This window comes from Puma concolor, chromosome A1, assembly GCF_028749965.1.
Source record: "Puma concolor isolate L17-30 chromosome A1, mPumCon1.1.hap2, whole genome shotgun sequence".
NCBI lineage: Eukaryota > Metazoa > Chordata > Mammalia > Carnivora > Felidae > Puma > Puma concolor.
The window spans coordinates 88,414,898-88,486,986 of record NC_141667.1 but is presented as its reverse complement, the minus strand read 5'-3'; the positions used below and the strand labels follow the sequence as shown (position 1 = coordinate 88,486,986).

The following is a 72,089-nucleotide window of genomic DNA, read 5'->3' as shown; positions in this document are numbered from 1 at the left end:
GATAAATTTACCTTGGATACTAAGCTAGCTGTGTGGTTATAGGCACAAATATTATCATTAAATAAAAAAGTATTTACGTGTCGGCATTGACCTTTTAATTAAATGGAAATGGCCAGAGTCAATCATCTATTGACAGGTATTTACATAGCAAGTAATTATAGGGTAAAGAGATTATTTCGGTTATAAAATCAGAGGGCAAGTCATACAAATTTTAGAAATAGAGTCGCCAAGTAATCTGTAAGAACATGTAATTGCTATGTTTTTTACTGGCATTTACTAAGCAAAACTAAATTCTTACGGTAAGTAATATTGTGAAGTGACTTGCAATTGAGGGCATTAGTGTGGTTTTATTTTCTTAGTGATTAGGAGTCTGAAATCTCTAATAATATTTACATTCTTACGAAAATGTGAAGGAATCTCGGAGCATGTCAGCATGGAATTTTTTGTACAACTACTCTTCTCTATTGTAGGAAGCCAGGGCATTTCAAAGCTATCTTGGGGGATCATCTCAGTTCATCCCGATTTGTGTCCCAGGGACAGTTCTTCATAACTTTAAATGACACATAGTATCTCTTGAGAATTCTATGTCCAGTAATGACAAAGGGCATGTAGAATCATCACAACAGGATTTCTTTTAATTTGAAGATGTGATGCCTATGTATTTTTTAAATAGTGTACCTCAATATAAAGGTATCTGGATTCTGGCTCCAGAGATTTGATCAAATCTTGAAGGAGATCACTAGCCTTTTTATCTCCCTCTCTTCTTTTCTCCAGATTCACCTTACGGTTACAAATTAATATTCAGTTTTTTTAGTCTCTGAATTCTGAACCTCTTAGGCTATAGAAGATACAAATCAGTATCTACTGTGATGGATATGAGAATTAAAAATTGTTTAAATAACACATTTGCTGAAGTTATTTTCTCAATCCAACCCTCAGTTACTTATGTAATAATGGATGGCTTTTTCCAATGTTCTAGTGTTAACTCACAGTGTCAGTGGGCTGTGAATTCAGGCTACTGCACGCTCATAATACACATGGTTTATGTATTGCAAATGAAGACAAATGCTCCAGGTGAGCTCCCTTCCCTGGCACAATAGTTTGTATGTCTTTTTGGCTTAGATACTGCTGAAATTTCAAGGGGAGTATTAGTGGATCTGGCCACCAAATGAAGTCCCACATAATTGTCTAAGGAGAATAAGCTAGGAGATGGGACAGATGAAAACAGTACAAATGGAAATGAAAAGAAACCTTCAAACTCAAAATATACTTTTTTAAGCTATCACTTAATGGTTGTTAAAGGAAATGTATATACAATTGCTTACATAAATTTTACCAGTCACAGGAAGAGGCAGAAAGAGAGTCTTTAGTTAACATAAGTAAAACATTCAAATTGTTTTAGCTCCAGACAGAAGCATGGCCAATGAGAATTCTAAAGAGAAAACCCACTGTGACCAGATTTCCTACGTCTACTGGCACTTCCAAGGACTAAATAACAACAAGCACAAGAGATGGAACAAATACTTCAGAACACTTGCTACGTGCTAGGCAAAGTCAGAGTGCTTAATACCTGTTAATTCATTAACTCCTGTATACAAGCGAGGAAACTAAAGCATGTAGACAGAATTTGCAGTTCTGGGTACTTTTATCCTTATGCTAAACTTCAGTGTGTTTCTGTTTCTAGCATTTCCAACTTCACAGAGACCAGTGACTTTGGCTCTTGCTGCATCTTTTTCTTTTTTCATGATGTTTACTCTATGCAGCCAACCAGCAGAAAATAAAGTTTAGTATTAATCTGGCTTCATCCACTGAAGAAAGGCGGAGAGAAAATATCCATTTAGCCATAAAAATACACACACACAATACATTGTTAAAAGTAACAGTGCCCTCCCTTTTTTTCCGTCTTCATTGCTTAAACACTCCTCATAAAAACGGTATTTCTTGGCAAAAGAAACCATTTTTCCTTTATGTCAGAGTCACTGTTAAGTTCACATTTGTGTTTGCAAGTTCTGTTTCCAACTTTCCACTCCAGTTCTATCCCCCACAGCAAGAAGAAAATCACAAAATTTGCATATTGTGCTTATGAAGTAGAGTAGCTGTCTCAGAGAGAAGCACCACGGGGTTAGGAATCATGAATACACACACACACACACACACACACACACACACACACGTTGTCGAAGAATATTAATCTAACAAATTTGTCCTCTACTTTTACGTATTTCTCTGCTTTCAATTAAGACGCCTTATTAAATAGCATTCAAACATGTGAAAGCAAAGACAGAGCCTGACAGAATTTCAACAGGTTCTGTGCATTCATACTGTATGTCACCTCTTAATTAGCAACCAAAATGCAATGAACAGATTGTACAGTTTACCATCCTAGCCCAGCTCCTACACTTGCTATTTGTGCGTATACAGCATATTTAAAGAGACCCCCATCCAGTGGGATTTTCATACTTGCTCCATCCCTTGGAACAGAACCACCATCAACTAAATGCCACTTCATGGATGCCTTAGCCTGCAGCAGCAGCTGGCATTACCAAGCAGTTGAAAGGACATTTTAATCTCCTGTTTAATGCATTTTTCTCCACCTGGGAGAAGAAGCCAAAATTGCTGTTAGCAAAAAATGCCTTAGTCATTAACTGAAAGTGCCTTTTTTAAAAGTGTTCCATTACTCCCCTACTGGGAAATTTCAGACTTTATTAGCATTTTTTGAATTTGTATTAGTAGTACCTGAGTGGTAAAATGCTAACGGATGAACATTTAGCTATTTTCCACAGGTTTCTCTTTTGGGCTCGTGTTGTACCGAGCAAAAAATAAATAAATAAATAAAATAAAGAGAGAGAGAGAGAGAAAGAAAGAGAAAGAGAGAGAGAGGGAATGAGCGAGAGAAAGGGGTCAAAATACTGCACTCCTCACCTAGCTCTCCAAAAGTAAGGTCCATAGTCAGAGGAATCACATATTAATTTTCTATTATTCTATCCCTGAAGAAACACACAAGAATGGATTTAGGGACTCTCTCTTACCTAAAGCAACTAAGAGGATATTAAATGTTCTTTAAATGCAAGTCTGTGTATTTAAATCACATGCATGCTGCGCTGGCATTACCTTGCCTTGGTGATCACACTACATTGAATTCAGGCTGTAAGAAAATAGAAATCCTCCCACTAAAACACATGCTGCTAGTCAAAGGGTCGGTCTGTCATTTCGGCACACAAGACCTAACTTGGAAAAATCAGAACCATCCAAGTAATGATTTGAATTAAACATAATTTAGATTGAGGTTGTCATATTTTTATTTGTTTTATTCTGTGTCTGCTAAGAAGACACCTAAATTTTAGAAATCTTCTCAAATATCAAGTAAGCCTGATGCAGTTCTGGTTGTGTATGGTTTAGTTTCAGTAAGGACTACACTCTTTGGTTATGGGCTAAAATAAATAAATATATAAATATAATACAGCCACTTGAGTGCCAGATTGAAACTATAGTGAAATATTTGATCAAAATACCTAGCTTTTTAGTAAGAAGTAAAGAGGAAAAATAGAAAGTCAAAATATTTTTGAAAATAACGTAGCCAGTTATTTATTCCTTCCCTTATTATCATCTTCAACCAACTGACTAATATATTGTTATCTTACATAAATGCCCCAGAGACCCTCTTTATGCCTTAAGTTTTACTTCTGCTATTTCCTGGTTTGGTAACAGAGAAAGCAAACCTCATTTAATATGCAGAAACTACGGTTTCCTTAAGATATAAGTGAAAATGCAGTACTTTCTAATAAATAGTGGAGGCAGCAGGGATAACGAAAGACTATTGGATTTAGCAGGGATTAAGGCTGACAAAGCACAAGACCCAAGGATGTGTTTTCTGGAAAAGTGTGTGGCAGGAGGCTACTGGGCCTGAGTTAGAGAATGCATAGGAAATAGGAAGAGAAATGATTAAGCATTTTCCAAAATTTCTCTGAATTATTTGAATATGCAGAAATCACAATTACAATAACACTCAAAGTCACAAAATAGTAGCGTTCCAGTGGCTTGGCATACACACCCCATACCAATTCCCGCCTCTAATTCTTACCAAAAATTTAAGGAAAAATGTAGTGAGCAACTGTAAGTGGCCATTTTGGCTGGCTTAGAACATATAGGTATGTACGTGGATGGATGGATGGATGGATGGATGGATGGATGGATGGAGAGAGAGACAGACAGAAACAGAGGTATTTAAATCCCACTGAGGAGGTGATCTTCTCAAAGCAGTCTCTTGAGTGAATCATTAGCAAATTGGACTGCATCTGTTATGCAATATGGCTTCACTGTACATTATACGAAATTTTAATAGAGATTTTTAGAGCATCCAGTTATGACCTATTATAATCTAATTTAAAAGCTTCCATTGTTAGAAGATCATAAACACATTGTAGCCTTTGGAGTGAAAGTCCATGGAATGCTTCTGCATAGAATCCAAATGCACCATAAAATTCTACATACAACTACAGGGGTGTTTTCCAAATGATAACTCATAAATTCCTTTCTCAGAAGCACATCATTTCAAGAAGACCACTTACTACTTTTTAAAATCCCTTTATAGTTCTAAATGTATATGGAATAGAACAAAAATGTTAAGATTTTTTAAAATTTGTATTACCATGTTAGAAAAGATTACATTATAAAGTTGATTTTCATACTCTGATAAATTTTATAGCATTAAAGACAAAATTCAACATTTCCCACTTAGCAAGTCATTGATAATACTTAATTTACTTTAACATAATTGTTTTATAAAAATCCTGCTTTTGAACAAATTTTTAAAATGACATCACATCTGGGGCGCCTGGGTGGCGCAGTCGGTTGGGCGTCCGACTTCAGCCAGGTCACGATCTCGCGGTCCGGGAGTTTGAGCCCCGCGTCAGGCTCTGGGCTGATGGCTCAGAGCCTGGAGCCTGTTTCCGATTCTGTGTCTCCCTCTCTCTGCCCCTCCCCCGTTCATGCTCTGTCTCTCTCTGTCCCAAAAATAAATAAACGTTGAAAAAAAAATTAAAATGACATCACATTTGTATTGGGAGACTGAATGCCTATTACTATGTAGACTGAAATAGAACATTTTTAAATCAAAACAGACAAAATTCATAGCTGAAATAATATTTTGAATTTTCATATTTTCATTAAAACATTTTAAAATATGATCTTTGTGGTTCTTTTCATTCTAAATGATAATTTAAAAAGAGTTCAGGCTTTTTGCAAGCACCTACACACAAATGACACATAATGGATATAGACAGTGTTCATCTCAGTAGGTAAAAATACAAATTAGATATATTCACCACTATACTTTTTTTTCTTTTTAACAATGGGTTTTTCAGTAGTAGAGATATCTTGGTTCTGGTCAAGATGAAAGCAACATAGGACTGTGATCACATAAAAACAACTGAAAGCCTTCTTCAGACAATTTTGTAGAGTTACAATCTCCTTACTCATCTGTGTTTCATATATTTGTTATTTTTTTCTGTCTTTTATCAACATTGCATAATAGACAAAAAAAATAGTATATGACTGAGAATAAAAATTTGACATTATATAATGGTCAACCATCATAGTTCCTAGGGGTTTGTGGTCGACTATCAGTAACTGTCATGACATTACTCACCACTCAGTTGATATACCCTAGTATCTACTCACACTACTTCATTTCAAAGGGAGAAAATATTTAAATAATATTATTAAAATTATTTAATATTATTACTACTATTAAATATTATCAAGTTAAAACTTTAAATGGATACAGGTATCATCATTACTAAAAATGTGACCCCATATTTGTATTATGCTACCATTCCTGAAAATTTTGAGATCCTAAATTCAAGGAGCTTAAAATCATGTAAGACATGATAGAGACTACCATGCTCCAACACCCGCAGGGTCAGATTTCAGACAGAACACAAGGCTAGGTGAACTACAGAAATGTCTCACAGAAGCACTCTCTAATTCATTGATTCAACATGTACCTCTTGAGTTCCACTATATATTAAGCCAGGCAGTGTGCTAGGATTTGAGGTTACAAGATAAAGAAAACAGAATCCTAGTTTTCAAGCAGCTCACTTGCTAATTAGGTCATCAAAACATAAACACACAAGAGTACTACAGTTCTGTTAAGTGGTATAATGGAAGTATAAACTATTGGATGAAAGAAATAGGGGCAAAATATATATAAAAAAAGATCAGGTGTGTAGGGTACAATTAAGGAAATTCTCACAAAAGTAACACTTGAGCTATATCTTCAAGTATTAGCAGAAGCTTATTAGGCAACATCAGATGGGAAAGGACACTTCAGCACAGAGAATGACACATGCAAGGGAGAGCACAACCATTTCAGAAGTAAACCTGTAATTTAAGTTCACCTATAAGAGTAAGAGTAAATAAGCTGAAAAGGGTCATGAAAGATGTGGTCTACCAGGCAAAGAATTTGGATTGTATATATAGATAATGGGGAGATATTAAAGGAATTTCAGCACTCGAATAATAAGACCAGACACGTTTTAGAAAGTTGACTGATTTTTGGGGTGCATGTGTGGAGCAGTTGGTTAAGTGTTCAACTCTGGATTTCAGCTCAAATCATGATCTCAGGGTTCTTGAGCTTGAGCCCTGCTTGGGATTTTCTCTTTCTGCTCCTTCCTCCACCAACCCCTGCTCCTTTTCACATGCACCATGTGTGCACGCTCTCTAAATAAATAAATAAATAAATAAATAAATAAATAAATAAATAACAAAGATGATTCTGACAAGCAGGACTCTTTCTATCTTTTATGTCCTCCTTTGACTGTGATCCTCCTGTCACCAACATATGATGAGACAAGAATAAAAAAAAAAAAACAAACTAGGGCATATTGATAACATTCAATCTAGGTGTGTGGTTATTTGGAAAAAAAATTAAATGAATTTGCACTAGAATTTTTTAACTTATGTGGGTGTTCAATGACAAGAGTCAGAGTATTGCTGCTGATTGAGATGCTCTTTTATATAATTTTATTTGCTTTTAATCTCATCATAGCTCACATCTAGCCCCTAAGTCTCAAAACAGAGTTTAACATATATAATGTTAAGGAATATTCATCATTTGAAGTTTCCTAAAAATGCATTTCCTTGAATCTATAGCCTAAGAAACAAACTTCTCTTCTTATGAACAGACGACATCATAGGTCTAACCTTAGAAATAAAAAGATATAGGGGCGCCTGGGTAGCTCAGTGGATTTGAGCATCCAACTTCGGCTCGTGGTTTCGTGGTTTGTGGGTTTGAGCCCTACACTAGGCTCTGTGCTGACAGCTCAGAGCCTGGAGCCTGCTTTAGATTCTATGTCACCCTCTCCCTGCCCCTCCCCTGCTCACGCTCTCTCTCAAAAATAAATATTTTAAAAATAAAAAAATAAAATAAAAAGATGAAATGCATATAGTTATATATATATATGTATATATATATCCTAATTTATATATATATACATATATATGTATATATATGTATATATATATATCTATCCTATTTTTAAACTATTTTCCCCATTTTTTAAAATTTTACTTCATTCACTTAAAAACATTGACATTTGGAGTCTTGGCACCCTTGCGGACATGGTGAGCAAAGACACATGAATAGCCATGTTAGCCTATGTTGAGCATAATACTTTGATGTTTGAGGAACACTGTTTCATAGAAAACATTAAACTGAGTCAAGGTCATAACCAAATATCTGAAACACCAAGGTTTTCTTCTCTTATAGTGGCCATTTACTGGGTTATAGCTGTATGTCAGATACTTTGGTGCATTTCATACGGTATATATAATCCTCACAACTTAAGGAGTTATATCCATATATGAAAATGAAAAAGCTGAGGATCAGGCAAGTTACACAACCTTTTCAAGAGTTCCCTCTCTCCTGCTATACCTTCTGGTGAGATCCAGATGCAGAGTATTTGCTCCTATCTTCTTGATTATAATCCCTGATTGTAATGATCCAGGTAACAACCTAACTCTGTCATCCTGGGTTCTCGATTTTGACACGACAGCCTGATTGACATTTTGCATTCCATTTTGGATCACACAACCTGATTCTCATCTTCTATATCCTGATCTCGATGTTGTATTTGCTATCAGCAAAATCTTAATCCCTCTGCTAAAAGCATAACAGAATAGATTGACTACAATTTGAATCTCCTCAGTCATATAAACTGATGTGTCCTGAAGGCTACTACTGTTGTGAAAAGATATGAATCTAATATTCAACTTACACTAGTGACATATTTTTTAGAAAGCCCAATAAACAGATTTAACATTGTTTTCAATTAAAATATAATTTTAAAAATATAGAAATAAATGGAAATATGTTTCAAGTCCATACCATGATTACCTAAGAGAAGATGGAAGAGAAAAAGAAAGAGATAGAGGGGTATGGGGAGAGGAGGAGAGAGAGGGAGAGAGAGAAGAGGTGGGGAGGAGAAAAAGGAAGTGAAGGACAAGGAGGGGAGGGGTGAGGGAGAAGGAGAGGAAGAGGAAGAGAAGAGGAAGAAGAGGAGGAGGAGGAGGAAGAGAAAGAAAAGAAATAGTTTTCACAGCATACTAAGGAGCAGAGGCATGGAGTAAGGCAAGACTTGGTTTGAGATCTGTTTCTTCCCTCCCTAATCACTGTTTGACTTTGAAAAAGTTACTTAACTTCTCAAAGAAACAGTTTCCCATAAAATAGAATTAATAACATAAATTCATATGGTCATTATGAGGGTTAAATGAGCTAATGTGTAAAAAAATTCTTGGCCAAAGTTAAAGTCCAATAAAAGTAAAGACATAGGGAATATCATCACTAACATCTTAACAATGTTGTATGGTGACAGATAGTGACCGCAGAACTTATTGTGGTAAGAAGTGAGTAATTTACAGAATGGTTGAATCAATATGATGCAAACCTGCAACTAATATTCATTTGTATGTCAGTTATATTTCAATAACAAAAAAAGGGCACAGAGGAAGACAAAGTAAATTTTTATTTTTTTCTTTCTTTTTCAACTTTTTATTTAAATTCTAGTTAAGATATAGTGTAATAATGGCTTCAGGAGTATAATTTAGTGATTCATCCCTTACATATAACACCTAGGGCTCATGATAATAAGTGCCCTTTGGAATACCCATTACGCAGTTAGTCCATCCCCCATCCACCTCCCTTCATCAACCCTATTTGTTATCTGTAGTTAAGAGTCTCTTATAATTGTGCAGACCTCTGCAGTGAGCAGCCCAGAGAGAAGCAGTGAAATCCTTGAGCCCAGCTGAAAAGAATTGGCTTCCTTGAGCATGCCCAAGCTCTGGTGCTAGGCCTCTGTCCCAGCACTGAGGTAAGAAGACATACTCAGAACAGGTGAGCAGCTTGTTTAAGATCACACAGCTTGGAGAAGGAGGTAAGATGATGGAGGAGTGGGGAGACCCTAGGCTTGCCTCATCCTTCTAACACAGCTAGATAAATATGAAATCATTTTGATTTGGGTTTTAAACCCAAAAAATCGATCTGAAGACTGAGAGAGTAAAAATGTACAATGAGAGCTAAAAAAAAAAAAAAAAAAAAAGTGTCACATGGTGGAAGGTAGGGACTGTAGAGTTGATGTGGGGAAGAGAATCACTGCAGGTACTGCAGTGGGGAGGAGCAAGACAGAAAAAAGAGAGAAAAAGGAGAAGTGCATGTAGGGAACTGCACAAGAAAAACTCGTCCCCAAAATCATCACCTGGGAAAAGGAGAGGGGGGGACTAGGGCAAGTTTTTATAAATAACTCACACACAGTCTGAAGTTTCCAAGCTTTGTGCCATTGCCAGTGAGGCACCTGGTGGGTTTAGCAGTGCTATGGTGGAGAAGGCAGGAAGACCTGGGAGCAGGCAGATAGGTCCAAGGATCCCCTGGGTCACATGGGGAGAGGCAGTTCCCATGTTTGGAGTGCATTTGGCAGAGGGGGCATGAGCTCTTCATGGGCAAGGGGCTCAGTCGCAGACACTAAGCTGCCCTGTTCACACCAAGGCTATGGATCATAAGAGTGCAGCAAACCTCCAGCTTTAAGGGAAACAGGATCTAGCTTCCTTTTTATTTTTATTTTCTTCTTCTGCTTCTTCTTAGGGATCTAGCTTCTTTTAAAAAGCAGACCAAGGGGCGCCTGGGTGGCGCAGTCGGTTAAGCGTACGACTTCAGCCAGGTCACGATCTCGCGGTCCGGGAGTTCGAGCCCCGCGTCGGGCTCTGGGCTGATGGCTCGGAGCCTGGAGCCTGTTTCCGATTCTGTGTCTCCCTCTCTCTCTGCCCCTCCCCCGTTCATGCTCTGTCTCTCTCTGTCCCAAAAATAAATAAACTTTAAAAAAAAAAAAAAAAAAAAAAAAAAAAAAAAAAAGCAGACCAAAACACACCTAGTATCTAGCTTTCCTTCTCTTTTTTTTAAATATACATTTTTATTTATAATTTTTTAATGTTTATATATTTACTTTGAGGAGTAGGTGTAGGGACAGAGAGAGGAAAGAGAATCCTATGCAGGTTCTGTGCTGACAGCATGGAGCCCCATGTGTCTCTTAATATCCTAAACGGTGAGATCACGACCTGAACTGAAATCAAGAATTGGACACTTAAATGACTGAGCCACCTAGGCGGTCCCCCAAGTATTTAAAAACATTTTTGGATATAGCTTCTATTAACAATAAAACCAAAACACACCTAGGATTTGGCTTCCCCCCTTTTTTTCTGGACAAAATGACAAGTTGGAAGATTCACCCCCAAAGAATGAACAAGAAGGAGTCATATCCATGGGTTTAATCTGTACAGATACAAGTAAGATGTCTGAACTAAAATTTAAAAACAATTATAAGGAGACTAGCTGGGCTTGAAAATGAGCATAGAAAACACTAGACAATCCCTTATGGCAGAGATGAAAGAACTAAAATCTACTCAGGCAAAAATTAAACATACTATAACCAAGATGCAAACTGAAATGGATGCCATGACAATGAGGATGGATGAAGCAGAGGAATGAATTAGTGACATAGAGGATAACATTATGGAAAATAATGAAGCTGAGAAGGAGAGGGAAAAGTATGGGATCACAAGGGTGCACTTAGGGAACTCAGCAACTCTTCAAAGCATAATAACATTCGTATCATAGGAATCTCAGAAGATGGAAAAAACCAGCCATCACCAAGACATATCATAGTCAAATTCACAAAATACACAGATAAGGAAAGCATCCTGAAAGCAAGGGAAAAAAGTCTTTAACTTACAAGGAAGACTGATCAGGTTCACAGCAGATCTGTCCACAGAAACTTGGCAGGCCAGAAGAAAGGGAGCAGCAAGATATATTCAACATGCTGAATGGGAAAAAGATGAAGCCAAAAATACCTCATACAGCAAGGCTGTCATTCAGAATAGAGAGAGAGATAAAGAGTTTCCCAGACAAATGAAAACTAAAGGAGATTATGACCATGAAACCAACCCAGCAAGAAATATTAAAGGGACTCTTCGAGTAGGGAAAAATACCAAAAGCAAGATGAGAAAGGAATAGAGAATACCACCAGAAACACCACTTGACAGGTAACACAATGGCACTAAATTCACATCTTTAAATAATCACTCTGAATGTAAACAGACTAAATTCTCCAATCAAAATGCATAGGATATCAGAATGGATAAAAAATTAAGAAAAAAAAAAGACTCCTCTATATGCAGCCTATAGCATATAGACTCATTGTAGACCTATATACACCTGGTGATTGAAAGTGAGGGTATGGGAATCATCTATCATGCTGATGGGTGTCAAAAAAAAAAGTCAGAGTAGCATTACTTATATCATACTAACTAGATTTTAAACCAAAGACTCTAACAAGAGATGAAGAAAGGCATTATGTCATAATTAAGGGATCTATTCATTAAGAAGATCTAAGTATTGTAAATATTTATGCCCTCAATTTGAAAACACCCAAATATATAAATCAATTAATAACAAACATAAAGACACTCATTGATAATGACACTATAATAATAGGGGACTTTGATACCCAACTTATAGCAATGGACAGATTATCTGAGCAGAAAAACAACAAGGAAACAATGGCTTTAAATGACACACTGGAATGGATGGACTTAACAGATATATTCAGAACATTTCATTCCAAAGCAGCAGAATACATATTCTTTTCAAATGCACATGGAACATTCTCCAGATCAGATCACATACTGGGTCACAAGTCAACCCTCAACAAATACAAAAAGACTGAGATAACACTGTGCATATTTTCAGATCACACCACTAAGAAACTTGAAGTCAACCATAAGAAAAATGTGGGCAGACCACAAATACATGGAGATTAAAGAACATCCTACCAAAGAATGAACAGGTTATCCAGGAAATTAAAGAAGAAATTAAAAAATACATAGGAAAAAATTAAAATGAAAACATGACAATCCAAAACCTTTAGGATGCAGCAAAGGTAGTCCTAAGAGGAAAGCGTATTAAAATACAGGCTTTCCTAAAGAAGGAAGAAAATTTCAAATACACAACCTAGCCTTACACCTGAAGGAGACAGAAAAGGAACAGCAAACAAAACCTAAATCCAGGAGAAGAAGATAAATAATAAAGAACAGAAATAAATGCTACAGAAGCAAAAATACAGATCAATGAAACTAAGAGCTGGTTCTTTGAAATAATAAAATTAGTAACTCCCTAGTCACACATATCAAAAAGAGAGAGGACCCAAATAAATAAAATCATGAATGAAAAAGGAGAGATCAGAGGAATACCAATACAAAATATAAACAATTTTAAGAGAATATTTTGAAAAATTATATGGTAACAAACTGGGCAATGTGGGAGAAATGGACAAGTTCCTAGAAACATACAAACTACCAAAGCTGATAAAGGAAGAAAGAGAAAATTAAAATACACCCATAACCAATGCACAAATTCAATCAGTAATAAAAAAAAAACCCAATAGGGGCGCCTGGGTGGCGCAGTCGGTTGAGCGTCCGACTTCAGCCAGGTCACGATCTCGCGGTCCGGGAGTTCGAGCCCCGCGTCAGGCTCTGGGCTGATGGCTCGGAGCCTGGAGCCTGTTTCCGATTCTGTGTCTCCCTCTCTCTCTGCCCCTCCCCCGTTCATGCTCTGTCTCTCTCTCTGTCCCAAAAATAAATAAAAAAAAAAAAAAAAAAAAAAAACGTTGAAAAAAAAAAAAAAAAAAAAACCCAACAAACAAAACCCCAGGGTCAGATGGCTTCACAGGCAAAATCTACCATACATTTAAAGAAGAATTAATACCTATTCTTCTCAAATTGTTCCAAAAAATAGAAATGGAAGGAAAATGTCCGAACTCATTCTATGAGGCCAGAATTACCCTGATACCAAAACCAGATCAAGATTCCATTAAAAAAGAGAACTATAGGCCAATATCCCTGATGAACATGAATGCAAAAATTCTCAATAAAATACTAGCAAACCGAATCCAACAATGCATTAAAAAAATTATTCACCATGATCAAGTGGGATTTATTCCTAGGTTGCAAAGGTGGTCCAGTACTCGCAAATCTATCAACATGATACACCACATTGATAAAAGAAAGGATAAGAACCATCATTTCAACAGACGCAGAAAAAAGTATAGATGATAAAGTGTAACATCCATTCGTGCTAAAAATCCTCAACATAGGAGGTTGGGAGGGAGCATATCTCAACATAATAAAGGTCATACATGAAAAACCCACAGCTAATGTCATCCTCAATGTGGAAAAACGGAGAGCTTTTCCTCTACAGTCAGGAACAAGACAGGGATGTTCACCCTCAACACTGTTATTTAACATTGTACTGGAAGTTACAGCCACAGCAATCAGACAACAAAGAGAAAGAAAAGGCATCCAAATTCACAAGGAAGAATCAAAATTTTCGCTATTTGTACATGACACGATACTCTATATAGAAAGTGCAAAAGACTCCACCATCAACTGCTAGAACTGATAAATGAATTCAGTAAAGTCACAGGATACAAAATCAACAGAAATTTTTTGCATTTCTATACACCAAATATGAAGCAGCAGAAAGAGAAATAAAGGAATCAATCTCATTTACAATTACACCAAAGCAGTAAGATACCTAGGAATAAACCCAGTCAAAGAGGTGAGAGACCTGTACCCTGAAAACTATAAAACACAGATGAAAGAAATTGAAGAGGACACAAAGAAATGGAAAAACATGCCATGCTCATGGACTGGAAGAACAGTGTTAAAATGTCTATTCTACATGAAGCAATGTACACATTTAATGTAATCCCTATCAAAATACCACATTTTTCACAGAGCTAGAACTATCTTAAAATTTTCATGGAACCCCAATATACCTCGAAAAGCCAAAGCAATCTTGAAAAAGAAAAGCAAAGCTGGAGGCAGCATGATTCCAGACTTCAAGCTCCATCCCAAAGCTATAGCCAGAAAGACAGCATAGTACTGGCACAAAAACAGATACATGGGTCAATGGAACAGAATAGAAAACCCAGGAATGGACCCACAACTAATCTTTGACAAAGCAGGAAAGAATATCCAATGGAAAAACGAGAGTCTCTTCAACAAATGGTGTTGGGAAATCTGGACAGCTACATGCAGAAAAATGAAACTGGATCACTTTCTTACACCACACAAAAATAAATTCAAAATGAAGGAAAGAGCTCTATTTGGGACAGGAAACCATCAAAATCCAAGAGGAGAATGCAGGCAGAAACCTTTTTGAATTCATCCAGAGCAACTTCTCATTAGACATGTAGACAGAGGCAAGGGAAACAAAAGCAAACATCAACGATTGGGACTTCATCAAAATAAAAACCTTCTGCAAATCAAAGTAAGCAATGAACAAAACTAAAAGGCAGCCTATGGAATAGGAGAAGATATTTCCAAATTACATATATGATAAAGGATTAGCATCCAAAATCTATAAAGAACTTATCAAACTTAATACCGAATAAATAATCCAGTTAAAAAATGGGCAGTGATATGAATAGACATTTTTCCAAAGAAGCTATCCAGACAGGTAACAGACACCTGAAAGATATTTAACATCATTTATCATCAGATAAATGCAAATAAAAACCAAGATGAGATACCACCTCACACCTGTCAGAATGGCTAAAATAAACAACACAAGAAACAAGGGGTATTGGCAAGGATGGGGAGAAAGAATAACCCTCTTGTACTGTTAGTGGGAAGGCAAACTGGTGCAGCCTCTGTGGAGAACAATATGGAGGTTCTTCAAAAATTTTAAATAGAAATATCCTATGATCCAGCAATTTCACTTCTAGGTATTTAGCCAAAGCATACGAAAACACATATCCCGAAGGGGTAAATGCACCCCAATGTTTACAGCAGCATTATCAATAATAGCCAAACTAGCAAAAGGGTCCAAACGTCCATTAGCTGATGTTGGATAAAGAAGATATGCTATGTGTGTGTACACACACACACACACACACACACACACACACATACACACAGTGGAATATTCCTGAGCCATCAAAAAAAAAATGAAATCTTCCCATTTGCAAGTATGGTGGATGGAGCTAGAGTGTATTATGCTAAGTAAAGTAAGCCAGTCAGAGAAAGACAAATATATGATTTCACACATATGTGGTATTTAAGAAACAAAACAGATGAACATACAGGAGGAAGGAAAAAAGAAAAGAGAAGGAGAAACAAAATCATAAGAGATTCTTAATGATAGAGAACAGAGAGTTGATGGAGGGAGGTGGTTGGAGGATGAGCTAGATGAGTGATGGGTAATAAGGAGGGCACATGTTATGTTGAGCACTGGGTATTGTACAGAAATGATGAATCGCTGAATTGTACTCCTGAAACCAATACTACACTATATGTTAACTAACTTGAATTTAAATAAAATTCTGAAAAGAAAAAATATATATAAACTACAGGTGTGTGAGGGATTCCAGAGTTGGAAACAAAAACAATCAAGAGAAAGTAAAATGAGTCATTTTGCAAGAAGACAAATAATACTGTATCTTTTGAGGCCATAAAAAAAAGATGTGGAATGCTATGGATACAAGAACTATAATTTTTTTTCCATAAAATGCTAATATATTTTAGCTCAACTTGTAAAAATCTCAACTGGAAAAAACATATCTGTAGAGTAATTTGGAAAATAAGGAATATATGATTTGAACATTAACACAACATCTGTAGTCCTTCTTCTTTCTATGGAAAAATAATTGTTTTCTATCATATTAGCCTTTCATCAATAAGTATTTCATCTATAGACAATTCAGAAATTGTTTCCACTGTAAGTTCCCCAAATGAGATTCATCCCAATATCCCTAAGTGTAGCCTGTTGATATGTTAGAGATACAAAATGCAAGATGTATTTTTTAATGTTAGTTTATTTTTGAGAGCAAGAGAGAAACAGAGAGAGAGAGGCACAAAGAGAGGGGCACAGGGGATCTGAAGAGGGCTCTGTGCTGCCAGGAGAGAGATATGGGGCTCAAATCCATGAACCATGAGATCGTGACCTGAGCCTGGATGCTTAACCTATTAAGCCACTGAGGCATGCTGTAAGATCTATTTTTTAAAAACAAATAATGACGGTTTTCTAAGTAGTAAATTCTGAGAAAATATCTAACACAAAACATTTATAAAAAACACTTAATATAAAAATCTTGGAAACAGAAATATCCTGTACAATTATTTGCAATTGTCTGTTCAATTTTATTTTCTTGAATTTCTAATTTTTTGAGAAGTATTTTACCTTTTACCTTTATTACAATTAGAGATTAATTAAAAAATGAAGAATTGGTTTAAAATTTTAAATTGCAGTTTACTTATTTAGTTTTATCTACTTAATAAAACATAAATAAAATTCTGATTTCGGACAAACAGCTACTGTTGAATAAACTTCTATATATTCACAATAGGACAAAAGGAAATCCAAGATCAAAGTCTAATATAAATCGCCAAGTAAAACTGTAATAATAGCTATACTTTAGCTATTCTAGAAATCATGGCTACTGTATATGTACAGACTTTAATTCTTTTAAGGGACAAACAAAAATCTATGTTTTCTTTTACTCTGACAACAGAGAAAGTTGTTAAATTATATATGAAACTGTTTCTTCTCATTTTCTATATACTTTTATCACAGTAGAAACATTTTGATTCATCATTCTCCATACTGCTTTCAAGGCAATAGTATGATTTGGTAATCCTCCTCACTAGAGATCGCTTTGTGTTTTGAAGAAACTCCCTCTAAGATTCCAGTCACAGAATTAAAAGGGATGGGAAATATCCCATCTAAATGAAGAGTTCAAAACAATGCCCCTGTATAGCACTTGCAGAACCCATTACCACTTCCCAAGATGACAGGGTATTTTTGCAGGTACAGTAGGGAAGGACAAGTCCTGGCTGTCCTGCCTGTTGACAGAGGAAATAAATCACCCTACACACTGGAGGATACCTTTCCAGACTGCACGCTGGGAACTTCATTACACAAGCTGTGCTACATATTACTATGCATATTGCTGCTGATTGGACACAGACGCATATCCACAGCCTATTTCTGTCATTGTCTTATGGGGGAGATACCCATTTTCCTCCACAGACACAAACAGGCTTGAACAGGACATGAAGAAAATGATAGTATGTGCCCCAAAGATCTCAGTCTTTAGCAAAATATGCTCTTGACTAATGATTTGTCTAACTTGCCCTAAGCTCATCTCTCGGTGCATAAAATGTGGTATTTATGGTTTCATATTCACACAATCTCATTTGATCCGAATGTGATTCTTATAAACATAAGTCTTGTTGCCCCTGGTCTCAGCCTCATTAAGAAGAGGGCAAAGTATTTTCCCATAGAGGAGTTATTAGTGCCTTGCTTTTTGTTTTTAAATTGGTAATATTTTCCATTCATTCATAAAAGACAAACTTTATTTGCTCAAGTTTGTTCATATGCCATGAATATAGTTTAACCTGATTTGTATGAGTGTGATAATGAAAAAAATTGCCAAGGAAGACTTATCATCTTCAGGCTGGAAACAGTACCGTTTTTGCAGTCAACAACATAAAATTAATGAAGCAAAGAAGATAAAATTAATGAACATAACTATTAGCAAGTTTCCTAGTTTAGTTTGAGACAACTAATGCAATTTTAACTGTAGATTCCTCATAATTTAGCCTTTTCTTGAGGAATTTTCTGTGATAAAATGCTTTGGCCACTTCTGCCTTAGTTGATAGTATGGTCCACCAAAAAATACATGCAACATTACTGGTGCTATGCGTGACACCTTAAGCATTGTTAAAAGTATAAAGAAACAGATATTTGCTTCAAACTTAAGCCAAATCAGTTTCGTGAGTGAAATAAAACTATAGTTTCAGTGCTCAAAATCCACTAATACATAAAAGAAAAAACAAGGGCTCAACATCAATTGCCAGTTCTTAAATATTGCTTGTGGGCAAAGAGGTAAATAATTTAGATTCTACATTCCTTTGATACTGGATTGGCCTAATATGCCATTTTGGGTTTTAAGGTATTAAGAGAGGTGGTTGTCTTTAAACTGTTTCCACTCTGATTGACATCAATATATCACTCATCAAAGAAATGCTTCCAAAAGTCTGTGAGACTGCAAAGATTAGCTTCTGAGCGGCAGCTGTCATGGAACTTTTACTAGTCTTAATTTTTAGAGTTACAAATGTATTTGTGGGGCAGACACCTGGGTGGCTCAGTTGGTTATGTGTCCAACTTCGTCTCAGGTCATGATCTTGCAGTTTGTGAGCTCAAGCCCCATGTCAGGCTCTGTGCTGGGTGCTTACTCAGAGCCTGGAGGCTGTTCTGGATTCTGTCTCCCTTTCTCTCTGCCCCTCCCCTGCTCACACTCTGTCTCTGTCTCAAAAATAAATAAACATTAAAAAAATTAAAAAAATATATATATTTGTAATTTTTTGAATATCAACATCATTTTCTGCTGATCGATATTTGATTTGGAGTTTGAGTTTAGTAGTTTAGGTCTGCATTTTGTATGTATCAATTTGCCTTAATCCCCATAAATAAGAAAAAAATAAACAGAATTCAATATGCACATATTTTACCACCAGTGTGATTACCAAAATAAGGTTAGTTAATACATTTATCACCTCACGTGAATACAATTTACTTCTGTGGTGTGAACTTTTAAGATCTACTCTCTTAGCAACTTTCAAGAATATAACACAATACTGTTAACTAAAGTCACCATGCTGAATATTAAATCCCCAGCACTTATTCATCTTACAACTGGAAGTCTGAACTCTTGGGCTGTTGCATCTATAGATGCCTTTGGGTATTATGGACTTTTTAACAATACTAATTCTCCCAATCCATGAATATGGGATATCTTTCCATTTATTTGTGTCTTCTTCCATGTTTTTCATAAATATCTTATAGTTTTCAGTGTACAGATCTTTCACTAGCTTGGATAAATTTATTCCCAAGAATTTTATTGTTTTTATGCTATTGTAAATGGGATTGTTTCCTTTCTCTTTTAGATGTTTTGTTAGTGTACAGAAATATAACTGATTTTCATATGTTGATTTTGTATCCTGTAACTTTCCTGAAATCACTTATTACTTCTAACAGCTCCTTTGGGGGGAGGTGAAATCTTTATGATTTTCTATATATGGTATCATGTCACAATATCCTACCCAGATCCCAAAGCTCCATGAAGGCACTTTTATTTACAGATTGATGCCAAATTATTGCTGTTGAGGGGGATTATATGCAAGGGATGTCTTTTTCAGCCTTTTACTGATGTCATTCTTTCTTCCCCTCTCTTTGTTATTTTTGTTTGGGAATGTAAATGAGTGTTCTTAATCACAATTATAATCAACTCAATACATATAACACATAAACAAATAATGTTATGATGTCTGTCTAGAACACATGAATTTGAACTCACTTTGTATTTCCCAAATACATTACTATCTAAAATTAAATTCTAGGGGCTCCTGGATGGCTCAGTCAGTTAAGCGTCTGACTTTGACTCAGGTCATGATCTCATGGTTCATGAGTTTGAGCCCTGCATCAGCCTCTGTGCCAACAGCTCAGAGCCTGGAGCCTGCTCTGGATTCTGTGTCTCCCTCTCTCTCTGCACTGTGCACCCCACCCTCCACACTTGCACTCTCTCTCTCAAAAATAAGTAAACATTTAAAAACAAATAAACAAAATTATATTCTAGCTGAAGATGATTTTTTCAGAGGTAAGTGTAGAGGAACAGAGTAAGAGCAGGCTAGAGAGGGTAAGGCAGAATGGAAGGGATATATTGCACTACAACAAATAATTTGACCTTCTTGGGACAAAGAATGATATGGTAAGCAGCATGGACTGAGAAAGTTAATCTGACAATATATTGTAAAGGATAAGTGGTGATGAGAGAGACTAAAGGTGAGAAGACTATTGCTGTGATCCAGAAAAGAAGTATTAGAGACCTGAGTTGAGTGGCGCCAAGGCAAACAACAACAGTAACAACAGGAATAATAATAGCAATTATGTATTGGGGCCTTACTAGCAGAGCACTGTGTGAAGCCCATATGTGTAGTATAACACTAATTTTTTTTTTTTTATTATTTTTAAAGAGAGATAGAGAGAGCAATTGGGGGAAGGGCAGAAGGAGAGAGGCTCTCAAGCAGGCTCAATGCTCAGCATGGAGCCTGAGGTGGGGTTCAATCCCATGACCCTGAGATCATGAGCTGAACTGAAATCAAGAGTTGGATGCTTGAGGGATCCACCTAGACATCCCTATAATATTAGTATTTATAACTACTTATTGAAACCTGAGATATTTTCATCCTCATTTCTCAATGAGGAACGGGCCTAATATCACATAGCAGAAATGGGGTTTATACACAGATAATTTATAATACTGCAATATGCAGGAATGTATGGAAATATTTTTAGTTATTATGGTGTCAAAGTCATATGAGTAGTGACTTTCTGGATATGATGATTAAGGAAGAAATCCATAATATCACTCAAAATTTGAGCATAGGCCAACAAACTAACATTGAAAAAATATGAAAATTAAGAAAATGGCAGTATTAATGGGACATCCCACCCAGGATGTGACATAAAAAAATACAGTGGGAAATGCAATACAATTTGGAGAGACATCAAGATATCAGCTTCAGTGAAAATGACTGGCTCCCTAGCTTCTGAGACTATGACCAAAAGTTGCCCTAAAGTTTTCTCTATTCTATACATTAAATAGCTGGAAAGGGTGAAGAGAATTTCATTAACTTTTTTCAACTACAACTTTAGGTACATATCTTCAAAAAGAGATGCTCTTATATTTTATCTTTTAGGAGGAAGAATTGTATTTTTTTTATCAGTAAGCTCACTGCTTTTGTAATATTCTTTATACGTTACAATAGCGATTATACATTCTAGTCCCCCGCTTACTCTAATTAATGTCTAGTTTTTAAAGAAAGAGGTGCCTTCAGCTTTACTCTAGGGTAAGGAACAAACTAGCTACAAACTAGTGATGATGGATCAGCCTAGGGACTAATCATTAGGTGTATCTCAGCAGTATGTAATATTAATTTGCCTTACATTTAAATGAAAATCATGTTTGTTCCTCTCTATTTTAAGTTCTAAATTTCCCTCATATGCAGTCAAAAAATCATCTAGTTGAGAGTAAAGATGATAATTACAGATAGAGGAAGAGAGTTCAGCTTCAGGCTACTGCAGTGCTAATAAGAGTGTACTTGGTGCCAGCCGAGTACTTTGTATTAAGTACTTTGTATACTTAATGCCTCTAATACTTCCATATTTTTGAAGCAAATACTATTTTTTGTATTATATCCCTATGTAAAATATGATTATTTTGCAGATTACTGTCCAACCAGGAAGTGCTAAAGTTTCAAATCAACATTTTAATTGCAAACTCAAGGCTCTTCTATTGTTTCTTAGATTCAATTTCTATTCAATGAGTAAGAAACTGCTGCAGAAGGTACAGTATTATGAAACACTATATGCCAACAAATTGGACAACCTGGAAGAAATGGAAAAATTTCTAGACCCATATAAACTACCCAAAATGAAACAAGAAGAAACAGAAAACTTGAATAGACCAAACACCAGCAAATAAATTGTTCAATAAAAAACAAAAACAAAAACAAAAAACCTCCCAAAAAAGCACAAGCCCAGAGCCAGATGGCCTCATAGGCAAATTTAAAGAAGAGTTAATAATTATACCTCTCAAACTATTTCAAAAAATAAAAAGGGAAAACTTCCAAACTCATTCCATGAGGCCAGAATTACCATAACCATATGGTCAACTAATCTTTGATACAGCAGAAAAGAATATCCAGTGGACAAAAGAGAGTCTCTTTAACAAATGGTACTGGAAAATCTGGACAGCAACATGCAAAAGAATGAAAGTAGAGCACTTTATTTTACCAAACACAAAAATAAATTCAAAATGAATGAAAGACCTAAAAATGAGACAGGCAACATTCAAAATCCTACAGAAAAACATAGGCAGTAACCTCTTGATATCAGCCATAGCAACTTTTTTCTAGATATGTCTCCTGAGGCAAGGGAAACAAAAGCAAAAATACAACTGGGACTTCATCAAAATAAAAGCTTCTGCACATCAAAGGAAACAATCAACAAAACTAAAAGGCAGCCTATGGAATGGGAAAAATATTTCCAAATGACATATCTGATAAAGGGTTAGTATCCAAAATTATCAAGAACTTATCAAACTCAACACCCAAAAAATGAATAATCCAATTAGAAACTGGGAAGACATGAATAGACATTTTTCCAAAGAAGACCTACAGATGGCCAAGAGACACATGAAAATATGTTCAACATCACACATCATCAGAGAAATACAAATAAAAACTACAATGAGATATCACCTCATACCTGTCAGAATAGCAAAAATCAAGAATACAAGAAATGACAGGTGCTGGTGAAGATGTGGATAAAGGGAACCCTCTTGCACTGTTGGTGGAAAGCAAACTGGTTTAGCCAGTCTGGAAAATAGTATAGATATTCCTCAAAAATTTAAAAATAGAACTACTGTATAATCCAGCAGGTGCATTACCAGGTATTTACTCAAAGAATACAAAAATACTAACACAAAGGGATATATGTACCTCAATGTTTAGAGCAGCATTACTTACAATAGCCAAATTACGAAAAGAGTCCAAGCATCCATCAACTGATGAATGGATAAAGAAGATGTAAAATTATTTATTCATTCATTCATTCATTCATTCATTCATTCATTCATCACACACACACACACACACACACACACACACACACACACACACACACAGGAACATTCCTCAGCCATGATAAAAAGAATGAAATTTGTCATTTGCAACATCATGGATGAAGCTAGAGAATATAATGCTAGGTGAAATAAGTCAGAGAAAGATAAATACCATATGATTTCATTCATATGTGGAATTTAAGAAACAAACAAACAAACGGAAAAAAAATAGAGAGGGAGGCAAACAGAATCTTAACTATAGAAAACCTGTGGTTACCAGAGGGGAGATGGTTGGAGGGATGGATGAAATAGGTGATGGGATTAAGAAGTGCACTTGTCATGATGAATACTGGGTGGTTAAAATTACTTATGTGTAATAAGTAAAATTACTTATGTGTAAAATTACTTATGTGTAATTTATGTGTATATATACATACACACACACACACGTGTGTGCGTGTGTGTGTGTGTAATTTTTTCTCATTGTTGTGATGTGTATAGTTCAGGTAGGAATTAAAATAAATCACTAAATCACTAATTTTCATGGAATTCCCAATATATAACCTTGATCTACAGCTTTGACAAATGACTTTTGATAATCCAAGTGTTTTCCTCCTACACTTTTATGCTCTGTGTCGAGCTTGTCCAAAAGGGAAATGCAGGAGGGATGACACATCAGGAGTCTTTCAACATCTCTAGAAATCCCCCATATTTATTTATTTATTTGAGAGAGAGAGAGAGTGAGAGAGAGAGAGAAGCATGTAAGCAGGGGAGGGGCAGAGAGAGGGAGAGAGAATCTCAAGCAGGCTCTACTCAGTGTGGAGTCCAACTAGAGGCTTGATTTCATGACTGTGAGATGATGACCTGAGACAAAATCAAGAGTCAGAGGCTTAACTGAGGCTTAACTAACTGAGCCACCCAGGCACCCCTAAAAATCCAGTATATATTCAAGTGTTCCTGTCTCCTGAAAAATGTTCTGCCTATTGAAACCCTAAGATGGCCCCTTCCACCAACAGAAGCACGTAGAAGAGCAGTTGGAAGAAAAAAGAAAAAAAAGATGTGCTCCTTACCTCTCTCATCCTTCACGAAGTGTGCTCTATGTATATTTGGTTCCAGGGAGCTGTATTTCTTCTTTCTCTTATGATCTTCTCAGACTTTTATCTGTCTTCTATCATCTTAACTTTGAATATCTAAACATCAAAGAATTTTCCTGAGGCAAAAAGAAAACAAAGTTGATGCCAACAAATACACATTTTCAATGAGTCTCGAAGAATTCTTTCTTTTCTTTTAATGTTTATTTATTTCTGAGACAGAGAGAGACAGAGCACGAGTGGGGAAGGGGCAGAGAGAGAGGGAGACACAGAATCTGAAGCAGGCCCCAAGTTCCAAGATGTCAGCACAGAGCCCGACTCGGGGTTTGAACTCACAAACCATGAGATCATGAACTGAGCTCAAGTCTGTTGCTCAACCGACTGAGCCACCCGGATGCCCCAAGAGTTCTATCCTTCTTAAAGCTAGACTGTGACCCCAAAGCTACAGCCCTTACCCCAACACCTACCTTCAACATAATAACAATGCCAAAAATGTGTTTTGGTGAATTGAAAAATGGACAACTCTAAAAAAGAGCTATTAAAGACTATTTAACTTATGAATGGCATTTTGGCCTTTTAGGTAGGAGGACAAAATGTCACTTTGTATGGATTGACAGCTATTGAGATAAGGTTCTGTGCCACCTAAAACATAAAAAAAAATCAGAAGTCTTCTTCAAAAGTTATAAAATAATTCTTGCAGTGTTCAGTTTCTAGAATTTTGACTCATTACCTTAATCTATAGCTTGTTCTCTGTTTTAATAGTATGCAGTCTGCAATGAGCATTATTTTAGTTTCATCTATGAACTACTCTTTGGACTAGATGAAATTTCACATGGCATAATGTATATGTTTGCATTTTATCACTTTTAGTTCCTAACTGGGACAGGCATACTAAACTGCTTAGTATTATTAAGTAAACACCAGAATTTATCCTTGATTTCCTATTCTTCAGTAATGGATGAAACTTGGGAAGTTGGAGAAGGCTTTGATGATTGTTAATTCGACAGTAAGAATTGTATTAGCAAGCAAATTACAGTTTCACAATGACAGTCACTGGTTTCTTTTTAGAAGTTTCACAAATAGCATGGATCGGTATATGTGTGCGCTGGAATTTTCCAGATGTACCATTATACTAATGATACTTTCAACGTATTTTTTGTTTTCAAAAAGAAAACGTTCAATATCATTCAAACTGTAATTGAATATATCAAAGAGTCATTTCCAATCATTTTTAAAGATCTTCTAGGGTCCCTTTAAACACCTTAAGTACTCTTATGAAATGCAGAATACCAAAAGAAAATAAACTCAGTTTAACTCAACCTAATTTTACAATAAATATTTGTACAAAGAGTTAAGCAATAAAACAGTTGACAATGGAAATTCCAAGAGATTGAGTAAATTTTTCAGTCTAATTTACCCAGGGACACCTGGGTGGCTCAGTTGGTTGAGCATCTGACTTTGCCTTAGGTCATGATCTTATGATACAAGGGTTCAAGCGTCACATGGGGCTCTGTGCTGACAGCTCAGAGCCTGGAGTCTGCTTTGGATTCTGTGTCTCCCTCTCTCTCTGCCCCTCCCCTGCTCAAGCTGTCCCTCTATATCACTCTCTGTCTCAAAAATAAACTTTCAAAAAAAATTTTTTTTAAAGTCTAATGTATCCATATGTTAAATAAATGCTCTCTTACATCTTCCTATTCTTTGTTTTGCATTCATTATTTAATTTTTTTGTTTTTAGTAATCTCTGTGCTCAATATAGAGCTCAAACTCATGACTCTGAGATCATGTGTCATATGCTCTACCAACTGAGCTAGCCAGGTCTCCCTGCATTATTTTTTAAAAGGTTGATATTAATGAACATATAGGATAATAATTAACATACATTAATTGGACATAATATGGACATAAATGGACATAATATATATATATATATGAACGTAACTCCATATTACCATAAAGGCAAGAGTTCTGCTAACAAAGACATCAATCATAAGCTGCTTTTGCGGGCTGAATTTTGTCCCTCCAAAATTTATATGTTGAAGCTCTATACCCCAGTACCTCAGAATGTTAATGTATTAAAAGACAGGGCCTTTCAAGAGGTAATTAAGTTAAATTGTGATTCTTATGGTAGGACATAACCCAATATGACTGTTGTCCTTCTGAGAAGAGATGGTTAGGACACACAGACAGAGACAGGGAAAAGACCATGTGAGGACACATGGAGAAGGTAGCAAGCCAAAGAGAGAAGCCTGGAAATAAGTCAAACTTGCTGACACCTTGATCTTGGACTTTCAGTCTTCAGAACTGTGACAAAATAAATTTCTGTTTTTAAATCATCCCATTCTGTGGTATTTTGTATGGCAGCCCTAGCATATTAATACATCCACCAATTGGCACCAAATCCTTCCATTCTAGAACCATATACAAAATAACTATATTTTAGATTTACAGTGAACCATTATTTTATTTCACTGTAAACTAATCAGTTATCTTGTTAGTAATCTGATTACTGGCTTGATGATAGATATTTTATCAAGTCTCTCACCAAACTGGAACCAAAAATGTCAGTGCACTGGAATAATTCTCAACATGAATCCTTGTCATAAAACACCATTTAATCCAAAACAAATTACTGAGATTCTAAAATGACCTTTCATAAATGCTAGTGATTCATTCTTATATATAGACATTATCCCACGAGTTAAAACAACAATTGCTAGTATACTTGTAATATCATTGTGAAAATACAGCAAAGATAACATTCAATGGACAGAGATGCTCTTTTTTCTCCCTTTTGGTAACAAGTGTAGTCTTTGTTCCAAAACTGGTTGTTCAGATTATTTATATGAGAAGAAAATAAGCTATTGGAAAAATGTTTTGTCACCATTTGCAAAGCAAACAGGTATGTAGGGATTATCAATGCCAGCAAATCTCACTTTCATTAAAACTAACTTGAAAAGTAGCAGTTGGGGGTTCACAATGGTCTAAATCATCCAGTTTGCATCGCCTCACATCTTTCACATTGGAATTATTCTTGCTTAAGCATCCTACACAAGTGAAACTGTTGAAAGACAATGGTAAATACAATCTTACCATCAGTATCATCCCATCCCATGACTGATAACGATTTTTATACAAACTTGTCAAAATAATTATGTGTTGGATTTTGATGGCTCTTCATTTTTAAGGGAGGCTTAATGTATCTATTTCTTGCATTGTTACCATTTTCCCCAACATAATTGGTTTTGTGGACATTTGCTACCCAAGTGTGTTCCTTTAGACAGAGTTGCTGAAGTTGCTATAAGTCACCATACACTCAAGCAAGAGGCAGCTCCACCTTTCATGTGAAATGATAATTAGAGGTTGTTACTACAAACAATTTAAGCACACAAAAAGATTTATCAAATTTCTAACTTTGAAAATGTAGAAAACTCCACTTCTCCAGAGGAAGAATTATGGAGCTAATATGAAATGAGTCGTGATGTTTAATTTTGGCTTGTGCAGCAAGCTTTGCCCCATGCAATTTCTATTTAGTCAATCAGAGACAAATCCTTATTTACAACTTCCTATCATTTTGAAAGTTTATTCTTTTATTTTCACCTTCTTACCATATTAAAATACTGGCCTAAAATTACGTTCTTTCTACTTGCAATAAAAAAAAAAAAGTAACCGCTTACATTAGTGGTAAGCTAAAATTTCAATTGTAAACTGTATATAAAGATGGACTAGTAGATTCATCTTTTAGATTATGATCCTCAGTCAAATTAAAGGTACCATAAAAACCAAACTGATCATCTCACTGCATAAAGCCACTTTTATTTTTAAAGAAATATTTCAGGTATAATTCACCTTTGTATATCAAAACAATATTGCCTTTCAAAAAGAGTTATAAAAATAACTACAGATACCATTATTTGTTCTAAATGTGGAAGATACATTATATAATACCATCTATTATATACTGATTTAAAGATACCTGCAATATCTTCCTGGAAAATAGTCTACGTATTGACAAGAATAAGCAGCAAATACCTATGTTCAAGGCAAGAAAACAACTGACTAGAACCTATATGAATGAAGCTAAACTTCTCTTCAAAATATTAATAATTAATCCATTTGATAACCCCCCAAACACCAGGGGTTAACATTCCCAAGACCCAAAGAATATCTGCTTTGAATCCCACTCCTATTTTGTTTATTTATCTGGGCTCCATCTTGCCTAAATATGAAGGATTTCAGAGATTTCATGACAGCTGTAATAAAAAGCAAAAGATCATTGGGGCACCTAGATGGCTCAGTCAGTTGAACGACCGACTTCGGCTCAGGTCATGATCTCACGGTTTGTGAGTTCGAGCCCTGTGTCAGGCTCTGTGCTGACAGCTCAGAGCCTGGAGCCTGCTTCAGATTCTGTGTCTCCCTCTCTCTCTGCCCATCCCCCACTCATGCTCTGTCTCTGTCTCAGAAATAAACATTAAAAAAAAAAAAGCAAAAGATCAAGATGACACCTTGGAAAAAACTAGGATAAAGTTCTCTCTGACCTTACTTGGTTATGTCTGGCACTTTTTTGTCTTTTGTGTTCCAGTGGCTACATTAGCTGTGTGTGTGTGTACATGCACATGAGCACACATATCCACATTTATTAGCATACACTGAAGAAAGGACAAGCAGAGGAAGATAACTTTATACCTGGTGTATATAGCATCCAGGCCTACAGGTTTGTAACATTACCATTATGTAGGTCCTTGCAACTGAAATTTTCCACACGTAAGTACGCTTTCACTGCATCAAATGGTACATCAGAGTAAACTTGCAGGTTTGCATTTGATGCAAGGAAAATAAAAGTGCTGGATGTTCAATATTCTGGTAAGAGTGAAACAAACCATCTCCTTACTTTTTTGTCAAAGATATTCTTTCAAGCCTCCTTTTATGGTTGAAGGTTTTGTTCAACATTTTACAATTAGCAATTTGGCAGTGCTCCTTTGGGCATATAGGGAAGATTTGTTAGCCAAGAGTTAAGCTAAAGCACAGACTTCAGAGACTTGTAGATTTCAGGAAATAGATCCTTCACCTACATTCTTTTGCCTTTCCCTTCTCCACGTTGTTTTTTCCTTTGGATGGCTTTGATGGGCTCATGGAGCCAAAATCATACAAAGGGTAGATAAATGAAAGCATTCTGTATATAATCTGAGGAGTTCTCTGATCTGGAAAAGAATCTCAACTACTTCCAGAAGAAAAATAGAGATGCAAGCCCAAGTTCTTTGGTTAAAAAAGATTGAGACCAAAAACAACAGAAAGAAGATTACCCTATGCAGATAATCAAGTGTTGCTAATTCATCCTCTTGGCCATATTAGTTTTAGTGACAGATTGCTCATCAGCCAATGTGACAGAGATAGTCAGGACTGACAATGGTGTTGGCAGGAATAAATGAGCGAGCAAGGCCATTATTTATTAGAGAGAGTGGGCTGAGTGTTGTGTAGCCAACAGCCTGCTGAAATTCAGTAAGGAGTTAGGGGAACAGGACACAGACCTCTTGCTTCCTTTGCACAATCTCTAACCAATATAGTCTCTTTTTGCCCCTTTGGGATACTGTAGTATTTCTGGCCTCTGTCTTTACGTGTCTCTCTTACAAAGGCTCAAGGAGACTGAGATCAGGGAGGTCTGTATGTGCTTTTACTATTTAGTCATGTGAGATGAATAGCCACAGGCATGTGTTACCCTAGTGAATACCATTGTTCCTTCTGTAGTTCATGAGAAGAAGAGCCTCTCCCAAAGGTGGTTGAGAGGATGACTGCACTTGGATTCATTCAGAAATACAGTAAAAATGGTATACAGTCAGTAGCCTCTGGTACCATGAAGGGAGAAGAAAAAGCTGTGGCTCTTACCCAGGAAATATTTTACTGCCAGTCCTAGGAAACCGGCTGACCAGAGGGAATATTATTAGTGTTACCACTAAGACAGGTAGTGTCTGCTTCTGACTCCCTTTCCCACTCTCATTCCCTTGGGCTTTCCACCATGTAGATGCCTGTGAGCCTGCTTCTGATACAGGAATAAGTCTCCTCTATTTTTCTGGAATATGCACATAGTTAATATTCCTTATATGAAAAACTGGAGGTGGAGAGTAGACACTGGCCCATTGCACTATTCTCCTGGTAACGCAAATGATTTAATCATCCTAATAAAGCTTTATCAACCCTTTGTTTCTACCTTGTTCTGAAAAGATTGTTCACAAATGATTTATTTTAATCATTGAGTTGGATCCCTGTATCTTAGTGTCCTTCATTTTCTCTTTCCACATAATTCATAATGTAAGAAAACAGTAATAGCTAGTATTTATGCAGTATTTGTTATATTCCAGGCAGTGTTCTAAATGTTTTATACATATGAATGTCTTTAAGTCATACAATGATCACTATGGAGTAGATTCACATATTTCTATTTTGCATAATGAAAGTTAGGTCTGGGGGGATGCCCCCACATTGACAATTTTGGTACTTTTTGATCAATCCAAGTGTCATTAGAGTTGCCTTCCATTTAAATAAACCTTATCTTACTGACTATAGGCCCGTGACCTTCATTTTCCTAAAAAAATTACATTTGTAATCATCTTTCTCTGTCCCCTTGAAATGTAAATCTTCCACCATCCTCTTGCCAGTTTTACCCAAGAGTGTTCAAGGACATGGGAGCTATTCTTCTGAAATGTTATCATCAAGAGAGATATCATCCCATCTCCAAGTCTCTTTAAGAAGGCAGGGGCCCACCTTCGTAAGGAACAATTACCAAACACAGATGGCATAATCACATTGAGCTATCTCCTCATGACGTCATCCAGTACTTTTTCTAGGAGCTCACCCATCCTTTAAAAACTTCCCACTTTGTTTCAGCAGAGTTGAATCCAATCTATCTCCTTATTGCAACAGTCCTGACTCTTAATGCAGTAGTATTGAATAAAGTCTTCCTTGCCTATTTAGCTCTTATCGGTGCAATTTTGCTATGACAGTTTCAAATTTATTTTCAGCTTCCCACGAACATTTTACACAATCTTTCTTCTCCTCTTTGATTCTCATAACCAAATATTTGCCTTACCGTTATATCTTTCTAGAGATTAGTTACGTATTTCTCACCGGCTTCTTTTCTGTCCATTCCAAGAGGTCAATTTAAACAGCCTTTCATTTATGCTTGTCCCTAGCAGTCTTTTCTGCATTTTCTTTACAAAATCACTTTGAGCAACTTCATAGAATGTAATTTTGCTCAGTGTACTGTTTTTCAGTCTTTGTTTCTCTTTTTTTTTTCCTCCTAGAATTTTCCTCCCACCGTGACCACTTAATCTTTTCTCACCCTCCACAAATGTATTTTCCATATATTAGCCAGGCCCATCTAGTTTTTATTCTGAAATTATCCAAATCAAATAGACAAAATGAACGAACAAACAAGAAAAACGGTTTCAAAACAGGAGTTTCCTAAAGCTTTAGGATGCATAAAAATCTAAGCTCTACACTGCATTTACTTTTCTTATTTCCGAATAATTTTTGAGGGTAAAATCTCCAGAAATGTTCATGGGGAAAGCAGATAAATAGAGTTAATATGTGTTCAACAAGTGGGAGAGAGGGATGGGCAAAGGTTCACGCAGATGCCCTAATGCTACGATAGCAACAGCCTTTCCTACAACAACAGGGGGTAGACAGGCTGCTTACCCTTTTCTCCCATGATGGATGCATCCTGTAAACACCTTGCATTCCTACGAGAATTCTTGGTATTCATGACATTGTTAATAATAATAATAGATTTAAGAAACCTATGAGTCCCCTGCTTCTTCCACATGAGAACAAAGCAGTCCTAATTATCTAGCACTAGGAAGTCGGTGCCAGGGTGGATTTATTTCCTTTCCAAACTAGCATATAGCATCACAATTGATTTTCTTTTTCCAATTCTAATTTTCCAGACCTATTAAAATGACTCTAAACCAAACTGCTTTGAAAGAAATAATATTGGCTTTCTCCCATTATTCCTTTCTTTTCTCCCTTGTCTCCTTTCTACTAAATCAAATTAATCTGCTTTAAAAATAGAAAAGATAAGTGATTATATAATCTTGTAAGGGAGGCAGGAAGCTGTGGGACATAAGGCACAAATGAAATGCTTGCACATCGGGCATATTTAGACAATACGCATGTCAATCCAGGTCTTTTGTGGCCCAGTACTGTGGGGATGCAGCAAATGGAAGTGGGGAGACTCCCCCATCTAAAGCCCTCAGTGATATAAAGTGCCTTCTGAGGGAGAAGAAACGCTTCCACAAGCCCAGAGAAAATATTCAGATGCCACTCTGAGCTCATGTAGTTCAGAATTACAGCCTGGAGGCACTAATAGCCCCTGTGACTTAATTCTGACACAGGAGAGAAAAGGGGACTTTTTATCAGCCCAGCTGGCACTGTCATTGTGGCTTTAAAAATCTTATTTGAGTCTTGCTTTTAATTTATATGGGAAAAAAAATACACAATTCAAGGAGAAAGCAATCTCATCATTTCAGGTGAACAGTGAAGCTTTACTGTAACAGACGCAGGGGCCCTTAGGCCCCTACTCCATTCTTGAAAACTCAAGCTTCAGGTGTACCCTTCCTGAAAAGATCAGACTTTGTCCAGAGAAAAGTCACTTGAGGGGAAGGATGATATTTTGGGTGAACAGAGTTATTTTCAGAAGCTACCAGCATTTGCCTTTGTAAACTATTAAGAGATAGAAGGAAGAGAAATTTTTAAAATGCATATACATATATACATGTTTTAAAATCTAATTTGGGGTCACAGCTGTAATCACAAAAGCTTCAGATTGTGTGTCATGCTGGAATAATGTCCTGTTAGTGAATGTAAAGCATTCAGCATTACTTTATGCCTCATTGCATCCTAAGTGCGATGCTATTTCAATACAACACCTACCACTTTTAGGTCTTTATGCTTAAGTATGTCTTGCTGGATGAAATCAAGCTACAAATTGCATGAAATTGGGTCCTCCTGGTGGATTCTACTGCTATCGGCTCCCAAACCCAATTGTTTTCTAAGTCCAATTCCATGAATTCAGATTTCAAATTATCATGATTTCTTGCACTGAAAAATAAATACAAAAGATCAACTTGCTGCAGAGATGAAAAGCAGGGTTTTTTTGGCCACAAAAATAAAGTGAACTTTTGTTCACACAGGCTCGGAAACGGAGCAAGAAGTACTAGAGAAAACACAATTCACAGAAATGTGAGACATAACGTATCCATCGCTTAGGCAAAAAAGGTGCCTCGTTCAAACGATTCCATCCAAAATACTTCACAGAAAAACTGCTCTGTGTTCAGTTTCCTTTGATCCTTGTATGATAGCTCAAGTCATTCCACTTCCAGCCACATATGTGGTTGCAACACATTTGCCTGTTTTTAAAGACAATATTCAGATAACAGTGTACTTCCACCTGGCAGTTAAAGATGCATTTGAAAAGATGACTGTGTCCTTTAAGTCTGACCAATCCACCTTTAGAGGATTTATGTTTCACTAAATCATGCAAAGCATGGTGAGATGGGGTACGGATTTTTAGTGTAGCAAAGAGAATTAGAATTGAACCTAATTGGAAATGAGTCTCAGTTTCAAACGGCAATTATTACTGCTGATTTTGAAGATGCTTAAATTAATTCCCCCGAATCCTTTTCACTGTAGAAACAAAAGGGTCTTCAAAAAAGTAGTATATTTTGGCTAGAAATACTTTTGGAGGATAATTCCAATAAAAAATTGCTAAAAACAGTCACAAGTTTTTATTCTACACACACATTTCAATTATGCTAAGCAATAGCTATATTTTTAAAGAAAAAAAAAGAGCTAACTAAAGAAAAATATTGTACTATCCAAGGGTGGGTATTTTAATAACTTATACAAACTATGCTGAATTCTAGATATCAAAAATAATTCAACTTGCCAATAGCTACCTTAAGGGAAAATATAGATTGAAATATGACATAATAACTGGATGCATTTGTTTTGTTTTCAAAGGAAGACAAAGTATATTGATAATGTAGTGGGAAAAAGCATTCTGGTGAATGACAGGAGCATCATGTAGACATTATCCTGTCTCAGGTCAGGCATTAGGATTCTCTGACATAGGCCTCAGCCCTTCTAGGAGAACATAATAATTCGGACCACGCAATTTTGGGAAAACCAGACTGAATTAAACTAGAGGAAGAAGCAGTGTCATCACCACCAGATAAAGACAACTTCTAAGTAATAATACCACCTATTGTTTTGAAGCAGTGAAGAAGTAAAATGGGAAGGAAAGCCACAGGCAGTAGTATTTCAGAGGGCGGTAAGCAGGCACTGACAAAACACAGTTCTCCCCTACCCCCACGCCAAAAAGCAATCCCAGTTATGTTGGGGATTATGGGGGTAGTTTATGATTCTTCCTTGCATGCACTTCTAATTTCTGTTCACAGACTATGCCTAGCTGTCTAGCTATTCTCCTTGATTTTTGGTCAGTAATGCAGGGGCTAGTCCCATGCCTATCTTCCCTTATACTTACCTACCTCAGTCACTGCTGCCAAGCCCTTTACCTAGAATCCTCCACAACTAAATGAAGTAATAGGTCTTGATGACTTTACCTACTGATTTAATTTACTTATCCAGATGACTAGCATGGTCTGTTGACTCCCTATGCCCAACTCTCAAATCCCCTAAAAAATAACTTGGGAAAATTATAGATGTGAGAGGGAATCACCATTGGGGGGAAGGGGGCAGAGGAGAGAAACATACGTATTTCTGTGGACAGTTTGTACATACAGTCAATCCTCATTATTCGCTCGTGGATTCCGTATTTGCAAATTTCCCTACTTGCTGAAATGTATTTGTAATATCCCACATCAATACTTGCAGCATGCACACAATAATTTGTGCTTATGGGTAAAGGAGTGCAATATATGAGTCTCATGATGGGCGGAGTCCAATAAGGTGATATTCTGCCTTCCTGTTTCAGCTCTCATACTGCAAACAAGTGTCCATTGTGTAATCTTTTTAGTGCCACTGTTTCCATATTTTTGTGCTTTTGTTGGTGATTTAACTGTTTTAATATGGCCACTGAATTTAGTGTTAAAGTACTTGCTGTCTAGCATTCCTAAGGGCAGGCAGGCTATGATCTGCCTTACAGAGATTGGCTATTTTCAGGCATGATACAGTGCTATCTATAATTAAATAATAAAAACAGTGGATGCCAAGATTTATGAAATGCAACCAAAAGATAAAAAAGAAGATGGATTCAAAAGTAACAGCTTCAAATATGTACAAACAGAAATTAGGCTGAAACTAGTATTCCATAATTTGAAGGAAACTTTAAACCAATGACACAGACATGCTCTGAATAAATGGAAAGGAATTGTACTTTTTGACCAGGACAACATCATTTTATAAAATGTCAATTCTAATTAATATATAAATCCGGTGCAATCCCATTTTTAGCTAGATGTTTTGATAAATACACTTAAATACACACAGAAAATAAATACAACAAATCTCTCTCAGATAAACATAAAAAAAAAATAATAAAGAAGGGGAACTTTTCTAACCAGATACGGCATTAGTGTAAGAACAGATAAATGGATTAGGAGAGAGTACTCAGAGTTAAATGTGTAACTGGGAATTTAATGTATGATTTAACCCAAAATGGAAAGGGTGATTTGTTCCTACACGGTGTGGGGGATGGTGGTTCATTTTGTGGAGTACAACAAAACTGGTCCACAACATTGCATACCAAGTTGAACTCTAAATCAATTAAAAACCTATCAATTTAATGGGAAAAATATAGAAAATTATCAATGGGAATGAGATGGATAAAGAGGTACACCTTAAACACAGTATTAAAAATATAAATCCCAAGTCAAATTAATTATGAATGGATAAAAATAAAAAATATATGACAGATTGAGGGACGATATCTGCAATGTTTAAAAACAGTAAATATATAATTTTTTAAAAGAATTCCCTTAAGCCAGGGGCACCTGGGTGACACAGTTGGTTGAGCATCTGAATTTGGCTCAAGTCCTAATCTCATGGTTTGGGAGTTTAAGCCCTGCATCAGGATCGCTGCTGTAAGCACGGAGCTCACTTTAGATCCTCTGTCCCCCTCTCTCTGCCCCTCTCCTGTGCACGCGCTCTCTCTCTCTCTCAAAATAAATACAACATTAAAAAAAGAAAGACTCTTAAAAATGTTTCCTTAAGCCAACAAGAAAAAGATGGAACTTCAGTGAAAAAATACAAAGGAAATGAATGAGCAGTCTATAGAAGAGGAAATTAAAAGTAAAACCACAAACAAAGGAAAATCCTCAAAGTCATTAGCAACTAGAAAATGAAAATTAAAACAAATATAATTCAACAAGTCATCTCTTTCCAACTGGTAAAAACTAGAAACCTAGAAAACACCAAATGTAGGTGAGAATGTGAAGGTTCATTCGCAAGAGCAATCTGACTTTATTTAGTCAAATTCAGTATATTCACACACCCTGGTACAGAAATTTCCAAATTCATATACAGGGTTGAGGAAGTTCATCACACTATTATTTGCTATGTCAGGGCTTTAGAGATAGTCGGCATATTCATCACTGAGAAGACAGACAGTTTAATGTGGATGAATGCACACTCTAAAGTCCTTTGTAGCAGTTAGGAGCAAAAGACTAAATATACACCTACCTGCACAGATCTTTTAAAAAACAGTACTAAGAAAAAAAAAAGCATACACAATATCATACCCCTACATTAAAAATGCATGTAAGACAAAACAATACACACTTGAAAAGACCAATGGTGACAAGGTCCTATGACCTGGAGAATATAATTCATGTGATGCTCTGCAACTGATTTAAACATAGTTAAGTAATTTAAAAATTATATCAGAAACAATAATATCATGATAGACCTCGATCCCCTTAAGGTATGACGTTTTAGTGAGCCAGACAGTTCTTGATAAAAGAACGTGTAGTCAGATAAAATCCCTCATTATTTCTCACAGATCAGACTCTAACGGAAGTATTTAGTTTTGAGGCTCTCACTTTACTCAGAACCTTAACGAATGGAAAGCACATCTTGTTTAAAAAGCTTGGTGGCTGAGAGGACTGCAAATTACCTAATATGAAGGACAGGGAGGTAAAGTAGAACCATTTCACCTCAGAGCACAGAGCATACATATATCTCTCTTCATTGAATTTATGAGCTCTCACGTAGAAGAGAGACAAGACATTGCAATAGCACTTGAGGTCAGGGTGGTAAAAGCAACTGGTGTTCCCCACAAATAAGTAGATACAGGGTAAGAACAAAAAGGAGATTTTTATCAGTGAAAGAAATCCAAAATGGGCATCATTACAGAATGAGTTCCTTGCCTGGCATTTTTCAAGCAAAAGTAGACATCATGTGTCAGGAATGCAGAGAGGGTCCTGCCTTTGAAGGGAATACAAAGGAGCCTATAATGTCCCTTCTACCTTTTAAAATTTTGTAAATCTGAAGATTTGTAAAGTCTCAGTGAAAAGAAAAAATTAAAATTTAAGCAATTTGTTTTCTTTTGCTCAATTTTGGATCAAGCAATGACTCGTGGCTAAAAAAGCTATTGAATTTTTTAAAAACTGAGAATAGATGGAAGGTTTTCTTTCTCTCTGGACTATTTGTAATGATGGTGTGTCATCCTTTTTCAACATTCCCAGTGAAGTTAGTAAGGAGACACTTTGATGTTTCCAAGTATTTACTCATACAGCAATTTATTCTCATACCTATGATTAGAAGATTTTCACAGCCATGATCATGTACCACAGACATCTGCTTTGCCCCACTGGGTTGGGAAGAACAACCCTAGGTTGTGAAATATTTACAGATGGAAACTCCCCATATCACCCTATGATTCTGGTTTCCATAAAGTTAGCCTTGAACATTACAGGATGAGTTCCCTCAGAAACTTCATCATTGCTTGCCTCAATGGCATTTGAACTATCCCAGTGGTAATATACCAGCACACTGTGCCTGAAAGACAGGTTTAGTTCATTTTCTCCCTTCTTTCTAAGTCTTACTCCTATTTTCTTTTTCCTTCCCTCAACCAAATTCAAACTGCCTTACAGTAGATAAATCACTGTTGGAAATAATAATAATAGGACTGAAATGGCAAAGTGTAAAACTTGATTTTTGAAAGAAAAAATAATGGCGAACTTTATGTCTCAATCCTGGACACTCCCTAGAAAGTATGCTAAACAAGTCTTACTTAATATTAATGTGATTCTCTAGTGAAAATATAACTCAAGACTGGAGACCTTCTTTCTTCATTTACTGGTCATTCAAAAACAGTGGATTACACTTAGTTCTTTTTCACTGCGGGTATAACATTCTTGCTCATATAATGGCACTTCCCATTTTCCAAACTTAATGAAAGGATCAGAAACCTATCTGCTAAGGATTATGAGAAGAAGAAGAAAATAATGATATCACTAAAACCAGATTCATAATATTATATGCCTAAGCTATGTGTATACTTTGGTGAACTCAGAGTTGTTCCAGCAGGTAACCGGCAGAAACTCTGCCGATGATCAGGGGTCAGCAAACAGTACATCTCAGGCCAAATCCAACCTATCACCTGTTTCAGTAAGTATTATTGGAACATAACCATGCCCATTGGTTTATATACCACCTAATGTTTTTGCACTACAAAGTTATTAAGTAGTTATACCTGTGACAATATGTCCTGTAAAGTGTAACATATTTAATATATCACTGGAGAAAAACGTTGTTGGCCTGTGGGCTGTAGATCCTCTGAAGTTCTGTGAAGCAGACTTTGAGATTCTGAGTTAAACCTCAGATAATAAGCTTGAGTAAATACAGGTGCCACTAAGCTTGATGGAGAATAAAGACACTATTGCAGGAGGGGGAGCTCATCTAAAGGAAAAGTATTAATTAGGATTTTATTAACTAATTCCTTCAAGACACACGTTTCAAAGCCTACTATGTGTTACTCACCTTGCCAGGCCCTGGGGACATAAATGAGAAACAAGAGATAATTCCTATCCTCCTAGATCCTAGTATAGAATTCCCACAGTAAATCAACTTTGAAATGCATATGAAACCACTAACTGTAATGAGTGCTATTACTTACCACAGGGTGTTGGGAAAAATAAAAGCTAGCAGGTTTAAGGTGGACATCTGCTTTATTTTTCCTGAATTCATTTCTCCCTCCTGGTCATGGTGATCCCGTTTCTTTAGGGCATTATGTCTCCCCAATCTAAAGTGGGATTTCTAGAGAGGCTTCCAAGACCACCCTTCTCCTACCCACAGGGTTGGAAACGTGACACCAGTCTAGTTAAATGGAGTAGCCCATGTTCCCAGATACAGTGATTGGTACGGAATAGTTCCATGATTCAAGCCTAACCAATCACAACCCTTCCTTAGTATTTATTCATAGCAGAGGAGGGAAGTTATCTTTCTTTCTTCTTTCCTATTCGGTCATAATGCAGTAAAGATATCAGCCCAAAGTTGTCAGAAGTCTTATTCTCTTTCATGTGAACTTGTAGAGAGACGTGGATAGAATATATATATTATTAGAGAGACAGAGATAGAGAGAGACAGAGGGTAAACTTACAGCTTTTGAGATCCTGTATTCAATTGTCCTTGGAGGCAAAGATAAACCACAAATAATCAGAAAAATGGGTTTCCCATGCAAGAGCTCAGGATAAGCTTGCCCAGATACTCATAAAAAGAGAGCAGTTGTTCTAAGATTGGTGATATTTTGAAAGCAGGAAAAGGACAAAGAGCTGCTGAGGGTATTTGCCAAGAGTAAGTGAAAACAAGTACAGTGTATGTGTGTTTGTGTGTCGGGCGATAGATATCAGCAGATAGGTATATAAGAAAAGGAGAAGCGGGGGTGCCTGGGTGGCTCAGTTGGCTGAGCATCTGACTTTGGCTCAGGTCATGATCTTGCGGTTCGTGAGTTTGAGCCCCGCGTCAGGCTCTGTGCTGACAGCTCGGAGCCTGGAGCCTGCTTTGGATTTTGTGTCTCCCTCCCTCTCTGCCCCTCCCCTGCTCACACTCTCTCTGTATGTCTGCCAAAAATAAACATTAAAAAAATTAAAAAAAAAAAGAAAAGGAGAAGGGAAGTGAAATGTAATAAAAATTCAAGTAGTAGTTAAGTGGAACTGCCTTTTGACAAGACAATGTCAGGTATCACTTAGAAATTAAAGATCATATGCCTACAAGTGAGTACTTCTATTACTGGGCACCCTTGGATCCTAGGACCCATCACTGCTTTGTTTCCCTTATACTTTTTCAACAGTTTTCCAGTCTTCTTTGTAAACTAAGTCTCTTGTATGCAGCCACTTAATGTCAGAATTCCTCAGACTGGGTCCCAAGTGCCCATGCTCCCATTCAGTAAATTTTCCCCTATGTACAATGTTAATTGAATCAGTTTATTGAGATCTCTAAAACTCAGACCTTTATTTCAGAACACTTTCCCAAATTCCAGGCACATCCTTCCATTACCGTACCAACATTTTCTCTTGTAAGTCTTGAATGAACTTCAAACTCATCAGATAAATCAAGGACTTATTCAATAAATGAATGCCTCATCTAAAATTTTAGTTCTTCCTAACCCAGTAAATGGCACCAACATGGTTCATGCCACAAATCTAGAAATCATTTTTTTAAAATGCTTTCTCCTACATTCCCAACATTCAATCTACTACAAATCCTGTCAACTTAAAACAGCGGTTCTTGAAGTGTAATCCCAGTAGCATAAACATCACCTGGAAACTTGTTAGAAATGTAAATTCTCAGAGTCCACTCTAGATCTTATACATAAGAAAGTGGCTCTAAGGCCCAGCAATAATTAAGTCATGCTGAAGTTTGAGAATTCCTGATTTACCTTTTCAAACAACTCTGGAATTGTTTAACTTTTCTCAATCTCACTGCCCTCTACCTAGACAAAATATCACTAACCCTAGTCAGGACTTCACAGTAGACTCCTAACTGATGTCCATAAATGTATATACTAGCTTCACTGCATTTCATTTTTCACAGAGAAAACTGTCCATGCTTCCTCCATTTTAATTGATTACGCAATTCATCCTCTCTCATCTGGCATGTATGAAGATCCATTCAGAAATTCTGTCCCCTATTCTTGAAGATAACCTAAAGCTCTCCAGTGTTTGGAATCCTCTCCAAACACTGACACAAGTTTCTCAGGAGGATTCTCTGGCTTGTGGCCAGAGGAATTTAGAGTCCTGCTTCAGCTACTCCTGGTTAGGTTAGAAGGTGGCACAAATTCATTCATTCATTCATTCATTCATTCACTTATTCATTCAGTCTTCATCCAATTCATTCATTCATTAAATATCTATTTAGCATCTACTACATGGCACACATGATGTTCAGTTCTTGGAGTTCAGAGACAATACAGATAAGAGACTTGCCTTTACTAAGTTCCTTGTCTGCTTGAAGATGGTAAACTGGTGCTAAGAGCTAAGTGGACAAATGTTCTGAGGTAAACAAACCATCTGCAGTATAATTGTGTGTGGGGGGGGTGCATCTTTACTTAGAATAATGAGAAAGGGTCTCAGAAAGAAGGGACCAGCTCTGTGAACAGTAAAGAAAGAAAGATGGGAAAACAGGTGCAAATGTCCCAAGGCAGGTTAAAACCTGATGGTAATGAACCACTAAAAGGCCAGTGGAGCTGGTAATAAGGAATGCCAGGGGGGAGGGGGAATGGAAGAGAGATGAGATGACACTGGAGAGCATAGTAGGGCCAGATCACGAGGGCCTCCTAAATCAGCGTAAGCAGTTTAGATTTTATTCTAAAGGCAACAGCTCAATTACACTAGCTGTTCTTCAAGAGAACAGGCATGGAGAAAGCAAGAGGAGTAATGGATGGCTCAAGTGAAATCCAAGGTCAGAACACCGAAAAAGTTTTATTAGGTCAGCACATCAATTCAGGCATATTAAGAATCTGGAAGGCTTTTGTGGGCTAACCTGCTGAAGTTACCACACTATCTAATTTCGTTTCTATAGTAGAATACATCCAAAAATTGAAAAAAAATAAAAAAAAATTTAGAATCACAGTGCATTAAGTTGGGGACCATCCCAGTAATTCTAGGCATATTTACAATTATATTACATCATATCAATATTGTTACCTCTGAAGTTAAAAGTTAAACATCTCTTTAAGTGCTTTTTAAACCCGTGATCTTCTGTCATTCAAAGAATCAATTACTGATGGTTTTCAATTTCACTGTTGGCTCGGACATGCCAGCCACATATTGTTCTTATTTATATTTTATTCTAAGCTTTATTTAGCTCTTTCCTTGTTCTCTTTATTTAAATGTGAATATGCTCAGCAGGCAGGTGGTTATATTTGTCAAGCCTCCCCCTGGTTTTCTAGAAATAAATAAATAGCTCTTATATGATGGAAAAATAAATTGTATAAATTAATTAACCCAATATTTTCCTCCTATAAATGTCCTTTCCCAGATTTTCTGCCTACTTGTTGGGTACATTTTTTGCTTACTGGAAAAGGAACCGAAAGGCATAAAATATATACACCCCTGGTGACTGGTGTCATTTACAGATCTCTAGGTCAATCTGTAGCATACAGTCCCGTTTTCCTGTACAGGCTGAAGGAACCAGATTAGAGACTAAATTCTCACATGGGCAAAGCTCTGGCTTCAACTCAACTCCAAGTGACTGGCAAAGCCATCAGAGAGTGCCACATTCCACAAACAAGCATGCTCAATAGCCATTCTCTAACTTGCTTGCAGCTATTTCAGCTGCAGCATTGTTTCCAACTCAGGAAATGTTTTCCAATGCAAGAGAAGAAAAAAAAAAGATATTTTTAACAACTCTGTACAGAGAAACCTTAAACTTTGTTCTGCTCCTGATGTCAAAGCAGATTGCCCAGCTAATGAGGGCCCTAAGTTCTCAGTTCAGAGCCCTAAGTTTCCCTGAAGACTGTGCCTTGACCTTGTTTACAATCAGCTCAGTCTATGAAGATATTCTAATTATCGACTTAATTCTCTGCTAAATTTCCTCACTCAGACCTGAATGGTTGGTCTCTCTTTAAAATCATATGTAATCAGTACACCACAGAGGTTAAAATTTGGGTCTCTGTGGGTTATGCACAAGGGTCTGAAGCCTGGCTTCTGTGTAACTTTAGGCAAGATACTTGGCCTCTCTGGGCTGCAGTGCCAGATAAAATACAGCATGTCCAGTTAAGTGAATTTCAAATTAACAATAAACGTTTTTAGTATAAGTATATCCTATGCCACATTTGGCAAACCTCAATGTGGCAACCCTACTTTGGGCCTCAGTCTTCTTAAGTATACAAGTAATACAAATAATGGAATTGTGAAGATTACATAAATTAATCCAGTTAAAGCATTTGTTATAATGCCTGGCACATGGTAAGTTCTCACTAATTCTTGGCTGCTGTTGTTATCTTGTTCACTAAGAAGTAAAGGAAAGCAACACGTTAATGTCTAGATAGAATTTCCTGCATTCTGGGCAAAAGAAACCTATATATTGGGAGGAGACAAACTCATTCAACGCAGACTTTATTAGATGCAAACATGGGCCAAAGGCTACATGTTCTCAGTTAGTGATACAACCCATGTGCTCTAGCTGTTTCCACACCCACTTTCAGAGAAAGAAACTGGGACTCTCAGAAGTTACATAACTTGCTCTAAGATACATGGGTAGTAGCTGGTAAAGCTGGACTTTGTTTTATGAGACTCCCAACACACAGGCTCTTTTCTCTACTATAACCGTTGGCCCAAAATAAAAGTGTGTTATTATTCAAAAAAAGACCCAAACCACCTTTGAATTTAAAATAAAAACTCAGACAAATTCCTATTAGTAAATATCAATATGAGAAAGATAATGAGAATTAAGTATGTAACTCTTTATAAATTTACAACTCACCATCACATGATTTGTGACTTATCTTGCAATGACCCCCACCAAAGTGGCAGTTTTAGTTACCCGATTTCCACAAATGAGGCAGTGAAATTCAGGAGCCAGATGTCTCCCCCATCAACATGCAGCTGTAAGTGTTGAAGTCAGGACTAAAACCCAATCTACTAGGGTGGCCATGACAAAATACTACAGACTGGAGGCTTAGACAACAGAAACTTATTTTCTCACAGTTCTGGAGACTGAAATTCCAAGATCAAGATGACAGATGGTTATATTTCTCCTGAGGCCTCTACTTGGGGTGCAGGTGGCTGCCATTTAATTGTGTCCTCACAGCGTTTTCTCGTGTGTATATAGCCCTAGTGTCTCTTCCACTTCTTATAAGGACATCAGTCATATTTGATTAAGGCCCCACCCTTTTGACCTAATTTAACCTATATTACTTCTTTAAAGACCCCGCATCCAAATATAGTCACAGTGTGGATCTGATTTCAACATATGAGTTCAGTTCATTGATACTAGGCTTTCTCATTTTGGCACTATCTGTATTGTTAGTCAAGTTGCTTTGCTGGGAGTACTTTAACAATTGTTATGTTTTTGAACATTTATTTATTTTGAAAGACAGCCCATTCTATTATTTTTGATGGTGAAAGAAATATACAAAGTGTGATACCAGATACAATGATAAAGATCAACAAATATTTGAAAAAGTTTAAGAATTTTCAAAATACAGTAACTCACATACAGACACTTGGGGTTTACTCCACCATAATATTGTAACAATATGAGAGGAAAGCCTAATCCTAGCTAATATAATAACCTCAAAGGTCAAGAAGTATCAGGAATTGAAAATCCCTTCTGCATGTGTACAAGGAGGAGACAATGATGGGCAATCCCTTATCCTAATACCTCCAAATTTGAAACTTTCTTTTTTTAAAAAAAATTTAACGTTTATTTATTTTTGAGAGAGAGAGACAGAGCATGAGCAGAGGAGGGGCAAAGAGAGAGGGAGACACAGAGCCCGACTTGGGGCTCAAACCCACAAACTGAGATCACAACCTGAGCCGAAGTCAGATGCTTAACCTAAGCCTGAGCCACCAGGAGCCCCAAAACTTTCTCAAGTGCAGGCAAGACTCTATGGGTCAAATCAACCTTCACATACCTACACATACCAGAGTAGATTAATAGCTGCTTATGCTGAATGAGTCAATGGATGATTCACTGGACTACCGCTTACTCTTGGAATCAGGTGGATTCTGAGACAGTCTGATTTGTTTGCATTTAGCAACAGTGTGAACCAAGTAAAGGAAGCTATTATGGTAGCAGCTGGAGAAGAAATCTGTAGAGAGATGCAAGAAAATCTTTCAACACTTAGTGAACGTAGGTAGAGAGCATTTAATATGGACATCACTATAAATGATTTGAGCTTCAATATTGGTTTTTAAAAACAGTCTGCACTGTGGTATTTTTATAGTCAGTGTCAAGCACAGTCGTTTTTAGTTACAGCTTGCATAACAGTTCAAGATAAATCAAAGTGAACTGTTCTGAAGAAAAAAAATAGCACATATTTGCTAGTACTGTAATCACTGCTCTGGCCAAAGGCTACTTTGCACTGTGTCTACATAACACTCATTCGACAAATATTTATTAAGTGTTGATTATTTGCCAAATACTGTCCTAGGTGCTGGGAATATATCAATGAATAAAACACAGTCCCAACATGCACTATGTCTATAGCATCTTCTAGGCAGAAAAGCAATGGCAATAGAGGGTGGAAAGTGCTACGTGACATCAGAATTGCATACTCTGTGTTCTGGAGAAGAAGGCAGCATCTGCGCTCCTCTTGGCTAGGAGACTGAGGGTAAGTTTTCCGGAGGAGAGGATGTTTGAAGTTCAGATCAAGGGCCAAGAAAGAGTTGCCAGAGGGAAACTTCTGAGACAAGGGCTAAGTATCTTCAGTGTACTGAAGGTCAAAGTAAAACACAGCAGGGGGAAGCCATTTAGCATGATTGGAAAAAAAGAGTGGAAAGCAGGGAGAGTTGAGAGACAAAGCTGAAAAAATTCTCAAGAGGATGTGCACACAATGAAGAGGAGTTTGTTTTTCACTCCGATTCACTCTGGGTGTACTATGCAAAAATGGATGTAGTGAGAAGACCAGATGGGGCTGATGCAATAATGGAAACATAAGGTTATGGTAGCCCGAACAAAAATATCAAGTGGACCAATCTGATACGTTTTGAAGAGGTAATACTGACAAAATAGGTGACTGAACGTGGAAATTGAGGAAGATAAAGAACTACATATATTGCCCGTTTTCTAGATTAGGCAATTTATGAATCATAGTGTCATTAACTAAGAACAAGGAACCAGTGGGAAGAAAAATGGTCAGTGGTACGTGTGAAATACTCTTTGACTTTGTTTATTCAAACAATCTTTACTGGATGCCTACTCTGTGCTTAGAATTGTGGTAAACACTGGATGTAGTGGTAAACAATACGAATGAATCCCTGTAGCTTACCGTCTAGCAATTTCCATAACTGGGTGGCAAGATCTAGAAGGCGAGTGGCTCATTATACAGGTTTAGTGGTTTTTAGTACAAGGGTGATATCTGACACCATTGAAGAGGACAGAACATCCTCTGAAGAAGGAAAGAAGAAAAGAGGTTTAAATTTTACAGGGCCACTATGCATGATGGACAAATAGATGATATGAAGCCTTCAGTAAAAAACGATAAGTGGTCAGGGACATCTGAGGAGTACCAGAAGAGAATATTGGTTACCTGGCAGATTAGTGTACAGAGTCAATCCAGGTTGCTATGGTACAAAAGCATATAGTTTTTTCTCAATTATTTGATGCCTATCCTCTTCCCATTGAGCTTCATAAATAAGGCTACATTTAATACTAGGTAGCAGGAATAGAGATATGGACAAATAATCCAAAAGAAATATAGAGAAACATGAGAGGAAGAATTCTTTCCTCTCATGGTATAACAAAAAGAATGCTTTCTCCCCCCCCAGAAGGAAACTGAATTCCAGCCCTACACATGATTATACAACCAAATAATGGTACAATAAATCCATCAAACTACTAATTCCTCTACAATTTTATATTTTAGGGTTTTTTGTTTCTGTCTCAAACATTTCTAAATAGAAATTCTCTTAGGCTATTTATAATATTGATGAGGCAAAATTTTATTAGTGCTATGTGTCAGACAGTAAGTGACCCATATGCATTTATTTTAATTCAGTCATTCCAACAATCTTTTGAGACAGTTTAAGAAACTAGGGTTTGGAAAAGTGGAGTAACTTGCCTAAGATCCCATGACAATTAAATTAGTGGCAGCTGGGCTTGAACCAAGATACGCCTGACTCCAAATATGTGTTACAATTGGATTTATTCTGTGCCAATACCTCTATGGAGATAAAAAAAAAATGCTTTGGGGTTTGCCATTCAAAAGGGAAGATCTGCATTATGCTCAGAATCAATTTTAATCTTGTTATAAAACTAAATAATGTATTATTACACTTCATTCATTAAAATTACATAATGCCCTCATCCTGATCAACAGATAACCTCCATAAATGTGAAAACAACTTCATACAGTATTTTTCTCCTATGAATTTTTTAAAGAGCTAATTTATTCATGAACAAAAAATGAATAAAAGCACCTCCTTACCAGGAGATCATATTGTTAACATGAATCACTGTTTGCCTGATGGAGCTAGACAGTGTCTACTGGGATTGTATTTTATTTTATAGGCAACTGCCAATCATGGAGGAAAAGTTACATGTTAAAAAAAAAAGTGGTCATTGATCACTGGGTGTCAATTCCATTTTTGAGCAATACCGGTACTTTATTTGCTTCCCTTAAATCACTTAGATTTACCTCTCAGTGTCTTTATTATTCTATCCTCCTATATATAGCATGGAGTCCTAATAACATTTCCTCCTAGAGGTATCTGTGTCCCCCTCCCAATAGGATATGAAGTCCTAATCCTACTACCTCAAAATGCAACCATATTTGGAAATGAAGTAGTTGCAGATGTCAATAGTTAAGTTAAAATGAGGTCATTAGGGTGGGCTCCTAATCCAACAAGACTGGTGTCCTTATAAGAAGACAGCCGGAGCACCTGGGTGGCTCCGTGGATTAAGTGTCTGACTTTGGCCCAGGTCATGATCTCACAGTTAGTGAGTTTGAGCCCTGCATCAGGCTCTGTGCTGATGGCTCAGAACCTGGAGGCTGCTTCGGATTCTGTGTCTCCCTCTCTCTCTGCCCCTCTTCCACTCATGTTCTGTCTCTCTCTCCGTCAAAAATAAACATTAAAAAAAAAAGAAGAAGAAGAAGACAGCCACAGAAGAAGCCATGTCGAATTGTGCCTATGTAAGGCAAGAAACTCCAAAGACTGCCAGTCATCCACAGAGGCTAAGAGAAAGGGATGGAAGTGATTCCTCCCTAGAGCCTTCAGAGGTAGCATGCTCCTGGTGCACCTTGATTTCAGAATTTTAGCCTCCAGAATTGTGAGATAATATGTTTTTGTTGTTTTAAGCCACCAATTTGTGGTACTTTGTTACAACTGTTCCAGGAAACCATTTATGGGAAACCATTTTTTCCCCACTGTGTTTGCCATCATAGTCAACTTTGCAGCACTCAATACTCTTGGACAATTTAAAGTTAATAGATTCATAAAAATGCTAAGAGGTTGAAGGGGAACTCCAGGTCATGTGGTCCAATCTCCTATACCCTAAGCATTTCTTTTGGAAGCATTCTTGACAGATGATTATAAAACCCAACTCTGACTGGTTTAAGCAAAAAAGTAATGAATTCACATAACACAACAGTCCATGAATGGTATCAATTTTGGAAGTAGCTGGATAAAGAAATCAAAATGTATCACTAAATAAATCTCTTACCTTTCCTTCCTCAAGGCGGGCTCTAATGACCATGACCTTCATCCTGTCTGGTAGAACACAGAGATGAAGAAATGTCAGGCATTATAGCATCAACCAAATAAGAAGAAAATCCTCAGTGTCTTGGCAAAATGCATGAATTTAATAAATAGTCAAGTTGATGGGGTTACACACTCACTTTTTAAATAATCACGGCTACTTCAAGGAACAGAAAATCTACACCTAAAGCACATAGAAGTGTTAATGCCCCTAAACTGAGAAAAGAGGTGGAACTTGACAGAAAGTTCTGGGTGCTCTTGACATTGTAAGGGCGACATTGTTGGGCAGGGAGCCAACTGATATCCACTAGATAAAAACAAATTCAATTAAAGTATGCAGCTACATATATGTAGGAAAATATTTATTCCTCCTCAGCTACTTGAGAAAGTTTCATAAGAACATTTTTCCTCCTAGGTCTGAAACAATAGAGAAGGTACAAATTATCTACACAGATATACAAAATGACTGGAGTATCATAAATAAGTGCAAAGCCTGAATGAGGTGATAGTTGTAAGATATGAAGAGTAGGAATTAGTAGGAAGTAAGGATGGAAAGAGGGGTCTGTGGCAGGCTGGCAAAGGCCAGGAATGCCGCCGGGAGCAGTGCTACCTTTACAGTCAGAGCCATCAAGGTTCAGACCAAGACTGGCTAAGATTGGTTCTCAAAGAGTGACTTGAGGGATATATTGAAGTAGAAAGTCATTGGAGATCACCAATGACCATTTAAAGTAAAAACGAAGATGTGGATTAGGACTAAGGAGGTGCCAATGGAGCATCAACTTGGCACTCTGCAGGGTTTGATGGCAGATGAGGGAATAGTGACAATAGTATCTCTGAAATGTCTTTAGTAATCAATGGGAGAAGACAGCGCCTTTAACCAAAGCAGGAGCTGATTTAAGAAATAAGAAAACAGTGAAAAAGAGATAATGAGTTCAGTTTTTGGACACAACTGACTTGATGGTATTTAAATATATTCATGTTAAGATATAAAAAAAAATGCAGTTAGAAATATATGTCTGAAATTCCTGAGAAATCCAGAGATTCAAATGTTAGAGTTCTTTTGCAGGCCAGCACGTAACTTGAAGTGAGAACAGTCCAAAAGGCAAACTAAACGGATCTTTAATTCCTCCTTTGCCACAAAGCATAAAAATCCTTCACTGAATTTATTTCACTGAAAATTTCCCCCAACTCAGGGTGCTCTACATTTTTGTCTTTTGTGTCATTCTTTGTTTTTAGACCCCCAAGCTCCTTGGGGTAAGGACTTTGTCATTAATTTAGCACAGCTGAATATATTACATGGTGCCATGTGTATTTATAGAAGTTTGCTAAGTAATGATGATTCAGATTTGGTAATCAGCACTTGAGATGATCATATGGTTATGCAGATCAACACTTACTATGCAAAAATCATTTCCTATAGGGGCAGATGTGCTGGTCTCCCTCTGGTAAATTTTTAGATCAGTAAATTTCTTGCACTCTGAAAGTCAATTTAGGATTATGCCTTTGATTGTCATCTTGTTGGCTAAGGGAACCAAGACTGCAGTATCTTTCTATGATGCTAAGCTGCTGAAGGTAAATAATGCTGATGGATTTAACAGCAATTAATTCTAATAATTTAAATGCGGTAAAATAATTTATTGATCTAATAGCATAGTGATTTCACTTCTCCAAGTCAAAAAAAACAGTGGCTGAAACACTTTAAAATATTTAGTATCTAGTCGTACAAATGCAGTTCCTATGTTAAGGCATATTGAGATTCCGTTTGAAATTGGAGAAAAAGAATTTTTGTTACATTTTTTTGGAATATGACAAATGTTTCCAGATTTCAGATTTTAACTTCTCTCTAAAAATAAAAGGGGGAGTGTTTCATAATCTCTTTCTTTCAAAATTCCAGAAACATCTGAACTGTTATTTTAAAAATATTGGTAAAGACTCTGAATTAATTTATTCAGACTCTATTAAATAGTTTTTCTATCAACCTAAGATAGGTGGATACTGATCCAAATAAGTAAGAAAGCAAGAGTGGTATGTAGTAGTAAAGGGGGAAAGAAAGGAAAGATGGGAGAGAGAGAGAAATTTGGAGAAATGGAGTTTTTATTCTAGAATACTGGGATGCAACTGTGACAAAGTAAATTACATTAGAAGCAAGTCTCATGTAAGACAATTTTCTTATTTTTATTTTTATATATCTAGAGAGAAAGCATGTGAATGGGGGAAAGGAGCAGGGGGAGAGAGACAGAGAGCGAGAATCTGAAGCAGGCTCCATGTTCAGCATTGACCCCAATGCAGGGCTCGATTCCACGACCCTGACATCAAAATCAAGACTCTGATGCCCAACCCACTAAACCACCCAGGTACCCCTGTAAGGGAATTTTCATGATTAAATTTTTCAACATGCTTTGAAGTGAGATTTTGCCATAATTTCACACCTGACCTCTCAGAAGTTAACCATTCCTGCTTATTTGTCACAATCATCAGTACCAGCTGACTAAAATCTTAGTGGTATCTATGGATATGAAGTTGATAGACAACGCTAGCCTGATTTTTTAAAACTAGTAATTAAGTGACATTATATCACTCATCCCCCAAAACAACCTCAATAATAACACAAATATGTTCAAGTATCCAATTATATTCCGGGGTGAATGTAAAAATGACACAACAGAAAGTATTAACAGAGATGATGACAGTTCCACAGTAATAGCTGCTTCAAGCACCAAACATGATTAAATCTGTGGTTTAATGGTCTTCCCTTTCCTACTGCATCATGGGAAATGGTTGGTAGAGAGGAAGGCAGGAAACAAATATTTTGTTTGTGTATGTGTTGTATTTAAATTTATCTTTTTAATGTTTATCTTTGGAATCAACTAGAGTAAAAACTGTAAAAAAAAATTCCTTTAATATGAAAGTGGTTTTCTTCTTTCCTTTATTGTTACTGATACTGTATTATACAGAATCATGCGAAGGAACAGCTTGCTATTTATGTGTTTTTGGAGAGCGTAGCTGAAAAATGTAGGTCTACCCATTCTTGATGGGGATAAGTGACTAAAAAGCAATGTGAAAATTCAGAATATCTGCTCCCATGTGCCAACGGTATATTGATTATAAGTTAGAAATACTCAGAAAATGAGGTTTGCTGGCATCCAGTGCGTTTATTCTCAACATCCCCCAAATTGATCAGATGGGAGATTATAAAAAAGGGACACATTTGAGATCAAAAGACAAAAGACAAATTTGTGGGTGGTCCCACAGAGTAGAGTGAACTAATAGAGCTAGGCCACAAAACACCAGAACGGCTAGAATATACATGATGCTGAGGCAAAGAGAAAGAAATCTGGCAAGTTTTTGATTCCCCCTCCTAAATATTCCATTCTGTTGATGAGACTGTTTCTACAGTACAGGTCAAAGGGGAGTAGGACACCTTTCTCGTGTGTGTACTTTTCTAGAGACAACTATGTAGGGCAGCATCCACAGTGAGCACTTTAAAACTCGTAAATGCATGAAACAGTTTTTTTTTTTTTAATTTCATAAGCATTATATAAATAAAAGCAGCAAAGTCCCAATCTATTCCTTCTAGTGGCTAGAATGCCGGCATGTGATTAGATGGAAAAAAAGAACTTACACTACCTCTGAAATGAAAATTTTGAGACACAGTGAAAAGCATTAATGACTTCTTTAAACTTTTAGATGAGCAGTTTTAAGGAATTGTTCAGAAGTCTTATAATGATAGTTGTAAACTTACACACATCAGGGTCATTCATTGCCTGCCTTGTGTAAAAAGATAGGATCGATAACGTTGTAACAGGCTTACGTTGAAACACTCAGAAGTAATATTATATGAAAATGTACTTATTTTGTCAAAATCTAAGGAATGTGAAGTTGCAATAGACATTTGTACCAGTTTGTCTGCTGTGAATTAGACGATGTTAGATTTTATATATCATATTCTTTGCTCATTATCAGAGACAAGAGAAGGTGAGAAGAGGTGAAAGTACTCTAGTTTTAAAACATATTTGTATTTATCTTGCCCCCACCTCAAGGCCCATTCATGGGTTAAAATTGTTGGGTAAAATGTCCTTAATTCCTAACCACAATAAAGGCAGATCTGGCTGTTTATTAGTAATTTGCCTTTTATGTTACAGGTTTCATTAAATAAGCATGTGTCACTCCTCCTTTTCAACTGTGAAGCTAAATATTAATAAATGAATAAGAGAATCATGTGTCCTCATATAATCTCTGCTTATAATTATCTGCTTTTTCATTTATTAACTATTGATTTTACCCCACACCTATATGGGAGTGGTAAGCACCAGAGGCAAACCATGAAGCAGATTTTCTCTCTAAAGGCCCAACTCAACTGTACCCCTCAGTGACCGTCGCTATTCCTCGATGCAGGCTCAGGATTGTTGGATGTCTAGATTTTCAGAGGAGTCATTTTTTTTGTTTGTTTTGATTAACTCTCAGTGTAAGAGCAAAATACGTATCTAGGATGAACTATTACTTGTTACTTCTTGCATACAGGTGAATCGGCCAACAAGAGCTTATCAAGTTTACAAACTTGGACTTAATGATCACACGAGAATGCCATGTCAGGGATGGGGGATTTTCTTTATTAAAGAACTTGTCCTTTTTGGCTCTTGATCCATCTATTCTCACTGCATACCTTCTCCCCTCCACCCCCCTTACTCTTCCTATACCTTCCCTTCTGCCTTTTTCAGTTTCTCTACCTATCACTCCATTTTTCTTTTGTCTTCTTACCTTGCTTTCTTTCTTACAAACACAGACTATACCTCTACTCCAATCTATGACGTAATACACACCCTTTCTCTCACATCTCTTTTTATCCATTATTCCCTCTTTATTCTGCATCCTGTTTTCCCCAAACACGTGTTCCTCTACAGTGTAAGAATCTTCCTTCTACCTCTATTTTTCCTTTGAACTCCGATTCTCTCTCATCACTAAAGTTCTTGAAAAGACAGTCATGTTCATTGCTTTTATATGCACGTCATTCACATACTTATCCTTAAATGAAACAAAGGCAGCCTTTGAGGTTCCTCTCCCAAAGGTGTGTCTATCTTTTCTCTAAGTTCTTTGACTTTCATTTTGCATATGAGGATTAGTCTTCCCAATTTTCCTGGAATCAGTTTCCTGCCTTTAATTTTTGTGACATATCATTATCCTTCTACATACATTTAAATTTAATTTTGAAAAGTGTTTGGCATAATTTTTATGATACTTTGTGTTTTAAGTCATAAAACTAATAATACATGTTAATTAAAAGTAGAAGAATGTATGAAATCTTCGCAATAAATGTTGCTGGTACAACTGGGCATTTACATGCCCAAACCTGCACTCAAAAGAGTAAGGTTGGACCCCTACACATCATACCACATACAAAAATTAAGTCAAAAGTGATAATAGGCTTGAAAGTAAGAGCTAAAACTGTAAGATTTTTAGAGAAAAGCATAGATGTAAATCCTCATGATTTTGGATGACACAATGTTTTCTTGAATATGACACCAAAAGTAAAAGTAAAAGTAGATACATTGACCTTCACCAAATAAAAAACTTTTTTGATGCAAAGGACACCATCAAAAGTAAAAAAACAAACAAAACAAAACAAAAACAAGAAAATCTCCCATAACATCTGAGAACATATTTTTAAATCATGTATCTGATAAGGGACTTGTATCCAGAATATATAAGGAACCCTTACAACTCAACAAGAGACAAATAACCCAGATTTAAAATTGGCAGTGAATTTGAATAGACATTTCTCCAAAGAAGATATACAAATGGCCAATAAGCAAATGAAAATATATTCAACATCATTAGTCATTAGGGAAATAAAAATAAAAACCACAATGAGATATCACTATGCATCCAGAAAGATGGCTAGAATAAAAAAGACAAAAACAAGTGTTGACGAAAAAGTAGAGAAATTAAAATCCTCAAACATTGTTGGGAGGATTATAAAATAATGCAGCCATCTTGAAAAACAGTTTGGCAGTTGTTTGAAATGTTAAAAATAGTTACCATGCAATCAAGCAATTCTACTCTTAGGTATATACCCAAGAGAATGAAAGTGTATGTTCACACAAAACTGGTTCACAAATGTTCATAGCACATTACTCTTAAGCTAATAACCCAAGTGCAAATAACCCAAATGCTTAATGGATAAACAAAATGTGATATATCCATACAACTGAGTATTATTTATCAATAAAAAAGAATGAAGTACTGATATATGCCACACCACATAAAAACCTTAAAGATATTATAATAAGGTAAAGAAGTCAGTCACAAAAGGCCACATATCATGTTATTCCATTTATATAAAATTTCTATAATGGGTAAATTCATCATTGTTCCATTATTAATAGAATTGACAATTAGTAGTTCCTAGCTAATAAGAGGACTAGAAAATAGGAAGGCACTGCTAAGGGGATTTTTTTTTTTAGATTACTGAAAATGCTCTAAAACTAGATAATGGTGATGGTTGTGCACATTTGTGAACATATTAAAAACCACTAAAATGTGTATTTTTAAAGTGTGAACGTGTTGGCTTATGAACTGTATTTCTAAAGCTATTAGCAAAAAATGCAGGAGAGTGCAAAGAAGAAAATAAAAATCTCCATGAACTCAATATCCATAGATGATTGCTCTGAACTTCGAGAAACAGTACAGACTCTAGAGTCACCCAGACCTGCATTCAAATCCTATCCTTTTCATTTACTAATGTATTTGTGGCTAAGTGATTTAATTTTTCGGGCTTACTCTTTATTTTATCTGTAAATGAATGCATTAGTAAGGATAAAATAAACTTGTCACAAATAAACTCTGAAACTTAATAAATAAGGTCTTTTATTCGGGGCGCACATAATGGTCTACGAAGTTTGGGTTCATGTTAATGGCAGCTCTTTCCAGTGCTTTGGGGACCCAGCCTTCTTCCAGGTTTTGACTGCTAATTTCTAGGGCAGAGATTGATAAACTTCTTTTGTAAAGGGCCAGATAGTAAATATGCTCACCTTTACAAGCCAGACCTCTGTTGAAACTCCACTCCCCGTTGTAGCACAGAACAGCCATAGGCGCTATGTAAGTGAACTGGCATGGCTACATTCCAACCAAACTCTTTACAGAACATGCAGGAGAGACATGGTCAATGGACCATAGTTTGCCAACCCCAGCTCCAGAGTCTTGTATCCATCTAGCAAAACAGCAAAGAAGGTGTGGAGGAACCTCCCTCTTTGAGGCTCAGCTTACAAGTTATACACATTATTCTGCTCAAGTCTCTCAGTGACAACAAGTCAATACCATATAAGATCATATCTACCTGAAAGAGAAAACAGGAAATGCTAATGACTAAGCATTCACTTTCTAGCTTCAACTGTTACTTTTCAAGGGAAGTGGATCTGGTGAAGTTACTCATCTTTAATACACCTTATGGTGCCCTTGTGAAGATTAGTAATAGCATCTATAAAGTGCCTTGAACATAAAAAGCATATCACTATATACTCCAGTTTTTATCATTCTGATCATGCACATTGTTAACACAACTCTAATCTCCTTTGGGCACAATTCCTGTCTTCTTAATTGTGTTTTAATTATTATTCTCTTTCCTTAAAATCTGTTCTACTGTTATTATCCACAGACCCTTTCTCTACTCTGTTCTTCACTCAATTCTAAAAATCTCTTAACTTTCAGTGTGCGAAGATAGCACTATTTTCTATATTCTATGGCCTTCCAAGTTCAAGACTTCTGAATCTTTTCTGGCTTGCCTTTGCATAGTTATTGATATCCTGTATCCACCATTTTTTTTTTTTTACTATAACTTGTATGCCTTTCTTTTTGTTCCTGTTTCCAATTTCTATTGTCATGTGTCTTCGCTTCTCAGGGCTTCTGTAACAAAGTACCACAAACTGGGTTGCTTAAAATAAGAGAAATTTACATCTCACAGGTCTGGAGGCTAGAAGTCCAAAATCATGGTGTTGGCTGGGCCACACTCCTTAAGAAGCCCTTGGGAGAATCCCTCCCTAACTCTTCCTAGCTGCTGGTCATTTGTTGACAATCTTTAGGGTTTCTTGGCTTGGTGCAATGCTAATCTCTACCTTTGTAGTCACATGTTACTGCATGTTACTGTGCACATGACCATCTTCTTAAAAGGACATCCTTCATATTGGGTTAGCGGCCCATTCTACTCCAGTATGACCTCATTTTAATTAATTATATCTGCAGTGACCCTATTTCCGAATAAGACCACATTCTGAGGTACTGGGGTTAGAACTTCAATGTATCTTTTTGGAGGGAACATAATTCAACTCATAATATGGTGGCTCAAGCATGTATTTGCTGGACCACTACTGTAGCCTTTTACTTGTTTTGTTTGCTTCTTTTTTAAATGCTCCATTATTTTCTTATTTCAATACACTTTCCAAGGTCAGAAAACCTCTTCTAACATGGCATGAGTATAACAGACTAGGCTTTGAATCAGAAGCTCAGTAGCATTTGGTAAATAACTTAATTCCCTAAATATCAGATATTTCCTCTGTTAAACAGAAATAACAGTACCTGCTTCGTGGCATTGTCATGAGGATTAAATGAGGTCATGCAGGGACCACACCCACCATAAAGAATGCCTGATATGCAGTCAAGGGTTTCCTCAATAGGGTGGGTGATGGGTACTGAGGAGGGCACCTTTTGGGATGAGCACTGGGTGTTGTATGGAAACCAATTTGACAATAAATTTCATATATAAATAAAAAAAAAAAAAAGAATACAAGCCACAAAAAAAAAAAAAAAAAAAAAAAATAGTGTCCCTGAATTCATAACTTTAATTATACAATTCTGTTACTCCAAAGTGTTAACATCATAGACTTGTTGTATTTCTTTAAATGTCCAATGGAGATTAGCATTGCCTTGCCCCTAAGTGACCCTCAATAATCATTTACTTTATGAATTTTTTAAGGCAATGCATTTAATTTAAGAAGCCACTACACAACTCCAAATAAGAGAAAAAAGTGCGAGGAAATTAGGTCAAAGACAGAAATAAGAAAATAAGTATATAGGGCAAGGTTGAACTCATTAGTATTCTTCTTTAGGAATCATACCAACAATGTTTAGCTTATATAAGAAATATGTACACTATTTCAAAGTTGGCTGTTGAAGGTAAAAAATCTGTTTTGTATTTTAAAGTAAGCAAAAAGTCCCTTTAAATAACAACATGGCATTGAGATCTCAGCATTTTCTTGTTTTTACCCCAATAGCAATCTGCTTTCATGCATACTCCACACATAGTACCGATTCCTCCACATTCTTTTTCTCAGAAAAACCTCATGGAAGTCTAAGTAGTATTGGTCTCCTATCTTTTGTCTTCTAATGTATGAAATCTGAAAACAAATTATTAAGTTTCAGAGCTTAAAGAAGACTTAATGATAATTCCATATCCTTTATGGAGAAGAAATAGTACCTGGAATAATTATTTCATTGAGATCATGCTGCTATTTGGTGCCCAAACTGAGATGAGAAACCAGGACGCCTGTCAAGTGCTCATTCTTTTTTCCCATAGAGCCTTGCAGTCCAACTGAAGACAATCAAGAGGAAATCCATGGGTGATCCCGGGGATGAGAACTCTGCGGAAGCCCTCCTACTCTGACATCGTGGTTGTGTAACGGACATCTCGCAGACTCATCCTGCACAAAAAACATCAACAATGCTTTAGCAAAATAAGGAATCTGTACATATATTAAGGCTGGCATTAATGAATTATAAACAGCTAACTCAGAAAAAAAATGGGAAAAGAGTGATTAAAATCTTTCTCTCTTTCATACTCTGTATACAGTGTTTCTCAAACTTTACCATGTTCAGGTGTAAATCACCTGAGGATTCTGTTAATGAAGACTGTGATTGAGTAGATCCAGGACAGAGCCTGAGAGTCCCCATTACTAACAAGCTCCTAGGTGATGTTGATGTCTATGATCCATGGACATACCTGGGACAGTATACTCAAGAATGCAGGTAGATTATAACTACCTCTCTGGTGTCTGGGGAGTGGCAGCCTGGTCTGTAGAAACCGCAATGACAATAGCACTTGCTATCTCTTGCCCTGCTTTGGTCCTTAGCTCTACTGTACTTTAACGTTATATCCATTTTTTTTTTTTACACAGCTAGGAAAAAGCTTTTTATAGGAAGGGATCATGACTCAATTTTTTGCCTCTCCAGGGCCTATCAAATGTTGGTCACTTAGAAATGTTTATGTTTGATTACAATGTTAAAGAAAAAATATATTTGGAAGAAAACCTGTACTGAAACAGGGAAGTTTTTTTTAAATACTCTTTTCTTGGCAACAATGTGAATCATTTTGTAATCTAGCCATATTATATGTGCTATGACATTAGAATTATGTCATATTGGAAAAAGAAGAGCCATGTCATATCATAAAATATGTGATTTGCCTTATCATATACATTAATCTATGGTATAATAGTGTTTTACTTATTTTGAAAGAGAAATACATAGTAATTCCATTTAAAATTTCATTACTACCTGAAACTGGAAATAGTAAATCATGACTGATTATATGTAAAAAGTGTTTTGAATATGATAATGTTACAGAAAAGAAAATCAGCTAAAAGTCAAACTATATCAAATAATTAACAATATTCTGGAAATTTATATTTAAAAAACAAAAAAACTGGTCTAACTCTTCAATACATCCAATGGTCAGTGTTTTGGTTTATAATTCCAGTAATTGTTCCCTGTAACTTTCAATGTATGAAATTACACAACTTTGCTTAAAATGGCTGATATTTCCAATTCAAGAATATATTTCAAGTAAATGTTTTAAATTAGTTTATTTTAGGGGCGCCTGGGTGGCGCAGTCGGTTAAGCGTCCGACTTCAGCCAGGTCACGATCTCGCGGTCCGTGAGTTCGAGCCCCGCGTCGGGCTCTGGGCTGATGGCTCAGAGCCTGGAGCCTGTTTCCGATTCTGTGTCTCCCTCTCTCTCTGCCCCTCGCCCGTTCATGCTCTGTCTCTCTCTGTCCCAAAAATAAATAAACGTTGAAAAAAAATTTTTTTTTTAAAAATAAATTAGTTTATTTTAATTCCAGTATAGTCAACATACAATAAAATATTAGTTTCAAGTGTACCATATAGTGTTTCAACATTACCTACTGCTTAAGATAAGTGTATTCTTTTTTGAGGAAATTTATTACCACACACAACTGGAGCTAGAGTGTATTCAAGGTGCCATATGACAGGGGTTCAATGACACTATCAAGAACTCATATTTATTTGTTTTTTCAACCTACCTTCTATATCATGGGCCTCACTCAAAGGTTGGTTCTCTCATAGGGGCACTATGGTAGCCAGAGGTGTCTGAGGGTTATTTATTGAATTCCGTAAGAAAAGAGCATGTGAAAGATAAAACTCCATTCCTCTCAAAGTCCAGGACAGAGGTCATTTACTTCTACTGACTGGAAAGCCTGAGTCAAAGGCTTCTCCTGGTTAATGACAGTTAAGAGGGAGATGCCAGGCATTTAAATAGTCTAATTAGAATTCCCTCTGGAAACAAGGATTTGTGTATGTCCCTGGGGGGAAAAATCAGAGCTCAGTTTGGAAAGAAGGCAATATGGGATTATTCCTAGACACACTCATTTCATAAAATCTGGCTTCTGGGTTCAGGGTTATGTAGCAATACATTTGTCCTGCCTTTTATTTTCACCATCTTCTGACAATTAGTTGAAAGTGGTCAATAAAAACATAATGCATAGCAAATAGGTGCCAAGAGTGGAGGCTAGGGACTAGTTTTGCAAGTGATCATTGAATTGATACATGTAGTTGTGTTATAAGAATTCTGCTATCTTAACAATCTTCTAACACAGGAAAAGAAGACTTATCAAAACCCCCCTACATTTAACATATACCATGTTTCATTTATTAGCTCCAAAGGAAAATAAACAAGCAACATTTATTGTGTATCAACAAAGAAGAACACAGAAATTGGCAGTCTAAGGTGTCCATCTACATTTGAGGTATAGAGAAGATGACAAAAAGGACCCCAATTTTTTTCATTTACAAGAATGGAATGAATGAGAGGTATTTCCTAGAATAGCGTGGCATCTGAATGTCCACCAAGGATGTGAGGTCACTGGAAAAAACTCTGTCCTTGTAGTTTTTCTTTGGCACAGGAAAAACCGGGTAACAAAATTATACTCAGTTCATATGGGAACTATACTATCTTATTTGGGTGACTTTAACAATATTTTTTACTTCTGACTTGATATGCCACACTTGTGAGCCCATGTAAGAATGAGTCATGGCCTAACACATTTCTCTTGTAGCTTGTGGTTAGAGAGCTATCCTGAGTGATAGACAAAGGTAGGGGAGAAAGACTTTTTTCATACACACTGAGGATTCAATCTGCAAAAGAAGATGACCCTCAAAAACGAAATACTATTTTTCAAGAGTTACAGTCAGAAAGGTTAATGTCAGGAGTGACAGATACATGGCAGGGACATCAGCTAGCAGCATCAGTACCTTTGTCCTTGATCATAAAGTAACAATCAGTAGGTAAGGACTAAAGATGCTGGATCCTGACAACTAATTTTACATATAACTATAAAGAGGGTAAGATAAAGGTCAAAATGTTCTATCAAAAGAAAACAATCTGTACAGACTGGTGACTCAGGTAACAAGTACTGAGGTTCAGAATAAAAGATCTCTGGAAATATTCCTCTAGCATGCCTAGCAACATGCTCTGCCTTTGTATTGACTGTTTCGTTGTTTACTTTCTCCCTTAGCTTTCCATGAACAGCAGAGGCATACAGGGTGTAGGGCCTTTGAGAAGCAAGAGAGTGGTGGGGGTTGGGGGCTTGGTGCAACACTTAGTAAAAATTCTAACCTAGTCCCTTGGTACCAGGAGTCAAGCTGAACTGTGAGAAACAAGTGAAGTCGACCCCATCTTAGACTTTTGTGATGTTACACGACAGAATGAAAATCCTTCTCTCTTGTCCCCCACAACATTAACTTTTCTCCTTGTAGTCTTATCAAGAGAGACTGAGCACAAGATAGAAAAGCCAATAGGGTGGGTGTCCTTATTCTTCTGTTACCATTTTTTCTTAGTAGTCTCAATTGGAGTAAGTCTTCCCAGCATAATCTTAAGGAAAAATATGTATCCACATAAACAGAATGAAACTAAGGTAGAGAAGCTTGAAGGGAACTGAAAGCACAAGTTAAGAGGGAAACTGAAGACAGTTAATTCTGTCTGTTTTGGGGTAATTTCCATAATAACAGATAAAGTAGAAAATGATTTTTGGAGCACCTCTTTTGTAACCTGCTTTGGAACCTGTTTTTCTCCTAATTCTTTGCCCTAGGTAGCTTTCCTCATAATTACCTATGCATTCCTGCTCCTGTCAGCCAGTGCCTGCTGTCTTCCTGAAAAAAGGTCACTCTATGATGCACTAAGTTTAATAGATAATAATAAGAGCAGTTGAATTTGTTATAAGCTTGCTATTTGCTGGAGAGTTTTAAAAGTGTTTTACATTATTAACCCATTTAATCTTCACAACAGTATTTTGGAATATGTAACTCCATTTTACAGATGAGAAAATCATGGCAAAAGACAGATTAAGAAACATACTTAGCAAAAGGGAAAAAAAAGAGAGGGAGACAAGTCAAGAAACAGACTCTTAACTCTAGAGAACTCTTAATTCCAGAGGGGAGGTAGGTAGGGATATGGATGAAATAGGAAATGGGGATTAAGGACTGTGCTGCTGTGATGAACACTGGGTGATGTATGAAGTGCTGAATCACTAAGGTACATCTGAAGCTAACATAAACTGTATGTTAAACTAACTGGAATTGAAATAAAAATTTAAAAAAAGAAATATGCTTAAATCCTATAGTAGTAAGATTCCATCCCAAATAGATTGGCTTTAAAACCTGTCCTAGTAACCACCATCATTTATAACCCAAGGCCATTTGTATATAATATTGTCAGTGAAATGTTTCCTATTTTGAGTATTGTGGGTTTTTTTTAATGTCATATTTGCTCCTTCTAAAAAAAGAGAATATCGTTTTATCCTATTCTTCATTTAGAGTTTTGGATGATTCTCAAAAATAAGGCAACCCATTTCTTAGTTTCTTCAAGGCTCTAGAAGATTGATAGGGAGAATTATTGCACAGATAAATACCAATTTCAACTTAAGAAGTTTTTGTACTTGCCATAAATATCAATTAGTTTATTAATCTTTTGACACTTCAGTGCATTGTAAAAGTGCAAAACAAAAATCTAAGTTGAAGAAAAAGAAGAGATCCCTGATGGCCTTATTACAAGTGTATGTTCTTGGGTAAATCACGAGGAGTTTGATTCTACCATTTGTAAATAATGGGATAAAAGTAGCCAATATTTGATGACACTACCAGAATCAACATTTGACAAGTTTGTACATTACTAAAAAATTGTGAAATTTTAGAAATAGCTTCCTTATTTAGGACATTTAAAACCAGACTGGCCATCGTATAGCAGAAAAGTTGTCTGTCAATAAGAAAAAAAAAGCCTCTATTAAGGTGTTTCAAAACATCTCCTTATTTCTAAGGATACTATATAATATTCGTTCATATCTTTGGAAAGTGCACCACTTCTGAGAAATCCTGATTTCTTGATACTCTGCTAAATATTTTTAAAAGCAAATTATTATTTGAAGGAAAATAAATAACAACTTTTTCCAGCAGGCCAAAGAAGCCACAATCATGCTAGGGTTTATGATGACATCAACTTTTCCTAGACACTAAAGCAAGACATTGCTCCTAGCACTCTACCATCTGCCGCAGATATTTTAAAATTCTAAAGCACTAACAATGATGCAATTTGCTACATTTTGAGCTGCATTTTACAACTCTCTCTTTGCTGAATTACTATTGATGACATTAAAACCCTTTACAAATCAAGACAACACATGTGCTTGCTATTGCCACCAAAGAGCTGTCAGCAACGTTCTTTCTAGGGGTGTACCTGCCAGTTCCTTTGGGGTCAGCAAGGTTTAATCGCTCTTTACAGAATGAGACTCAAGACACCTCATTTTCTATGTTACTTATTGCTCATGAGGGAAAATGCCCAGGGAGAGGACAACATTCACTTGAAGAAGGAATAAATGGGAAGCAAAGTGAGCAATTAATTACATTTGTTTTCATCTTCTCATACATAAGAAGGAGTATTCTCCAGATTTCTGGAAACAAAAAAGTTACAAAAAAAAAGTTACACAGCATAGGACGATCAAGGAGCCAAAACATTTCTTCATGAGCACTGACATAAAACTTAGAGTATTACAGAAAATAAGTTGCCTGACACAAGAAAAAAATATTTCAAGACTTAAGACTTAAATGTTTGATAAATATTTAAAAGTTTTCTTTGCTCTTGAAAGTTGAGCAAGTGGGATAGCTTCATAGATAGGTAGGTCTTAAAAACTCCAACTTCAAATTATTTTCAGCCAGTGATAACGTGTTATTTGGATTTCTGCAAAAATGTTCACTCAGAGGGACAGAAGAATCTAAAGTGCCAACAATTACGAAAGAAGTTTCAACTCAACACCTGATGGACTGTGGTTATCGGTTTCAAACTTCAGAAATTATTAGCAGCTGTTACTTTCTAAAAGTATCTAAGATATTCAAACATTTGCCCTGGAAAAATGACACCTGTCAGAAAAAAATAACAGGATGAAATATGTCTTCATTCATTTTAAAGAATCTGTTTTATAAAAGATCTTCATCTAACCAAAAACAATCATCATTGGCATTTGTGGTTACCTTCCTAGCCCTTTCCTTCCCTTTATATTAGACTCTTTTTAAAAGAGCTTTTTAAATTCAAATTCCTCATATTTCTATCATGTTTTATTATTGAAATAACTTTAACTGTTTTGATAAAGGTTATAAAACCTACATCTACAATAGTCCTGGACTAGTAGCTAAATGCTTCTTTATTAGACTGAAAATATACTTGAGTTTTGATATTAATAATAATTTATGGGTACTTAAGTTCCCCTCTTATTTTTTGTAAACATTGTTTCACAGAAAAGGTAAGATATGTTGAGAAATATTTTCTGCTTTTGATTTTCAGGATAAGAAAAAAAAAATAAACAGTTTACATGACCTAACATCCTTGTTCCCTAGGTCCTGCTGCATAAAGTGAGGGAAAAGTAGGTGATTTAACAAGCAGGGCTGAGGGCTGAGTCACCACACTTGGAAGTTGCAAACTGTCATCTTATTTTTATTACTGAACACTTAATGAAAGAGTGGCGAGGTTACAAGCAGGTGGCCAGGCAAGATGCGAATGAATCACTTGGAGAAAAGGCATAAACACAGTTTGCCATAAGAGCAAGAAATTTGAAAAAGACCATCTATCACAAGATCCCATACAAGTCCTCACCCAGAAAATATCCTTTCCCCAGAGACCTTGGCCCCATATACTAACAGTAGAAATGGTAACAGCAATGATATCCACTGTGCATGTAATGCACACTAGTTCCCAAGATAGACACTTCACATGTATTATTTCTGAACACTAAACTGGTCCTACAAAATGAACATCATTACTTGTGCTTATAAATCAGAAATGGGAAGCTCAGACAAGCAGAGAGGTGTATGATGCTAACCCTAAAAAGGGATGGAGCCGCATGGCTTACCTGTGTTTGACCTCAGGACTGCCTAATATCAAAGTCCACCCTCTCATCAACATACTTTGCTGCTGCATCTTTGGTTGTATACAAAGTTGTTTCTGGGAACAGTGGAACAGTAAAAGGAGATCTCAGGATTTAAATTTGAGGGGCGCCTGAGTGGCTCAGTTGGTTGAGCGCCGACTTCGGCTCAGGTCACGATCTCAGTCTCTGAGTCTGAGCCCTGCATTGGGCTTTGTGCTGACGGCTCACAGCCAGGAGCCTGGAGCCTGCTTTGGATTCTGTGTGTGTGTCTCTCTCTGCTCCTCTCCTGCTCGCACTCTGTCTCTCTCTCTCAAAAATAAATAATGAAAAATGAAAGGAAGGAAGGAAGGAAGGAAGGAAGGAAGGAAGGAAGGAAGGAAGGAAGGAAGGAAGGAAGGAAGGTTGGTTTAAATTTGAGTCATTACAACTCAGGGTTTTATCTATCTACTCAGAAAAGAAAGTGGGAAACAAGTGTAACAGGCATATGAAATATAAATTTAATACCCAGACTCACTAAATTAGAAATTTCAATGTCATATCAAATCCTGTAGCACTTATTTTAATTTTTTAAAGTGTTTGTTTATGTCTATTTTTGAGAAAGAGCGAGTGAGCGAGCAGGGAGGGGTTGAGGAAGAGAGAGAGAATCCCAGACAGGTTCCACCCACAGAGCCCGATGAGGGCTTAACCTCACATACTATGAGATCAAGACCTGAGCCAAAATCAAGAGTCCGATGCTCAACCAGCTGAGCCACCCAGGCACACTTGTGCATTTATTTTAAATATATCACCTAAGATACGGGATGGTCTTAATAAATCATATGAATCCCCCTCCTTTTCTTTTACTTCCTCACTTTACAAATGCTGAACCAGGCAGAAAATAAACTTAATCTAGTGTTTTGATCAGGATTTGGGTTAGAACCAAACCATTCACACAGTCCTGAGGGTAAGAACAAAGTTCAGATGAAGGAAATGAAACAAGGCAGGCCTTTCCATCCAGCATAGAACCTGTAATTCTAATTTATTAGCCCTGACCTGCCCCTGACCACACAGGAGAAGCTAGTCTCTGACTCCTGGGACTCTTCTTCCCTAGTCCTGATGCCCAGAAGGAAATGCTTCTAGCTTCTCCTAACTTGTCATATGTAATGCATTAGTAGTAATAACCATGCAATCACTGCTAGTTCAAAATGTGGTCCTGAACATTTTCATCAACATACAACTGTACTTTTAAATGATTCTCAAAGTTTTACTGAACTATGATTTCCAGCTTATAATCAAGGAAGGCCAAATTTGGACTTCAAGAAATATTCTAATTACTTGGAAAATTCATGAACTCCCTAGAAACATGACTACAGAGTGACAATCTGAGGGAGAATCCTTTAACAGAATAAAGGGTCCATAATTATAAACAGAGAGACCCCCCTCAAAGCAGTACACACTGAAATGAAGGTGCCTTTCTCTGCAAATAGTGCTTGATAACCAGGAAAGGGATATTTTAAGTTGGAGAACCCGTTAGCTTTCATTCTGTTTTATTTTAACCTTGTATTTCTTTGTAATTACACTATAAACAGTTCATCACAGAAATCTGTTAATATGCTGCAGATGGTGAGGGGATCGTACAGGGCTTTGTGCTTCAGCATCTTGGTCATGTACCTCATCCAAATAGGTCCCTATGTTACATTTAAGAAGAGGTATTTATGTTCTAGCTACTTTTCTATTGTTCACAAAAGAAAAAGTATCATTCTTCAGAACCAAACACAAGAAACTCAACACCTGGGTTCTTTTTGACTTCCCCTGAAACTGTATTTGACTGTATAAAACATATTTACTAAACTTTAAGTGTTTAAGAATGTAAAAAAAAAGACATTGTTACTATTTCTGGAAAATTGCATAAAGCTTCATGAATTAGTCTTTACAAAATAATTTGAACATCTCACAGTTTCATAGAACTTCTAAATATTATAATATCATTTCAATATGTACTTTTTAATCTTTTAGTTTTATTCAAAATTAATGTCTCCCCCCTAATATTAGTAAAAACTATCAGAGTAAGCTGAGTAACAGATTTCAGCATTATCAGTAAGGCAGTTTCTGTATGCCTTGCCAATATCTTTGTAGGTCTCCTTGTTAATCATTTTACTTTATTATTTATTCCACATATATTTCCATGAAGAGTTCTTAACTTGATGAAAATCTGATTTCTTGATCCACAATCAAATCTTACTATGGCCAGCTGCTATGTCTTCATAACTGTGAAAATATTATATCTCTTTGCAAGTTGGCTCTAATACAAGAAAGGTTACTAAACTAACCCAATTAAATTGAGTATATCTGCAAGTTTAGATGATTATTGCTGTTGTCTGTGAGGGCTGGGATCCAACGTGATGGATTGCTGGCTACCCTAGTGAATTCTAAAGGGGAAAAATATCCCATTCTGGATTAGCTTGAATTGGCTTACATAAAGGTTTTATGATGCAAATTGGAGATATTGGACTTAGTAACAACCTACACTATCTGTTATATTCTTCTGTCTCATAGTCATAGGAAGCTTCCTTGAGTGTGACGCTCCATCCTCATTAATAAGCTCTGTGTTGTACATCTTTGTCTGATATGAAGCTGCCATACCTTGTCACCAATTATAGACTCTGAAAAGACCCATCTCATTATAGTACTTAAATTGCTTGTTCCTGAAGGTGATGCTTGGTGTGTCTCTTCTGCCTCTTGCCAACAGGAAAATCACCCTTGAAGTGAATAGATGTCAGTCAAAAGCTACAAAAGAAAAGCAAAAAGAATTAATAAAAAAAAAAACCTGGCTAGAATATTTATCAGCTTATTGCACATAAAAAAAAAGATTAGAAAAATAAAATGCAAGGCTAAAAGACACACTTTTCAACACTTTAATCGTATGAAATACATCTGTCCATGCATTTGGGACCAAGCAGATACTTTTTTTAATGCAAATCACACATGTGGACTATTCACCATTCTGTCACTGTCACACTAAGGGAAGGAGGTAATGTTTGCAAACACTTTTTCTCTGTTTCTCATTGCATCACTAGGTGACAGGAAACTGAGCCCCATGTAAGAGAATTCTTATCCTTGGATGGCATCGCTCTGTATGGCAAACCTGGTACAAGGGGGTTTTAGATAAATTGTGACTGAGCAGTAAATTGAGACATCAATTCATAGGAATTGCTAAGTCAACTGGGCAAGAAAAGGCATAGCAGAATACTCTTCTGCTAAAGGAAAGCTAACATATCAGTCTTGAGGATATGCAAAACGCATTTGAGATGTATTGAAAGGACACCTATTCCCAGATATGATAAAATTCTATTTATTCCATTTCAAAACAGAAAATTTCTTCACAAATTCCCCTTACTAATAAACCTCATTATAATCATGTGGAGGGAAAAATGTTTGCGCTCCTTTGCTTTTGGAATGTACAAGTTTGTTTACAAGCTATCCAATCAAGACTATTTTAATGATGGGGACTCTCCCAAGGCAATCTCGTTCAAATATCTGTCCCACACTGTGCCCAGAACTGAGTCAGCCAAGGGCAAAATGAACAGGCTCACAAACGTCCTCAGAAACTAGCATGCAGGTCCTAGCTCAGCCCCTGGAACGCAAATATATCCCAGTCCTTTACAATATGTATCAAAAGTATGTGCAGGTCTTTTGATGTTGTTCAAAATGTTAAGCCTTTTTTGGAAATTAAATGTTCAATATTAACACCATTAGACTTCTCTTTAACAAGAAGGTCAATAAATTATGCCCATTTATTTAAAAAGCCCCTTCGTCTAGTTAACTATACTCTCAAATGCGGCGAGAACATGTTCTCATATGATATCCATTTGTGTATACAGATGTACCCACATACAAGCTTTCGGAAGAAACGGAGAAAAAACAATCACATCAGATAGAGAACATTCATATTGAAAACACACTTGGTACAAGACATTTGTACAGGATATAACTCATATTTCTAGTTCCAGACTTGGTATTATCGCCACCATTTCCTCATAGGAGTTTGTGCAATCTAAGAGTACATGATCTGAATCTGAGAGATAGAGCAAACTTAACTGTTCACTTCTGTACAAAAGAGCAATGGAATTCTGGCATAATCATTCCATTCAAAACAGCCTTCCATTAGTTGGTATTTAGGAGCATTTTGGCCTTTTTTTAGCAGATCTGAGAACTTAGAACATTATTATTATCACTATCTTTTTACTAGTCTTTACTAGCCTTTACTAGTTCTACAAAGGTTATAGTAAACTGTAAAGGATCAAACATTTGTAAGTTCTTATTACAACCCAGTTCCTCAAGGAGAAGTTATGATGCATATAAAGGCATTTTGACATTTAATTAAATAAATGAATATTATTTTTCAACTATACTGTGTAGGTATTTTTTAAAAGAAACTTAATTAAGTAGAAATCCAAAACACATGTCGGATTGAAGTTGAACTCACATTTCCCCAGTTATCAAATAAACATGAAAGTGTAAGTGCTAACTATGATGAAGGCAAAAAACCTCAACACACTTTATCTTTATTTAGTACAGAATAAATAAACTCTTTCTTTGAAGAAGGATACTGTCTCACTTCTGATAATGGGGCAATTTTTTAAGTAGGATTACAGGGAAAGGATTTTTTTCTTGAACACATCTTTTCATATGTGATGTTGGTAGCAGTATATGATAACTGAAGACTATTTACATCACTACCACTTTATTCTCTGTGTATATCAGTTTGACCATAAGCATGCACAAAAAAGCCGTGTTCCCTTGTCTGAAAAAAATGCCAACTCAAAAATGCAAATAAGAAATGGCATTAGACACAAACAGCGATTTGTTTTTCAAGAAAAACAGTCATATAAGGAACTGAGTTTGCTTTACTGCACATGACTTAGGAGGCTACATACATTCTCCATGGCCAAAACTTACACTTGAGTTTGTGCAAGAAACAATTAGTGATAATGTTTTTCTCATCATACCTAGCTCCTATTAATAAACTTTTGTTTCGAAGGTGAATGTGGACACTCTCATTTCCTTTGCTTCTCTTAAAACCAGTGACCTCCATCTTCCTCTTAGGTTCCCAGTTTCTCCCTGGTCCTCCCTTAACAGAACACATGCTGTTACTGTAAGTGTCTTCACTAGTCCTTCATATTCCACTATGTGCTGCCTTTCGTCCCTTGCACTTTTCAGAAATGTATTCTTCCACTGTGAGACGTTTATCTTCACTGTAAGAAGATTCTGCTATTGATGTTTGCAAATATTAATAATGAAATGTGTCACTATTAGATACCTAATACCATAAAATACCCAGAATCTAATGTTATTCAGGGTGGTTTCATTTTCTGCTTATGTCCTGAAATCAGAATTACTTTGTTTTCCAAACATAGGAATGTATTTTTAAATAGTTTGGTAGAGTTCAGTAATTATCTAAAAGATAGCTCATTTTAATGCTAACACTTTTTAGAGCTATCATCTTTGGTTGTGCAGTTTGGCATTAAACTATCTTAGGGTATACTATTCAGACAGACAAGATGAATCACCTCCTAACTAAGTTCCTGCAGGGGAAAAACGGCACTACAGTGCACTGGCATCCCTGGGTGAACTTGAACTTCTAAGCTCCACAATGTAGGGCCCTAAACATCTTTAATAACGTGGTTATTAGTATTCATGGGAGTAACAAATGATATTTTTAGAGTGCTGATTATTACATTTTAATATTAAAGAGAACTGCAAACATAAGCACATGGGTGTCTCCCTGAAATAGTGAACATTCATAAAGAACAATTACTAAAAGGCTCTGTTTGCCACAATCTGGCTGTCTTGATCTGTTTCAAACAGTGAGTCATATTAGATAAATAAAAACAGAAGACATCTTTGCTCTCCTCACACAGGTAAAAACCAGCCTGTATGGAAAATGTTCATAAAACATTTTCACTCTGAGGACTTACAAGAATACAATCTTCCTCTCACTGCACGTATAAAGTACCATCTAATAAATCAGGTATACTAGCTCCAAAACCAGTTTGGGTTTTTGATTCTTTGATTACATAACTGGTAACGAGAGATTCAAATATTACATGTAAAGTAAAAAATAGAACACTGTATTTGAGAAACAATTTTTCTCTTATCCTTT

The 72,089-nt window shown here is 36.4% G+C and overlaps 1 long non-coding RNA gene across 1 annotated transcript; it reads right to left on the bottom strand.

Moving 5' to 3' along the window:
* Positions 1-49,218: 49,218 nt before the first annotated feature.
* On the bottom strand, positions 49,219-68,702 carry LOC147584287 (uncharacterized). Its single transcript, XR_015255299.1, has 3 exons — positions 68,570-68,702; positions 58,721-58,943; positions 49,219-49,266 (listed from the first exon to the last, which is right to left on the bottom strand). It is a non-coding gene; the product is annotated as an uncharacterized LOC147584287 (long non-coding RNA).
* Positions 68,703-72,089: the final 3,387 nt, after the last annotated feature.